Raw genomic sequence first — 71,753 nt, forward strand, 5'->3', positions numbered from 1 at the left:
TACTCTTTTATTTGTATTATATATTCCTTTATGTAATGAATAATAATGTTGGTGGATGTTCATTCTTGATCTTCCACATACTTGTAACTTCCACTAGTAAGTGGATTGTAATGTGTTTATTTATTTACCTATTTGTATCCTATAAATAGGACTCATGTTTTGATGTAAAGAGACACTTGTGAAGAAAATAATACAAAGACTTTCATCATATTCTTCTTCTTCTTCTTTGATCTTGTGCTTTGAGTTTATTTTATAACACGTTATCAACACGATACTCTGATCAACTGAGGTACGAAAGTTTATAGCCAGTAGCAGTGTTGTGCAAATGAAGATGTATAATAGGGGAAATTTTATTGAATGTGACCATTTTTGTGAGATACATTTAGAATAACTCGTGCATATTTACAGAAGAAGGAAAAAAAGGTATTGAAAAGTTACAGATTGAGAATGTATAGTATAGTTCTTGAATAATTAATTTGTTTTAAGGATCCCTGAAGGATCACTCAAATGAATAATTTTCTTGATCATTATTATGAAGATTTGGAATATAGTTCATGAAGAACTAAATTTTAATGTTAAATCATTCTTGAAGGATTTCAAAATTGTGATTTTATGCCTTTTGAATATGCTCCTGAAGTAGCAAAATTGAGAAAATATCAAGAATATTTTAAAAGATAAATCACATTTGTGATTGAGTAGTCATTGATTGAAATGATAAAGTCTCGTCTGATAAATTAAACATTATTTTTAGATTGAATCATCCATACTATTTGTTTCGTATAATCGACGTTGTCTTTATGGTAAGTGATATAGTAGAGACTTTCATCCATCTAGGCATTGAACATGTGAAGATTGTAAAATTCTATTATTATGATTTATGATTACGAACTTTACTATTTATGAGTTTCCACAACACATAATAATTAAAGGTAATGTCATCTCTTTACATATTCGATACTTATAATTTATGCTCTGCATTGTTTTTTGGTAGAATGTTCCACATAATTGGTTTGCCAATGAAATTGTAATTATTATGGTTGTGAGTGTGATGTTATTACTTCTTTTGAAAAGATTAAGTTTAAGAATATATTGTTTTGAATTGGGAACCTTGTTAGTTGACAAAAGATCTATAAATGAATTTTGTATTATTGATTCCTTCTAAAAAGTACTCCTCACTAAGACCGCATTAATTTTATGTATATTTTGTTGGATTTTGGTAGTGAATGAAAGATGTCTTTTGTAAAAGACTAAAAATGAAGTTATAATTATTGAAGATTCGAGAAGAGCAAATATTTTGTCTTATGTGAAACTAGTTTTATAATTACATTTGACACTATAATAAGTATTGAAGGCTCTAGATGAGAAAATATATTGTTACATGAAAGAATAGAGTTACACATTAAAAATGTATTATACTAATCTAAGTGTCATAATAATTTATTATGTTTTATGGACACCCTTCTAAATGAATGTCATATTAAAATAAGAAATGAAGGATAGGTTGAATATGTCTATATTATGAAACATTTTTTTGACAAATAAGTGTAGTGAAAAATTATATGTCTTTTCATCTATACTGACTACACATATTAGTGAAATTGATGCACATATTACTCTAAACCTGAAGTTTACATATTATATTATTAGTGCAATGGAAGAATGTATTATTGTAAACTAGAAGTTTACAAATTATATTAAATTTATCGTTGGCAAGACTGGTTGGGTTATCATGGATCTATTATGATGCAGAAACTAGTTGGAAAAAATTGAAGAGCTAAAAGATTCTTCAATCTAATAACTATTGTGTATTACTAGTTCCTAGAGAAAGTTGACAATTTAAAAGAACGAGTCTCTCACTTGTATAAGGTGATATTTAAATTAATGTGAGATTATTATGTCAACAAATTTGACTAAGAGTTTATTTTTCTGAACTTTTTAGAAAGCATTTGATAAGTATCATTTGTCAATTGATATTGAATAATCGGTAGCATATGCTCATAAAAATGGACTTGAAGATCTATTCTTTAGACATCTAAAGTTAATTGTATAATTGATACTTACGAGATCATGCCTTATAAACTCTAGTTTGGTTATGAGACCATGTCTTATAACTCTATTTTGGGAATCAATAATCTTGTATGTTGAGATATTGATCTGCATCAAGTCAACACATTACTATATATAAGTTCCCCCCTAATCTATCATTTGTTTTAGGTTAATAACCTAATATTTCTCATCCAAGTGCATTTTTGGATGTGTTGTGTGTATCACAAATTCACAATTGCTCCAATATAATGCACTAAGATAAATCTTGAAAGAATATTGGGAAAACATATTTGATATATATATGAATTTTCATCTATCATTATTATGTTGAGCCAACTTATTTACAACCCAATTATCAATTGATGGATTAGTTTTCTCAATATTAGGGAGAGATAATAAGCAGCTGAAAATATGAATCTGATGTTCAAATAAATTATTTGAAAGGAAATATTATTGTCTCATCTTGATCATCAACATATAACTCATTTGCAAGTTTAACAAATCAAATATCAGCTGCTAATACTCCAAATGAAATAGATGTCCTTGTCGGATATGCAAATGAGTCTCAACCGTGTCTGAAGCATGGAAGATCAATCGATTCCAAATATAAAAGGCCTCGAATAAGAAAAGGAGCTTAAAGGAATGATAACCCAAACGAGGATATAGAAACTCTAAATGAGTTATCTGAGATAGTTGATTTTTCAGTTCTAGAAGAACTAATCAGGTACCTAAAACTTATGAAATATTAATAAATTATGTCATGAATGAAAGATCTTAATGAAATGAGATGGAACCGAAATAAAGTCAACGTCGACGTGTTTTTGGATATAATATAGCGCTATATGTGATAAGTAATAATGAGGATCATGAGTTAAAGTCTATTAGAGACTGAAATGGAAAGAGACAATTCCAGTGAAATCAAACTTGTTTCATAAAGCATAATTTGTTTGGACTTGTAGTCCTCACTAGGGATGTAAATGGATATCCATGGATGCGGATAGTGTGATATTCGTGTCCGCTCCGTTTAATAAATATGAAATTCGTACCCTATCTATATCCGTGCAGATATCCGTTTAGCGGGTAATCCACGAATTTATACAAATATCCATGGATAACATTTATAAAAGGTTCATCACACATTTTCTTTTCTTTTTAGCAAAACATAATATCCATACAACAAAGATCATCGACTCAACAAAAACATAAATAAAGTCCCTTATATTTAATAAAAATAAAGTTATTTGATTTAACAAAAGCATAAGTAAAACTCATCATATTCAACAAAAATAAAGCTTCTTGCTTCAACAATTCTGACCACTTTCACTTCCTTTTAAAAAGCGTAATAACAAATAACATTCACAATACCGAAGATTTTTGCTTAGGAAGTTAAAAGGTATTAAGGTTATTTATGTCATTTACTTGGTTTAACAGCGGGTATGGATATCCGTTGGTGTGGATACCATTATATCTGCATCCGTATCCATTAATTAGTGGGTAGTTAAAATATCCGTTTATTTTATCCGTGAATATCCATTAAGCTATTTGCTCCGTGTCAGTGGCGGATTTTATTTGCAGATATCCACGGATGCAGATTTTTTTGCCATCCCTAGTCCTCACACTTGAAGGTGTGACGTTAAATGGATATATATGATTTTTCGCGCGAAAAGATAATTACAATGGTAAAGTACATATATAGAGAGTTTGATATGTTCACATGAAGTGAATTGATAAATGTCTACCATTTATTTTTAAGAGACATACATTCTTTAGACATATTCACCTGAAGTAGATTCAAGAGCTTTTTCATACTTGATTAAGTTTAGTAGCACATGAAAGACTCAAATCATATGAAAGATATGCTACAATATATTTGTATGACTCACTTGATAATGATATATGAAACTCCCCGAAGGATTTCATTTGCATAATACATACTATCAAAATTATTGAAAAGATGACATCATTTCTCCATTTTAAGGATATGGAAATAAATTCGTTATAATCAATTTTATGATAATGGTATAAAATATTATTAGAAATCCTGAAGAGATTCTAAAATTTGTTATTATATAAATGTTGTTGATATGGAGAAATCTAATTGATTATGCATTAGAATGATTGTGATGTCATTTGATGTGAGTAAAGATCATGCCCTCAAGAAAGTTATGAACAACTTGAATTGGTTAAGTGAGGACACTAATATATTTTGCTTATTATATATATCGTGGTATTTTATTTTTGTTAATATAGCAGGAAAGTCAAGCATACAATTTGTACCTTAGAGTAAGAACGATATCACTCAATCGTTTGAAAATGCTAACACTATAACAAGGAACTGGAAAATGTTCTTTATTAAAGATTATGATTTTATACATACAAGAAACTTGCGGTTTTTTAATTTAAAAAAAAGGTATTTTCAACAACTCAATATGAAAATATCTCAAGAACCGCTAATTTAGAGAAGAGTATGGAGATAGATCATATCTTCCTACAGAGTCACCGTCAAATAAAGATTTTGAGTAACTAGTATGAAAGATTATTTAAACTTCTTGATTGTCTTTATGAGGGGGAGACAAAAATATGTTCCGCACTATTTATCCCTTAACCATGATTTTATGTCCAAATTAAACCGCATATATTTAGATCGGAATAATCATCCAAACAAAATCGAACCGAATGTCATTTTTATTTCAAATGTAATAACTTTTTACCTCAAAACCAATGCAAACCACACCACAAACAACTTACGTGCCACTAAATTAGCTTGTCGTCGATTACAAAGTGAGAAGAGAGCATAGAGGGAGCATGTGTACCATTTAATTAAATCAACGGTGATAATTGATTCAATTTTCTCTCTCACTCTAGGGGTTTTTCATTTGTTAGAAGGGTTTTTCATTTGGTAGAACTGTCACCAATAACCGTCCTCAAAACCAACCCACTTCCTTCTTCATCAAAGGCGGCACCTACTATATCTATATCTTCCAAATTCCAATTCCATTTTCTACATATCTATGAATTTTGTTTCTCTTAACCCTTTTTCTTCTTCTTCACTTTTCATTTTTCTTCAACCAATTTTCATCTATGGTTAATTTAATGTTCACTACCACTGTTGAATCCTTACCCAATTCTCTTATCCACAACAAAAATTTCAAATTTTTGAAAAAATCTCATTTGGGCTTTTCATCAAACATGTGGCGAAATGTTTCCAAACAAGTCTGCATAGGTTTGTTACGTCGGAATGTTAACTACCCATCTCTTGTTTTCTCTCAAAATTCCATTTTGTCGGGTAATAACAAAGTTTTGTGTAATATTGGGAAGGAAATTGGAAGTGGGCGTGTGAGTAAATCGAGGTTTCAGTTAGTTGAGAATTTTGGTGGGTGTTGTTGTTCGCAATTTGATGCAAAGGGTTATTCTAGTGTTGCTGAGGCTGTTTCTTCTACTGATGTTGAGGATGAGAGGAATTTTCATAATTCGGGTTTTCGATTTGATGCTGAGAGATATTCTAGTGTTGCTGAGCCGCTTTCTTCAACCGACACGGAGGGAGATGATCTTTCTGTGATTGATGATGAAATTAAAGAGTTGTTGGAGGAGATGGAGAGAGAAGATAAGAGGAAGATTGATGAGTTTATGTTAAAAAATGAGGGGATTTTGCATAACGATGCAGAACAAGCTGATTCTGCCCCGGTTGATGACGAAATTAACGTGTTGTTGAAGGAGATGAAGAGAGAAGAGAGGAAGCAGAATGCCGGGTTTAGGTGGCATGGTTTGCCAGAGGCGAAATACAAGGAGTTGAGAAAAAGACAAGTGAAGATTGAGACTGAACTTTGGCAAGAAGCTGCAAGGGAATACAAAGAGCTTTTGATGGATATGTGCGAACAGAAGTTGGCACCTAATTTGCCTTACATGAAGTCACTGTTTCTTGGTTGGTTTGAGCCTCTAAGGGATGCAATTGAGAACGAGCAAGAGATGTACCGAAATATGAAGAAGAGGACAGCTTATGCACCTTACTTTCTTCAGTTGCCATCCGATAAGATGGCTGTAATTACTATGCATAAGATGATGGCGTTGTTGATGGCAGGAAGTGAGAAAGGATTTGTTGGCACTGCTAGGGTTGTCCAGGCCGTGTGCAGTGTAGGTGATTCCATTGAGCAAGAGGTGAGACAGATTGCATTTCTTGTGTTATTTCTTTTGTTTTTTGTTTGCACTTCAAGTTGATCAAATATGTTGATCAAAATAGTTCAACTTACTCAGTTTCATACTTATTTCGACCGAGAAACACCCTTAGAAAACTCACTAGTGACTGTAGGAAGTTTAAGAGGTATTAAAGGAGAAGAGAGGTCAATATTTCAAGTAGGCAAAGATATACATAGTGATCTATAATGGTAAAATTTTATGTCTTTTCATTATGTTTTTTATTTTAAGTTTTTTATATCATTATTTAACAATGTGTTTGAAGGTAGGAATGTTGTTATGTAATTCCTATTTGATTGGATTGAGGGTGGGAATCCCAAAATAGGGATTAGATGGGGACAATGCTTTTGTGAGGATTTTTGTGCGAATGAACCCAAAATGGGGGAGTGCATAACCTGCTATTCAACCTGTTCCACATTTTTCCTCCCTCCCTGGAAATCACATTCACATTCACATTCGGACATGTGCAAGTGAGTATGCAGAATGTAGTTATTAGACTTGATTAGCTTGAAGATGTATCCTTTCTAACAACAAAATTTTCATCCTTTTAAGTCCATTTATTCTGAACAGTAAACTTTCAAAGGAATATCATTATATGTATATAGTATCCTAATCCATTGTTGCACTCTTGCTATGTGTGTAACCTTATATCCTGCTTATTGTTACACTATAGGTTAGAATACACAAGTTCTTGGAAAAGAGTAGTAAGAAAAAACATGATAAAGGCAAGAAAAAGGAAGTAGTTGAGTCCACTGAAGTCATAAAGGAAGAAGAGAAACTGCGTAAAAAGGTCATCAATTTGATGAAAAAGCAGAAGCTTGCTGCAGTGAGAGGAATATTGAAGGGCCTTGACGATACAAAACCGTGGGGACCAGTTATGAAGACAAAGGTGTGCATAGTCTATTCTACTCTCTCAAAATGTTTGTTTTTCTATTTATTTGTTTTTTAACAAGATGCATCCTCTTCTCCACTGCACAGGTAGGAAGCCGCTTGATTGAACTTTTGGTTCAAACGGCATATATTCAACCACCATCAGAACCAGAATCAGACCAGTCACAAGATGGTGGACCTGATATCCGTCCTGCATTTGTGCATTCATTTAGAACGATGAAAGAGGCAGCGTGAGCTTTGATCTTTGCGTCTCATGGTTACAGTTATATTTTTCTCAACAATATTTTTTATTTTGACTTTTTTATCTTGTTTTTATCTAAGCAGGAAAATAGGCAGAAAATATGGTGTTATTGAATGTGACCCTCTAATTCTTAAAGGGCTTGACCGAACTGTAAGTATATTCTATTGCCTTCTGTTCTTTTAATTGAAATTCAAATTGAACTGTTCATCGTTAGAGGTATATCACGCAACATTTTAGCATAACTTTTTGTAAGGTTATTGAGCCTTTAGTTTGGAAAGGAGATTTGCATTATGTATTTCTCAAGCATTTCTAGTATTGTTATTTGTAACAGATATTTAGTTATTGAATTGAATCGAAGTTAGAAAAAATTTAAAATGTATTAATGGTGATGATGACCTAGAAGAATCATAGGATCTAGAAGATGAAGATAGGAGATGTGGGAATAGGGTGAAGAAAGAAGATAAAAGAGTATGAGAAGAATAAAAGTTAGTATATAAGGGAGAATCTAGCTTGAGCATTTTCTTGCGAATTTCAATTTAATCATTTTTCTAGATTCTTAATATATATTATTTCTATACCGGATAGCTTAGTGCATTTCAACCTTTTTGTTTGAAAGACTATTTTTTTGTTTACCAGGATACTACCTGAAATATAATCCTAAACAATCTAACTCCCTATTTGTAAAATGGCCTAAACCTCTGATTCTAGAAATCTTTGTAGAGATGGGCAGTTTTTGGTGTCATGCAGTTTATTTATTTGGTTGGAGCATAATGCTCATATATTCAAAGATAGACCTTTATCTTCAAGCCCGCAGTGGCCCTTGCTTAACCCATCAAAGCAGACATCTCCAGCGTTATGCTGTGGTTGTCATTGTCTCCAGTTTTTTTTTTTTGACTGAAGTCTCTGTTTGTTCAGTGTTGTTAAATGGTGGCCATGGCATGGCAAATTAAGGAAGAAGGGGTGGAATTAGGGGAAAAAACATAGATATTAAGGTAGGAAATAAAATTGAGTAATTTGTTTCTGTTAGTTGATTTGTCCGTGGGACAACTTTTTGTCTCACGGTTTGTTGAGTAGCAAAATTTTGCGTTTTTGTGTTGTTCTTCGTTCCATGTTGTGTTGTTCTATGATAATTTTTTGAATCAAACATGAAAGAATTACCTCAGTGTTGTTTAGTCTCGTTAATTTGTAAATCAAACGGACCTGACAGTTTATTGTGCTCAGGGAGGGTAGGATTAAGTTTAGATAGATAGTCCTTGAGTTTATTGGTTTTTCTCTCACGGACTGGGCACATCAAAGCTCGTTTCTTCTTTTTAAATATTCCTTTCTTGTTTTAACCCATAGTGTGGCTAGTGGTTATCTCTTAGGATCCTAGTAGTTGATTAGTGGAAAATCACATATACCATGCTGCAGTTGGTTGGTCTTGAGGGTTGGCACTTGGAGCTGAGTAAATTCCTCCTTCTCTCCGTGGTCTTTCTCCATATCCTTGATTGAACGTCACCAATTTTTCATAGGGTTATTAGCTTATCTTGTTGGGTATTAAAAGCACCATTATATGTATTGTTTATTTCAATTTCAATAAGATATGAACATAGATTGCATTGCGTCCTGCATTGATTTTATGTTTATGTTAAAAGTCGTATCTCCTATTTTTGGGTTCTACAAATTATTGATTTCTTTTATTCTTTTTTAACAGGCAAAAAGTATGGTCATTCCTTATATGCCTATGGTTGTTCCACCGGTCAACTGGACAGGGTATGATAACTTAACACTTTTGACTGCTGTCTTGCTAAGCTTCTACTTATCACTTTTGTACTCAAAGCTACCCCAAATGAGCACTCTCCTTTCACACTAGAGCATTCTCTAGTGACTAGATTTAATTATTCAAAGCTATCTTTCCCTCTACCAATTGAGGGCTATTTAAAGACTTTCTAAGAATAACAAAATAACAACTCTTAACAACCACCTAACAAACTTATCAACCTACTAGCTAACTCTTAACTACACTAATTAACCTAAGTTATATAGCCTAACAGATACAGTTTTGTTCTTAAGCTTCTTTGTTTCGTGGTATTACTTCATCTGTGGTTTCAAGTGTGTTTTTATCTCTGATCAGCACTGCCGTTAGACTGTCTTGCTTTATCTAGCCCATCATACTTGTGTTTCTTCTACAGTTAGTTTCTTCTACCTAACTGTAGTATCAACCAAGTAAACTACTGCCTTTTGCAATTGACTTCAAAATATGAAAAGGATTTTCTTCATGCACTATCAACAATCAATTATACAATTCAATGTTTACAAAATGCATATGTATATTACTGTTTTACTTCTTTTGGATGAATGGCTAACGTGGAGCTGATTCTCAATTTTCCCTATGACGCACTTTTGCAGTTTTGACAAAGGCGGATACTTGTTCTTACCCTCCTATGTCATGCGCACTCATGGAGTCAAGCAACAACGAGAGGCTGTTAAGAAAGTCCCTAGAAAGCAATTAGAGCCTGTATTTGAGGTCTGAATTTATTTTGGTTGTCATGCATTTTGGGCCGTGTTATATTATATTATATTATATTCTTTTCATATGTTTTTGTCTAAATAGTGATTTTTTATAACGCGTGTACATCTAAAACTCTTGATTAGGCTCTGGATACTCTCGGGAATACAAAATGGAGGGTAAATAACAAGGTGCTCAGTGTTGTTGATAGGATATGGGCTGGTGGAGGCCGACTTGCTGGTTTGGTGGACCGCAATGATGTAAGCTGAACTATACAATTGCCTTTTTCTTCTTTTGTTTTTATTGATATTTTATTGTTGGTTGTTAGCTTATTTACTTGTTTATGTGTAAATATTCAAGATTTAGGAATTGTTAATTTTGCATTTTGTGTTTCAAGAAACTTATGGTTGATTGGTTTGAAATGGTGGTCAATTTTCTATTGTAGGTTGAAATTCCTGAGGAGCTAGAATCTGATGATGAAGCAGAGAAAAAGAAATGGAAATGGAAGGTCAAATCTGTGAAGAAAGAGAACAGGGAGAGATATTCACTACGTTGTGACACAGAACTTAAACTTGCTGTATGCTTTCTTGATATTCATGTGTATTGTCTTGTAGTCAGTATTTTTTGTCAAGCTACTCACTCATTGATATCTATGGTTGCAGGTAGCACGTAAAATGAAGGATGAAGAGTGTTTTTACTACCCGCATAACCTTGATTTTCGGGGCCGTGCATATCCCATGCATCCACACTTAAATCATCTTGGTTCAGATGTATGCCGAGGGATATTGGAATTTGCAGATGGACGTCCTCTTGGAAAATCTGGTTTGCACTGGCTGAAGATACACTTGGCAAATCTTTACGGTGGTGGTGTTGATAAACTATCGAATGAAGGTCGCATAACTTTCGTTGAAAATCATCTTGATGAGATATTTGATTCTGCTGAACAACCTATGGAAGGGAGACGGTGGTGGTTGAATGCAGAAGATCCGTTCCAGTTCTTAGCTGCATGCATGACTCTAACTGAAGCTTTAAAAATTTCTACACCAGAGTCATTTATATCACATATTCCAGTACATCAGGTATTTTCACGATGTGAATGAACTTTGACATGTCAAAATATGCTAAGGTGTTCATAATTTTGCTTGGATTAATTTTGTTTTTGAGGTTATGAATCTTATGATACATGCATGCCTTCTATGAATTGAGGTGAAACTACTAATGGATTACTTCTGCTGAAACAGACACCACACACACACACACACACACACACACACACAACACACACAAACACACAGACATAATATACACTCTCACCAGGCCCACAATATTGAGAGCCTCGTGCTCTTGGCTATCCTTATCTTTCTCCCGTTTATAATATATTATTATAAAATAATTAAGTCTCAGTGTTACGATGGCAATTGCTTCGTGCAAAAGTGACCAGCGTAATCTATTCCTACTGATTCTTTGTTGTCTGATATTAAAAACCAATTTCATTGTCAAGTTCATGTTATCATCATGTTTATGAACTAATCACTATTTGTACTTCTATAATTTTTTGTCATAGGATGGCTCTTGCAACGGCTTACAACATTATGCTGCTTTAGGAAGAGACAAGGTAGATGGCTTTATCAATTAGAAGATTTCCATGTTTCTTTTTCCAATTTTTGAGTTTCAAGTTATTTACTCCTAGGTATTAGAGATCAAGTTAGGGGATGAATACCACTTCTGAATCTAGCTGTCTTTAAGGCCCTGTTGGGGATGAGGTGAATACCAATCATCTTTATGGAACAAGTTTTGTTTTCAAATTTAACTTTTCAAATAAAAACCAGAAACCTAGAACAACTACGAATGGACCTTCAGATTTTGATGGTTGTGGAAAATGATTTTGGTTTGAGTATCACATTACACTATCCATGTGCCTTTTCCCAACATCTTAAGCTTTTGGACATGGTCCCAGACTGGTCTTGTCAAATGTAGATCAATGGCTGAAACATGTACTTCTGTTGTCATGTACTCGATTTGTTAGTGTAAATATTCGAGTATCATGTGTTTTATGAGAATTCTTAATATTTTAAAAAATAAATGCTTTCTGTGTTCCCTTGGTATCTTCATCTCCTATGATGTTTCTGGTCCCTATCTTATATAGCCTTCTATTCAATTTTCCATTTTTGAACAAAACTATATGGCTTATGGGAGATTTCTATTTAATAATAATAATTTGTTATTTATTTATTTGTTTCATTCAGTTAGGAGCTGCTGCTGTCAATCTAGTTGCAGGAGAGAAGCCAGCTGATGTTTACTCGGGTATAGCAGCTAGGTGAGTATTTGTGTATATTGTTACATATAGGCCAAATACCACGTTTGGTCCTTTTAATTTGACAGAATTCCCAAGTTAGTCCTTTTAAGTTTCAAAAGTTTCAAATAGATCCTTTTAGTTTGATAAAATTCCCAAGTTAGTCCTTTTAAGTTTCAAAAGTTTCAAATAGGTCCTTTTAGTTGATAAACTATTTCACCGTTACCCCTGCAGTCAGTTAATAATTAATTGATGTTGATGTAGTCATTAAGTTGTTGACTTGGATCAAAACGCCGCCTTTTAAAATCTCCAGGGTGTCAAAACGTTACGGTTAATGGTCACAAATATCATTCTAGCATTATAAATGTTGTTTAATTGTGCTAGAAATGCATTTGTTGTTGTAAAAATATCTGCCTTTCTAGCACTATAAATGATTATTTGTGACCATTAAACGTAGCGTTTTGACACCCTGGAGCTTTTAAAAGGCAGCATTTTGATCAAACTCAACAACTTAACGACTACATCAGCATCAGTTAAACGGATACTGATAGCAGGGGTAACGGTGAAATAGTTATCAACTAAAAAGACTTATTTGAAACTTAAAGGACTAACTTGGGAATTCTGTCAAACTAAAAGGACCTAATTGAAACTTTAAAACTTAAAGGACTAACTTGGGAATTTTGTCAAACTAAAAGGACCAAAAGTGGTATTTGGCCTTACATATATTATACATAGTTTAAAGTTAAGATAACAATAATGAGCTTTCATGGTTTATTGATTGTGATAATATGATATGAAGAGAAAACGGTAAGAGTGTGATAAGAGAGAAAGAACAGGTAGATTGTTTGTGTTTCGAAATAAGGAAGGGGAAATAAATAGAGAAGAGAGAAATCGCATAATTTTTAACGGACAGAATTATCCTCATTAATATCCACTCTCTGCCTAGCACCAGGGACAAACAATCCCTTACTTGGTTCTTTGTTCCCATCTTTGGAGAGAAGACGAAAATGTGTGTATCCCACAGATTTTTTTTTCCTGACACGTTTATCTTCTGGATCAATCAATGGAGATTCCCTGTCTCTCCCCAACACCTCTTACCCTTTTCTCTCTTCCCTATTTCTCCTCAACCAATCACACTTAGTGTTTTGCATATTGTCATAACTTACCTCTCCTCTCTTAGCATAGTTAACAGTCTCTTGTCCAAATTTGTTCCCCTTATATCTAATATGATGATTTGGTTTTTTATTTCTTGCCTAGCTTTATTTTGGAATATTCCACAGACCTTGAATACAATTTATAATTAAGGCACATTTGTTTAAGATGTCTGATCAACATGTTGATTTTTCTTTAGATCACCTTGTAGATGTTTTTAAGTACTCATATTGGTTTAGAGTGCATTAGTTATTTACAATGAAGATGATAATTTTGCATACAAGGAGCACTCTCTTTTCACACTAGATAATTCTCTAGTCACAAAATTTAATTATTCAAAGCTTTCCCCTCAAACAATTGAGGGCTATTTAAAGACTTTATAAGAATAACCAAAATAACAACTTCTAACAACCACCTAACAAACTTATCAACTATATCCAAATTTGTGTTCAAATATAGATGATTTTTAAGGTGTTCAAATGTATACATGATATTAACAACGATTTGTGTTCTAATATACACTTGGAAAATTGTGGTTAATGGCATTCAAAATCGTGGTTAATTGTGTTTAGTTGATGGTTTAATGAGTTGCGACACCTTGTTAGCTATTCAAAATCCTTATCTATCCAAATTTGTGTTCAAATATAGATGATTTTAAGGTGTTCAAAATATACACATGATATTCAGTAACAACGATGTGTTCCAGTATACACTTGAAAAATTGTGGTTAATCACACACAAAACCGTGGTTAATTGTGTTTACTTGATGGTTGAATGAGTTGCAACGACACCTTGTTATATTCATTAACCATCTAGTGAACGTAATTAACCATATATTTAAACTGCATTAATCATCTAAGTTTTGTAAAAAATAATTGTCAATTTTGTGTCGATAATAATTTGTTGTCAACTTCGTGTCAAAATAACACAACTCTTGAACTACTTGTTGCTTTTAGTGGTTATAGACAGCATGAAGACTTTCTTGCATTAGGTTGTGAGTTTTACGCCTGTTGTCAATATTTTAGTTCGTTTTATCAAAAAGTTAGGTTTATGGAGTAATCGTTTTTCTTGATCTGTTGTTCGGTTTATTATTTATTTGTAGTCATTCTAATTTTCAATAGCTCTTCTTTTTGTTTATTTTCTTCCTGATCTCTTTTGACTTGAATTGTGAGGGATATCTTCTATAAAACACCTCATCATAACAAAACAATTCTATGCAGGGTATTAGCAATCATGAAAATCGATGCTCAGAAAGATCCGGAAACTTTTTCTGAAGCTCGTCATGCAAAGATTTTGGTTAATCAGGTTATCTACTCTTCCTTTGGTGTGATATGGTTCATATTTTTACAAGGAGATATTGGAACTTATAGCTGTTAGAAAGAATAAATTAAAAAATAAATCATAAACACAAATGAAAATAATTTATTCCCTGACCAATTCCAGTAGATGCTTGTTTTTTCGTATTCATTCCTCATCTCAAAACTGATTTTGAGCTGATTGAACTTTGTCTAGGTGGATAGAAAATTGGTCAAGCAGACGGTGATGACATCAGTTTACGGTGTCACATACATTGGAGCACGGGAACAGATAAAGAGAAGGTTGAAAGAAAGAGATGCTATTGCAGATGATTCAGAGCTCTTTGGTGCTGCTTGTTATGCTGCAAAGGTTAGAGGGTTAAAATGGTGGTGTTTTAAATAGACCTTCTCCTGGTTAAGCATGTAACATTTGTATCATCTTTATTTCCTTCTCAGGTGACCTTAACCGCCTTACAGGAGATGTTTGAAGGCGCGCGAAGTATCATGAACTGGCTTGGTGACTGTGCAAAAGTATGTTACATTACTCCTTTTACTGACATATCTACAATAGACAGGCATATTGTCACACTTAGAAATGGAAATGAAAAATATAAAATGCTAATCTCTCGAGGGAGGGGGCTTTGTTTAATTGTGTTATGATATGATTATGACCAAGACAATTGGAACAGGTGATTGCATCTGAAAATGAACCAGTGTGTTGGACCACTCCTCTTGGACTTCCCGTGGTGCAACCTTACCGTTATCAAGGAAGGCATATTGTGAGTGCAACATAATTTTCCTGGAACTACATCACCAGTACTTCTTTCAAGTTCCCATTATTCTAGGCTGTTGATAAGTTATTAAGCTTTTATTATTATGTGTTGCAGGTCAAAACTTCACTTCAAATGTTAACATTGAAACGAGAAACCGACAAGGTAATTTATAACAATATTTATCGACTTGTTTGAGGGTAATAAAGGAAGATTTGGGAGGATATTTATAGAAAATAATTACCGCGTAAGGTTACTATTGAATTAAAAATATAAAATCTCATGCTTGGGGATTTATGATTCCGTTGGGCTTCACATCACACACTCAAGCACAGTGGGAATTAGAGCTGATTAGATAGAATCTGAGCTGCCTATGGTCATCTCATATTATGCATGAGCTTTTTCTCTGATTATCTTGAATGACAGGCTTTTGCAGTTCAAAAATTTCGATAGTTTTAGTTTATTATTATGAATATTTACCCCGTTTTTTTTCATATATTCATATGAATGGTTTGCAAACAGTTATAGCATAGTTTATTTTGGAGAAAATTTCAGTATTTTGATTTGTTTTTCATTTTCCAGATCTAAATTTAAAATTTTATTATCAAATATTGCAGGTCATGGTCAAGCGGCAGAGAACCGCATTTCCGCCAAATTTTGTTCATTCACTTGATGGTTCTCATATGATGATGACTGCGATTGCCTGCAAAAAGGCAGGATTGAGTTTTGCAGGTATTTCCTTGTTAGGTTATTTCCTTGGTTTCAATATTAAACCCTATTAGGCCATGGTGGAGACCCCACCACTAAAATTAAATGCTAGTGAGCTAAGCTCATGGTTCCATTCGTGTTTGATCTATTATCTATTATAATTGCAATGCTGATGATGATTAATAATTGATTTATATGCTTGTAGGGGTCCATGATTCATATTGGACGCACGCATGTGATGTTGATAATATGAACAGAATACTAAGAGAGAAGTTTGTAGAACTCTATGAGACTCCAATTCTTGAAAACGTATGTGGTTTAAATGCTCATTTTTTTATATCCAATGCTATCTTGTTCCTAAGTATAGTTTACTTGAGGTGAAATTAATTTCGGAAGTGTAAAATTTGTATGTAATTAACAACAGATTGTTTTATTGGATTTCATTTCTTCCTTCTGCATTGCTTAAGAAGAGAAGATTTAACTGCACTTCCCGAACACATTTTGAATTATACAAAAATAAATAAGTCTAATTCAGTGGTGGGGAAAATGTTTGAAATTATGAAAACTGTAGAACTATATTTCCAAGTTAAAAAATAGGGGATTAAAATTGTGAATCAGTAAAAATAGAGAGATCAAAAGTACATTTATGCCAAAAGAAAAAGAAGCTAAAACCATGCTATTATATTATGTAACAAGATTCACAGTTATTATTGCTTAATAATGCGTCTTAATTTATTTAAATTTATTTTGAATTTGATTTTTGTATTTTATTCTGTTTTTAATTTTTTACATTGTTTAACTTGTGAACAGTTATTGGAGAGCTTTCAAGAGTCATTCCCATCTTTGGAATTTCCACCCTTACCCGAACGTGGAAACTTAGATTTGAATGAAGTTTTAGAGTCACCATATTTCTTCAACTGATACTGATCTACTGTCTTCTCTATGCTTGGATTGGATTCAGTCTTTTAGACTTTGCTGACAATAGTTGTCTGTGTGAGCTCGGCGCAAGGACGATATAACTGATGAAAGTTCTCATTCTAGAGGCTATTTCGGTGTCTGTATATATCTTCAACGGCATGCAGAGTTTTAAGGAGGGCCTTAAGCGATGACATTATCTTCATCCTACTTTTTGATCCGTGAGAGATAGAAGGCTATTTACGCTGGTGTGTGCAATAATCAAGATTCAGGAATGAGTTAAAGTTTGCATTTTCGGTCACTGCAGCAAAGAAAATAGATTTCAATTATTTATTTTTAAAAGAATCTTGGGAACTTTTCATAATTTGAGTAGCAAATTTGTGACCAAACTCAACTCCTGAGTCACCTTGCAAATTATGCCATGGATAGCTGCAGAGAATTCTACACTATACAACTTTTTATATTGTTGTAAATATAGGACATGTTTGAATTAGTGTAGCCACATGAATTATAGTAAATAATTATTTTCACAAGTTTCACATTCCTCTTTGCCATTGAGCTTGATGAAATATGTCATGAATGAACGACTGAAGGAGGAACAGAACCTGATTAAATGGTGAAGATTTTCTTAGGGAGTGTATCTCAATCTATAATCAAATGGGTCAAGAGTTTGGCATATCTAAAAGAAAAATGTTGACAAATTTTTCACGAATGTTGTATATGCATTGTTCATCAAAGATATAAGAGATAAATTAGTTTTGCCAAAGAATAAATTAGTTTGAGAGTTAAATTTTTAGCTGGAGTAATTCTTGGTTAGACTTTAGTTATCTTCCGAGAGCTTCTTAGCCTTGTAACTTTAATTAATGTCACTTTAATAAATATTTTTTTATCCTCTTCCCCAATTTAAAAAAATAAATAATGCAGAGAGACTAATGTGTAGGTACCATAAAAATGGAGTTGAGACAAATATTATAATTTTACATATTTTGGGCATGTGTTGAGTCTTAACTCTTAAAACACAATATGGTGCTGAGACCAGCTCAACAAGGTAACTACCTCGATTGTGCCTTGTCATTGATGTGGAAGTTACCTAGTTTCTTTCCTCTTTATATAACAGTTTTCACCAAGAACTAATGGTCGAATATTTAGTTTATGAAGCATACTCTTAAATAAACACAAGTTTTTTCGAACTCTATTTATACCTTCCACCGTCTTTTAAATTATTATCATTTTAATTCAAAGTATTTTAAATTTCCAGCAATTTAAAATATAAGAGTTTCTTTTTTAATTCTTTTACCTTGTTCGCATTTTATTTTTCAAGTCATTTTAATTTCAATTAGGCATGACAACAATACCCGTCCCCATGGGTACCCGCCCATACCCACCCCGATTTGACGGATTTTCCCCGCTTTGACTGGATTTGGTTATAGGTTTGGGTTTTCCCTGATTTCAAAGTACGGATATGGGATGGGTAACGGGGTTATATGTACCCACCCCTAACCCATACCCATACACATCCCAAATGTAAAAAATTACTTTTTTTACCCCCTTTTATATAAATAGAAACACAACCCTAGATCATTTCACTCCAGTCCAAAAGGCAGATGTCATTGTCAGACGGCACTTTTCTGGATTCTCTCTCAAGCAGTCAACGCTGCTCACAAAGCTGGTAATTCAATATTGGTTTTCTGGGTTCATTTCTTTCACAACGCTGATCACATTTCTGGGTTCATTTCATTCATTCCCTTATTATCTGAATTTATCAATATCGATTTTGTTTTGAATATGAATTGTTTTCAGGTAATTCAAAAAGGACTCTATCAGACCAAGCACGTCCAACACAGGATCGGTTTGTTTCCCTTTCTCATAAAATATCATTAGTTTTATTTTTTTAATCTGTATTTGGGAATTGTCTTCAATATTATTGCAATCGGTGTTGATTTATAGGCACCTAACTGATATACGCTACACATTTGAGAATTGTATATAGGACTAAAACTTTCTCTTTTGATTTTATTACATTTTTGAAATTTGCTTTCAATACACATGATTTTATTGCATATTTGGATTTTTCTTATTGTTATTATTTGAAATGCTAGGTTATGTCACTCCATTGAACTGAACATCATGTTTGGATTAGGCATAGAGAACTGAATTGCATATTTGAATTTTTCTTATTGTTTTTCTTATTTTTTTATTGCATATTTGGATATTTCTTATTGTTATTACTTCACATGTCATGATAAATTCTTAAATTCATTAATTATATGATGATGAATATTTTGAGCACCTAGTAGAAGCGGTTTCTTGAACTACACTTTGCCTACCATATTCCCACTAGCTACTCCAATGCCAATGAATATGATGAGCAAGTTGCTTGGTTCTGTCACTCCATGTGATGTACTGATAGACACAAATTTATCTTGTATGAGGACATGCTTTTAGAGAATAAAATTATTTTTTCCCTGTATATCGAGTCTTTTTCTGCATTTGTTTGGCTCAACTTTTTTATTCAATTCAACTGGATTTTTTTTGTAAGCATAAATCAGAGATAAAAAGCTCTGATTTTTTTTTGTTTTTGAAATCAACAGGAAATGGACATGGATAATGTTGGTGATTCTCAGGCAATCATCATTTCACAAGAAAGTGCACACCAAACTACTACTGGTCTCACCCCCTCATCATCTCAACCACCACCACCACCAAATGAAACAATAGAAGCAAGAAATTGCAAGAAATTGCAAAAGATGTATTAGCAGTTCCTATTACTTCAGTAGCTTCTGAATCAACATTTAGTACAAGTGAAAATATCTTAAGCCCGCATCGTAGTCGACTTCATTGGACAACCTTGGAGGCTTTGATGTGTGCTAGAAGTTGGCTATGGAGCAAGGAGAACAATGGTATGTTTTTAAACTATTCTTTCAATTTACATATCTTAAGGGATGACAAATCCTTTGTATTTTTTAGGTAACTACCATCTGTACTGCATTTGCATTATTTACAGGTGATGTGAATTCTCAATTATGTAATGAGTTTGCAACTTTACCCAATGAAATAGAACCTGATGATGAATGTAAGATCTTTATTCCATTTATTTAATACTACCTTCCAATTTATTAACTTTAATGCTTATAGTTTAACTTGTATTTTTTATTATATAGGTGAAATATTGGCCAGTGGTGTTACTTCCCATTTTGAAGAGTGAAGCTGAAGATGTAGGTAGCATATAGAAAAAGACTGCAGACAACTTTTATGTGGCTATTTATTTTAGCAATTTTAAATTTTTGATGAACAATTATGTGGTTTGGATTTGGTTATGTTATTTTAATAAATTGGATCATATAGGTTAATTTTGAACATTGATATTTTGGTTATGTTATTTGGTTTTTTTGTTATGTTATTTGGTTTAATAATTCCTGATATAAAAATTGCCTTTGATTTTTAAAGGACCAATCAAATCATTATGTTAAGGAAATATTAAAGGGAACATAATGATTTACAATATTGCCATTGTGGTTTGAAAAAAAAAAAACTTTTTTTTTTTATTAAAAAATGATTCACTCCGAATATGGGGATGGGGAAGGGATCCCCGAACCCGTCGGGGACGGGGATAGGATTCTATTTCTCATCCCCGTTGGATATGAGTAGGGTAACAGGTAAGTATATGAGAATAGGGTATGGGGACGGGGGAGGTAAAACTCATCCCCACCCCGCCCCATTGCCATGCCTAATTCCAACACTTTATTTTCTAAATCATTTATCTTTCAAGTCAATTTGACTTCGACAATTACATTTTCTTATCATATTTATCTTTCAATCTTTTAAATTTCAAGTCTTTGACTTTCAACTTCATTGAAGTAACTTGTTTTTTACATTATCGGTGTTTACTTTTGAAGCAACATATCAATCTTAAACCATCTTTAGGATTCAACTATGTTCTTAATTTTCATTTTACTAGATAGTACATGTACATTTCCTTTTAATTAATTTGTCTAATAAATTTGTATACGAAATATATGTAAAGCTAATTCAAAATTTAAAGGTCAGGATGGTATTGTTAGTATGTGATGGAATACAACATAATTCAAGATGATAATTAAGTGTCATTCCCAATCTTATAACTAACAAAAATATTTCCATCTTCATTAATATGCAAGTTTTCAAGGTAATCAAATTATGTGTCCCTCAACCCTTAAACAAATTGGATAACATCCTACTATTTGTTAAGCCAAACTACAATAGTACAATTTGTAGAAACCCAAGATTCCTCCAATGCATGGTACAAGTGCATCATGTAACACAACTTTGGTTTCAATGAATAAAATTGTACCACTAAATTCTTTTGCAATTGAATGCCTTGATGAAGCACCATGGTCTTCACCAAATCAAGAAGTATGTGCATGAATTGCAAATCCTGATGTACCATGACTACTAATCCAAAAGCTTGCATTTGTTTGCAAGGCTATAATTCTCGAACGTTGCTTTTCTGACATTAGATGTTTCCTAATGACACACATGAAAATGACTAAAATACCTTCAGTGGTAGTTAACTATCATTGGCTAAACCAGCGGTAGTTAACTACCGTTGAATACTTGTTAGTCAAATGACTACAAAGTGCTTCCATCACAGGTCACAACAATACAAACAAAATTTTCAGAAGCATTCAATTCAATTCCTTTGTGTTTCTTCCTCTAATCTCCTCTTGAAACAAATAGGCCTACCCATGAAATCAATTGTTTAACCTTCTTCTTCACCATCACCATCAACAACTTCATCTTGTTCTTGTTTTATGAGATTAACATGAACATTTTTATCTAGTTTTTCATAAAGTAAATGCCATGAAAGAGAAGGGTTTGATTTTGAATTCAAATGGAATGAAAAAGAGTTATTAGTGAGTGACCCATTTGATGAGTTTGTTGGAGATGGCATAGTAGCTTGATAAATCTGCTTGTGCATCCATGGATACAAAAAAAAAGAATGATTTTTTTCAGAAGCAACAACAAAAATTACCCAATTTAAAAAAATCTTTTTTTTTTTCTTTTCAAAATTATAATGGGTAGTTTCAGAAACAACAATAAAAAAATACCCAATTCAACAAAATGGGTTTTTTTTTTTTAAAAATTGAAGTTATGGGTATGTTCAAAAACAACAATAACAAGAAAAACTATAAACAATGGGTGGAGTGAGAATAATAAGGTAAGGATGAAGAAGATTTTTGTAGCATATTAGAAAGAGAAAGAGAAAGAGAATGGTTAGAAAGAGAAGGTAGAGGAAAGAATATGAATGTGAATATGTGAATGTAGTAGGGAAATTGAAGAAAAATTGAACGCAAGGAAATTGAAGATTGGGTTGGTTCTCTGTACCTAAAAAATTGAAGAAAAGTATTCAGCGGTAGTTAACTACCACTGAGTGCCAGCGGCTGTTAACTGTTGCCGGTTTGCAGAACGGTAGTTAACTACCGCTAAGGATATTTACGTATTTTACTTGTGTCAATAGGAACTATTCATTGTAAAAAAAAAACAATTTTCATAATTCTCAACCCCTACAGAAGAGATTGTCTTCAAGATTAAAGGCTTTGACAGCTGGTTTTTGTGACATTCCCATGTAGAATGCATAAAAGTTGGCTACCAAAACCACACCATAAGTTCCCTTGGAAGCTAAAGTGTTCATATTGTCTCCTTCATCCATTTCTCAAATCAAACATTGTTTAATTTTCTTATTTAAGTTTATATACTCGCTTAAGTTTTCTGAGAATATATGGAAGAACTTCATAAAACAACTTATTTTCATTAGTTCTTCAAGATAACTTATGAAAACAACTTATAACTTATACCAAAACAATTTAGCTTTCGTTTATCTTTTACCAGAGAAATAACTAATACATAACACTTATGATGATAAGTGTTGTGCTTGTGTTATAGACTGCAAATAAGTTGTTCAAAGTTCATCCAAAAATGACCATGATTCTAAAGCAAAACAAGATACATCAAAAGATCGCTCGAAAGAGTCAAACAAACACTGACGTAAATTACCCAATCAAATAAGACACATCCAAAGATCGCTAAAAAAAGTAATAATTATTTTTTCATACATATTTTGATTGTTTTTTCATTGATATTATATTGTTGTTGATGTTATTATTATTGATAATAAATGACTGTTTTTTTTTTTGAAGAAATGATAATAAATGATTGTTATTTTTATTACTAGGTAGTTTTTTTTGTACTATTGAATATATATTATTTGGTATATAGTCACTACTATACTTTTGTCAATTAGGAAACAACAACTGTTCTTATGAAATAACTAGTTTCTTATACATATTAGCGATCAAATAGATGATGATTCACAACAAAGTAACAAAGAAAAGGGTAAATACAGAAATAATTATGTATCTTGGATCATGGAGGAAACTATTGAGTTGTTGCACCTTGATGGGTGATATAAATAGGGGGTTGCGTGATGCCAATGGATCATTCAGCAAACAAAATGTAGAACAAATTATACTCCCTCGACTCAATGTCAAAACTAGATTCCCAAAACTTATATTTATTACTCAAGCCGAATGAAGTGGTTTAGAAACCAATATAACAAGATGTCAACACTTATGTGCAACAACTTTAGCCTTGGAAGGGAAACAATCGTGAAGACTTTCACAATTAGTGAAAAAGTCTAGAACGATTACTTAAAAGGTGAGCTAAGTTCATAATCTTTTAAATATATTAATAGTTACAATTTTAGTATGTTATAAATTTTTTATATTAGCAATTATTTATTTTTAGTCCCACCCAAGTCACAAGAAACTTCGAGACAATACTATGATTGATTATGAGAAGATGAAGATTGTTGTTGGAGGTGAAATTTCTAGCGGAAATAGTTCTATAGCAGTATACCCTGATGCAACAACTTTTAAACAAGAAAGTGGAAGTTTTGAGATGGAAGAATTCCACCTTTGTCTAGTGCAATAGAACTATTCATGCTAGAGACTCCACCTCCAACAACAATCCTTAACTCCTTATAATCAATCATACTTCATCACTAGTTGTGAAAGTCTTTGCAATTGAGCCCCATCCAAAGCCAGAGTTGCCGCACGTAAGTGTTTGCATCTTGTTATATTGGTTTCTAAAACCACTTCATTCAGCTCGAACAATAAATATAATTTTTAGGGAATTTAGTTTTGGCATTGAGTCGAGGAAGTATAATTTTTTCTACATTTTGTTTGTTAGGTGATCCATTGGCATTACACAACCCCCTATTTATATCACCCACTTAGAGGTGCAACAACTCAATAGTTTACTCGATGATCCAAGATACATAATTATCTTTGTATTTACCCTTTTCTTTGTTACTTTGTTGTGAATCATCATCTATTTTTATCGTTAATATATATAAGGAATTAGTTATTTCATAAGAACCATTGTTTCTTAATCGGCAAAAATATACTGACTATATACCAAATAATGTCTTCAAACGAATAAAGAAAAAAACTACCAAATAATAAAATAACACTCACTTATTTTAAACATCAAAAACAATAACAACGACGACGAAAAGAAAATAGTGAATCAATATAAGCAAACAAATCAGTAAATTGATGCTCAACGATAATAACATTAAATCATACAATATTAATGAATTGCTGTAAAAAAATAATCACAGTGAAGGGGAAAAAAATTACAATGAATCAGAGTAATAAAGAAAAAAAAAAAGATAAAATTTAAATGCATTTTCTTAGATACTTTCCTATAGTTCTTAAAAAAAAAAAAAAAAAAAAAAAAAAAAAAAAAAAAAAAAAACATTCTTTTTGTCATAACAAACTTCGATAAAAATATAGATTTAAGAAAATCATTGACGATTTAATAAAAAATCATATGAAAAGCATCAAAGAAATGCATCTAAATTTTTTCCATACAAAAATTAATCAAGTTGAAGAAACAATGAAAAAGAAGTGACAGGATCACGTATAATTCATAAACAATTCCACAAAGAAATAGAAGAAAAATAACCTGACATGGAAGTGACGGCAGAAAAGGGTTTGAGAGCATGGCAAACTCAAGGGTTTGTGTGGGATTATTGGATGAGTAAAAAAAAATTACAAATTCCATTCAAAAATCTATCTAAATCTGGAGACTTTTGAATACCAACATATTTTTATAAAGTTATAAGAAATCTCAATTTAATATTAACGGATTTCGTTATCTTAAAAAAATTCATGATTATTTTAATTGAGATACTACAAGATTTATTTATATATATATTTTTTTTTACAAATATAAACTTATATTATTTCATTTATCACAATAAATTTAATGGAATTCTATCGAACACTTGGTGACGACCATACAATTGTGACATCCTTACTGAGCTATGGAGATATAATTTGCTTGTCTCATGACAAAACTTATTTTAAAGTTTAGAAATTGTTGCAAAAGAGACTACATGCAGATATAATCTTACCAAACTCGGTTGATTATTAGTTCTATCCATTATGTTGTCTACCACTACTAACTTACAATCTAGTTCAAAATGCACATTTGATAGTCCCAAATGTCCAAGCCAAATAATGGCATTGCGTAAACCCATTGTCTCTGCTTCTTGTGGGGGTGGACTGCCTTCATGCCGCTTTGATGAATTGGCCACGAGTATTCCGCTTTGATTTATTTATATTTTATAAAAGTCTTGATTGAATATCAATGGACGTTTTTATTATAAAAAAGCATTTTAAAATCCATTAAAATCTCAATTCAATACACCTTAGTCTCCAGCATCACAAAAAACTATAACATGACAGCTTATTCAATTGATCAGCTGAGCTCAAGACATAATTTGTTAGTATCAAGATGTAAACTCTGCCTACTGAGTTATCATAATCTCATGCTGAATCTGTGCACATAATTTTTCTCTCTCCTTGGGATGAAAATAACAATAAAAATCTGTTAGGTTTCTTAGTACTTTAGCAAGCATATTGGGGGGAAAATGTTTCTCATGCTTAAATAGTTTCCAATGGGGACGGAAGGAAAGCAAACTGTACATTGGTATGTCTATGCTTTTTGGGCTAATCTTGGGTGGTCATAGGCCACTTCATTGAGAACTGGTCATAGAAATAAAAGCAACTCGCTAGTCGCTACTCAGATCATGTGGCTGTACATGAGGGAGGCATGTCATCAGGAATAAATGAAGTTGATGCCAACCGGCGAAGTTACTACATTATGGTAGACCTTCCACCCTGCTCTGTTTCTGTTAACTTACAGTAGTCCTTTCACCAACAAACTTCATCATCCTTTCAGTTCAGCAGGTTCAGCACGATCCTTCATTGATACATTCTTAGTTGAATATTCCGCCTGAACTCCTTTTTTCCATTGAACAATGATGTACCTCGTCGTACCTCAGTAGCCATATTTATCATTTAAGGAAGTTCGTCCATCGCCCGATTGTCCTGCACAGACAAAGATTTGTATGATCATTCAATAAATGAACATTCAATCATGTGGTCAGAATATTAACATAATTGTGCTTACCTTTAGGAGGAACCCATGCTGCATTAGCTGTCTCATCACTTAAAAACGATGGTTTTTCGGGGCCAATCACTCTTTTAGGCCTTTTCTCTTGGCTTTCATCATCATCAGAAGCAGCATATAGTCCCCTTTGGTACTTCAATAATAGTGCCACAGCATCCTCGGCCGTTTGTTCACCTGATGTGGAAGATGTTGATTGCTGAGAGGCATCATCACTGCCTGTTCCAGTTGTCTCAACTTGCTTCCGTTTTCTTAAAATTAGACCGGGAGCAGCAGACTCGATTCTAGATTCCAACGAGGTGCTTGCATCATCACCACCGCCCAAAATTTTGTTCCTGTCCTTATAATCAACAAACTGATCGGATTCGTCCATCTCATGCGGATGGAGAGAGGTCATCAGTTGTTGCTTATCATCTGCAACCCTGTCCTCTACAGCTCCAAGCCACTGGGGTTTTGGGACAACAAATACAGCATTCTCAGTCTCCGACCCCTCATGGCCAGGTTGTGACTTCTCCAAATCTACAGTTGTAGTTGCAGGTTTCTCTTCTTTAACAGAGCCATCTGCAGAATGACTAATTTTCTGGGTTTCCACGTGTGGTTTATTGTTGTCTGCCTTAACACAAGCATCACTAATTTTCTGGGTTTCCACATGTGATTTATTGTCATCTGCCTTCACACAAGGCTCACTGCTTTTCTGGGTTTCTGCAGGTGGTTTCTTCTTGATAATAGGGGCAACCTCTTCTGTTTTTTCTGGTTTGGGCTCTAGTGCTTTCAACTCTCTTTTCTTTGCAGCTTCTCCCGTTGGGTCAGCAATCTTCAACAGGTAGGATACCCTGTCTAGCTCAGATTGAAGAGTTGCTAATTCGTTCTCAAGCTGTGCACTTTTATCATACACTGACAAAAAAGAAGAAATCAGCAAGGATAAGAGCAGTAATCAAATACCCATCTTCATCTCAATATCCATAATTACACAAAATGAAATAGAAATTGTGGAAAAATAAAAGTCATTTATCAGTATTACTGTTACATGCACGGTTGTCAAAATCAAAATCCTACCTAAATCAGGATATGAGTGAAAGATCATAAAACATATGATCAGAAACTAGATTGTAGGATTAGAAAAGGTATAGATATCTTTTTAATCTCTGTAAAATACATCACCTTTTCACTTTCAGTCCTTGCAAAAAAAATTGTTTGCTTTAGAATGCAAATACACCACTTTTTGTTTTAAATCCTTGTTATTTTGTTTTAGTCTCTATACTCCTTTTTGTTGGATCATTAGATTTTAGCCTCTAAAATATGGACAATATATATAGACTGAAATCAATATGACACACAAACTGCAAGGAGTCAAGGATCAATTCCAACAAGAATAAATTTTATAGGGACTAAAACAAAACAAGAACTAAAAGTAAAAAAGTGGAATATTCGTTAGGAAAAAAACAAACAAAATTTTGTACATGGATTTGAGTATTTATTTTGAAGTTGTTGCATATGTCTATTTTATTTAATATGATTATTTAAAATATTTACAGGAAGAGAACAGACAGAAAAATCAAATATGTAGTAGAAGGCTTATATGTAATAAGTGAAGTAACAAGCAGTAGAAAGCTTATAGTACTTTGAAAAATGAAGGAAAAACTTCACCGGATCATATGATCCTACAAGTATAATCACAATTTTAAAAACATGGTTACATGTAAAAACAATCATAATGTAACATTGTTACAAGCACATGGCTATAGACAAACAAAATTTTCTAAATACACTAAAGCACTGTAAAGCTTAATATATGAAGTTAAGAGAACAATCACCTAGTTGAGATGAAAGACCAGACATATAAGCATCAAGGGAATCACCAACGTCATCTTGTGTGGTACTCTCTGTCTCTGGCAACACTTTGTTCTTCTCAGTCATAAGCAACTCTTTCTTGTCACCCATTTCCTTCATGATGGTATCTCTCTTTTCAAGAAGAGTATCTGCAGTCTCGATTGACTGGCTGTCACCGGGCTTCTTTTGAGGTTTTTTCTTTGTACAGTCATAAAACTCATCATCATCATCGCTGAAAAATGAATATAATTATTGAAGTGCCTTTTATATCTAGTACATCGTTGCAAGTGTTGTATAAGAAAAACCAAGCAAGCATGTCAAACATTGACCAAAAGGAACACATAATTTCAACAAAAAATTAAAAAAATACAAGCATGAGATTCTTCCCAAGAGGTTTCAACTTCCATTGATGATATGATAGTATACCTGATATAATCTTCTTCATCTTCCACTGCACCTTTCTTCTTCCCATGAGATGGCTTTCCCGTACGTGCACCTAAACTTTCTTTAATACTATCATTCAGCGTTTCTTCCAAATTTTCAAGTTCTTCCAATATCTGTCCAATTAAAAAAATGTCAGCTTATATCAGCTAACGTGCTCATGCATCACAACATTTACAATCACAGAATATGAGAGCAATAACATGCAAGGTTCTAGTCTAATTAATTTTCTCCAACATTACCTGTGCCATTCTTTGCTCATTCCTAGCAATCTGAGTTTGTTGACCCTGAGTTAATCCACCCTGAGAAATGTCTTTAACTCGTATAGCATTTATTTCTTTCTTCATGTTACCAATCTGCACAAAAAAATGCACAGATATCAGGAAATCCTGAGTATACCATCTTAAAACAAGGCAACTAGGGAACTGTATTTTGGTGGCAAGGGGAGAGAGTTTCTGTATTTGTGTGGGTACAAATATCAACCCCCATATTCTAGGAGATTTTATCGATGCTCATCCTTTAGGACATGCCTTCTGCATTCGGTCTACAAGTATCAACCATTCATTTCATACTACAACTTTAATTTACTTTAATTTATGAGGCCCCAATATCACCTCTTAGTTTAGTCGTTTGGAATATTATCTTGGTGGAGATAAGGATTGTGAGTACAGCAGAAGAAAAAAGGTTCTAAGCAATTAGGAACTGTAGAAATGAGAATGAGCATTAGTTGCTCTGGTTTCTAGGTCTATTAAGCGATAAGGTTAGCATTAATTAAGAACTATAATTCATAAATGAAAAACATAGCACAGGAAAGGAATTCATATTAACAGGAATTACACACCTTTTCCATTCTTTTTATTATTTTCTCACGGGTTTTTTCCTGTTTTTCTGTAAGCTGTCCTTTATATGACTGCCACGTTATTTCTTCAACATCATCCTGAAATCAGAAGATAAATATATCAACTTGAGCTTTCACATTAAAGTAGATTCTAACATAAAACTTGAACGAATAATTAGGTAGTTCAAAGGAAGAATTATATTAGATCATATACTGCTCCACAATTACCTCTTCTTCTTCAACAACGGCATCTTCACCCATACCCCATGATATACCCTCAGCAGCAGATGCCTCTAGCTTTGCTCGTCGGAGTGAAGCTTCCCTATCTCGCAATGCTTCCCGCATCTTCATTTCTCTCTTAAGTTTTACATTAGCCTCCTACAAAGTAAAGCCAATATGAAAAGATGCTAATTGCAGCAATAATCTGAAGAACAAAGTTAATAGTTTCTAGAAACAGGAAGCTTCTCACTTTCTAAGATTCTACCACATCTTTCTTTCATTTTCTCTTTATTTCTATAACATTCTAACTGGTTATTAATTTCTAACTATGCCATTCAAAACAAGCCAAATAAAAAGGAAAATGTTTGTAGTACATCATAGCCATATATTTTATATATAGAATTATTTTTCATTGGGATTGGAGTTTCCAGCATGGCTTCTTTATATGGACAGACTTATTGCCATATTTTTATTCTAGATTTTCTTTCTTAGATGATAAGGTAAAAGCATCTGTTCACAACTTTAATCTTCTGTTAAATGCTCCGCACTCATTGGTGCATAATAAATAATAATGCACACTTGTTAATTATGTAATTATATAAGGAGGAAGCTGGAAAATGAAAAATAGAGCTATGACTTGGGAATTCCTGAAAATTAACTAAAGTTGGGAACAATAGTTAATCCATATTGAAGGATAGTTGATGATTAATGACAATAAATAAAATAAATATTGGTCCTGGCTTTATTTCTAATTGAAAATTTGTCTAACAGAACAACAACAACCAAGCCTTATCCGACTAAGTGGGGTTGGAATTACACCATAATGTTCTATCATAAACCATACTTGGATCCAACTCATTAGTCTCTAAACCATACTTGAAAGTTTGTCCACCAGAACTATGGAAAATTAAATCCATGCAAAATCAAACACAAACCATTACTAATAATGAATGAAAGCATAACTCAAAAGTCAAGTTTTATCCGATAAGGAACAATGTGCAAGATATCACCAAGGATGCTATAAAATAAATTAAGTAAAGATTTACAAAACGTACACAATAGCTTAGGGAGTGCTGGATTAATTTACTATGCCCCCCCCCCCCCAAAAAAAAAATATATATATATATATATTCAACTCCGCAATGATAAAAGTGAAAGTCGATATTTGGTTATATAACTTGGTGGAGAACGTATTTGCTAAATCATTAACCATATAAATAGGGATAAGGCTCCTCTGAAGAGAGCTTGTCTCTAAAGGGAGTCCAACGTTGATTTCTTAAAGGCACAATTTTATCGGACAAAAAAGTCTGACTGTGAATACACCGTTGTCTAAAAACACACTCCCAAGGATCTTTTGTCTATAAGTGAAAATCCAACACTCAAAGAAACATAACAATAACTTGCATAAGGAAATCATAACACAGGAAATTTGTGCAGGGTCCATTAGAAGTCCCAAGAACATAAACCACTTTCAGTTATGACATTTTATCATTCTTTAAAGACAGATATCAAGACACATTATCACATACTAGTGGTGAAAGGCCCTAAATTTAATGAAAAAGGAAAAAGTATATGAAGATCAGATCTTACAGGAGGCATCAACTCTGACGGTCCTTGAAAAATGAACATCCGTGTTGACCTGTAAATGAAATACAAAATGAATACTGGAGGAAACATTTATCAAGAAACAATATTCCTCATAAATGAAAACTCATTCATTCCAATCCTCTTCATCGCTACTTAACATTTAATGAACATCGTAAAAGATAAAACAGAAAACAATAAGTGAGATTATTCTTATTGGAAATTTTTAAGAGCTTGTAATTCAGTATAAGTAGAGTAACATCTGACAGGTCTTTCTTTTACATATAGAAAAGAGAAACTTATTGAGAAAGAAGAGCATAAACAATGCAGGAGGATGGGATGCACTCAACCAGAAAAACTATTAAAAATTAAAATTATATAGGCGCAGAAAACAATACTCAGGAATAACAATGAACAACACAATTCAATCGCTACATAAATCTGAAATGACAATATCCCAATGAAGACCAAAGGGGTTAAATATCAACATGACAGTGCACATTCCAATTCAATTGGACCCATTGAACATACCTTTAAGCAACAGGAGAACCTCCACATACTGCAATTACTAATTTTATAATGTCTTAATAAAATACTGATGGGTAATTTTATAATGTCTTAATAAAATACTGATGGGTTCTGTTAAAATTAAGAATCTTTAGATATTCCTTTAATTGAACTGATGACTTCCTAGATTGATTGTTATTACTTCTAGAGTATACAACTTCCTAGGCTAGTGCTTGCTCATTAAGCATTCAATGTGTTTATTGTAAAACCATTATATTCTAAAACCATTATAAATATACATACAAGGTGTGTGATCTCATTATAGACACAGAGTTTATATATTTTACAGGTTCTAATAGATACCTTTTTTCTTTTTAAGAAGCGAAATTATCCCACCCAAATTGGCACCGGGGAGAGTCAAACCTGAGACCTTGAGGAGGAGCACACTCCAAGGTCCCAAGCCAACACCACCAGGTCAACCCAAGTGGGTTAGGTTCTAATAGATACTACCACAGATAAAATAAATAAAAAATCTAGCACATCATCAGATACAAAGAAAGAACCAATATTGACTTAAGAAAGAACAAAATTAATACAAACTACGCAAAAAGCCTTGTATGTGAAAGTGAAAAATTAATACAATAATACCTACCGACCAAATCGAATAACATCGCCAACTCGCAAGTCAATGTATGTGTTTTTCTCCACCTAAGCAAACAGGAAAAAAATGGAGCTATGTCAGTGATTTCTATAATAAAAGTATAAAGTTACAAATCTGCAAATATTTTTCTTTACTGACAGCTCGGGTCCAATTTTTTTAAAAAAAACCTGAAAATGTACTCAAAGGTGAAAATGTTAAACTAGATTGTCCTTGTGAGCTTAGCTCAGTTGGTAGGGACAGTGCATAATATATGCAAGGTCTGGGGTTCAAACCCCGACCACCACCCAAAAAAAAAAAAATGTTAAACTAGATTGCAATGATCGCGAGTATCAATTGATCTTGATATTTCTGTCAACTTTAGAGCTGTTAATAAAATGATGGGCATAGAATTTTGCTTGCCCGGGGGTACAGGACACAATGTTGCCAAGGTTAGTTCTGCTAAGCTAAATTAGGTCCAGACGTGTTATTGTTTGGGAAAAATAAGAGGGCACTTGATGCAAGTGGAAACAATTATGATCCAAACTAAGCAGCAAAAAAGGAAGATGAAGTTTTTTTTTTTTTGTACAAAAGAGAGATTATGTTCATGACTTTGGAGTTTGGAAAAGGTTTTAGCAAAATCATATATGAATGAGCAACACCAGCAAATATGTTTAGCCGACTCTCCTTCAACCAACCTAGTAGCATATATTGCATGCTAAAGACCGTTGTTATACCTTACTTAAATGTATGAAATAGCAGGAAGAGGAATTCTAAATCCAAAATATATAAATAAATAAAAAAGACATAAGAGGAAAAGTATCAATTCTTGTATGATGTATCTCTGTCACAGGGTATATTTTGCACATGAAAATAGTTATGAAACAAAAGGATCACAAAAACAAATTTGATGTATCAAATATCTAAAGAATTATCAAAACTCCAGAGGAAGAGAGAAAACAATGCAATACCTGATTTTTGTTCAAAAAGGTGCCATGAGTACTCCCAAGGTCATAGAGATATGCATCTCCTCTTCTCTTAAACTGTATAACTAACAACAGACAAATAAAAATCTAGGTAAGAATCATGACTGAACTTTATGAAAGTTTAAATGTCGGTGAAGTTCACAAATGCAATGCACAATTTTAATATGACTTCCAGATATTTTCAAAATGGATGGGTGTAATCAAGTCGCATTGGCATTGTAATAGGGAAGCCCAAGATGAGTTTATTTCATCTGATGTATGGCAGAAAGCAATCACTGTCCAATTTTCTAAAACTGCATTACTCAACTGCTTGTTCTTTATTTAGGTTGAAGAATTCAGAATACTCCATAAAATAGAAAAAGATTATGAGGGATGTCCTTTACAACTATGCTTAGGTGGCACGTTATGACATGAAAATGAGATATGACCTAGCTAGTTAAGAGGTCTGTAGTTGTCCTAACTCCTAATAAGTAAAGAGGTCTGGATAAGAAAGAAAAAAATCTTGCCAGTGAGATTCCTCAGTGAGTGCGTCACATTTGAAATCACAAAAAATACAATGAAGATTACCAGCTGTTTACAGTCTCAAACTTAGTTCCACCTCCACAACTTAAGATTAAAAATTAGTAGTAATCATTGGCATTATATTTGATTAAATTAAACTAAAGCAGTTTCCTGTGTAGCATCGACACTTCAAATTGAAGGCCAGACGCTGAGAAGATACTAACAAGCATAGTTTTACATAGAATCACTTCCATTTTGTTAGTCTACGTTTGGATGGAGGGTTTTGGAGGATAGGGTAGGGCTTACTTTTCTTTTTTAATCTATGGACACTACAAGATGTTTTTAAAAATCAATAAGTGTAGTTAAAGTATCATATGATATGACCATATATCATCTTGCTATTACAATTTTAAAATTTCAAAATATATTATAGTAAACTAGTTTCATGTGTAGCACCGACACATCAAATTGAAGGGTTGTCATTACGGTTGACTAGATTAAAGTAAATTAGTTTCCTATATATTACTGACACTTCAAATTGATGGGTGTTTGACATGTGACACCGACAATTACTCGCGGCATTGACAATACACTAACATCATTGTCGTTACATACAATCACTTCCTTTTTTTTTTAAATTACTACAGTTGTCTAAATATCAGTGTCGAGTATGTGTCCGTGGTTCATAGCTAGTTTCATACCAAGCAAATGAATACATGAAATTAAGAGCAAAAAATAGTAATAGTTGATAGCATACATACCAGCATGAAACCTAGAAATAGTGGGGTGTTCAAGCACAAAATCACACATATCCAATCTCCCAAACATATAAGCACCTTTTTCATACCTATAAACCAAATCAACAAACACAATTTCAGTTGAAGTAGAAAATCCTAAAAAATAAAAAAATGATTTTTTATTTTGTTTGTTGAAGTAATGGGAAACATACACATTGAATTTATCAATGATGGAACCATCCTTGAGAACCTCAAGGTAGAATTCATGACAAGGAGCGGAACTCCAAGGTGGAATCTTATACGGAACGGATACGCCTTGAGAGGGTTTAGGGGTTTGAGTATCGGTGGAATTCGACGGTGGCGGTAGATTGGAACGGGATGGTGGTGGTGGCAGGTCGGAACGGGGCGGTGGTGGTGGAAGGTCGGAGCGGGACAGTGGCGGTGGTTCGGGTAGAGATGAATTAGTGGTGGAGTCAGAACCGGAGAGTGGCGGTGGTTGTAATGAATTGGTGGTGGAATCGGACGGTGGAGGTGGTGGTTCGGGTAGTGATGAATTAGTGGTGGAGTCAGAACGGGAGAGTGGCGGTGGTTGTAATGAATTGGTGGTGGAATCGGACGGTGGAGGTAGTGGTTCGGGTAGTGATGAATCGGGATTTGGAGGAAGTGGTGGTGATGAAGGAGTTAGGGTTTGTTGTGGGGGTGGATTAGGATTTTTGGGGGGTGGAGGACCCATTGAGTTCGTCATTGCAGCTCGCAGAATTGAAGAGAAACTACAACGACAATGGTGTGAACTTTGCTATGAAAGGACCCTGTTACCATTCTTTGCAATTTAGTTTGTAAACTTTCTTTCTTTACAAACAAAAAAAAAAGTTTGTAAACTTGAAAGATATTACAATATCAAATCCTCTTTCTTTTTTGTCATGTTTAAATCCCTCAATTTAATTCCTACAAAATTAAATTAAACTATTTTTATTTTTATTTGTTAAATATGTTTTTAGTCTATACAAAATTATTAGTTTTTAAGTTTAATCTATATAAAAAAAATTATTCACTTTTGGTGTCTATTTGCATTTATATGGACTATTTTGAAGACTATTTATTTATTTTTTAGTTTTTAAAATATGGATTATTCTTATAAATTATAAAATTATGAAGAACTAAAATTACAATTAAAATTTGGGAACTTCTACGGTACACTCACAAAGTGATGTGTATCGGTACTCTCGCTTCGTAAATTTACAAATTAACGATCATTTTTCATGTAAGAAATAAATATTTTTCAATATTTATATTTTATAGAACATCATTTCGTAAGAAAAAACATCATTTCATTGTTTATAAGAATCATATTAATTTTTTTACATAATATCGTAAAGAATAATCGATGTTCTCCATCATAAGTGATAAAAATTCAAAAAAAAATTAATTTTATTTTGTTGACACTTTTGATGAATAAGATTTAGTTATTATAATTATAAGTGATAAAAAAAAACAATATTTTTCTTCAAAAACAACTCATTTAACTATTAATTTAAAGAGTGAGTTTACCGGTACACTCAAATATATTGGGTGTACCATAGAATTTGCCTTAAAATTTTAGAAGGATTAAACTTTTAAAAACTATGATTTTATAGGGACAAAAACATATTCAATCTTGATTTTTTATTTACATGATTTAAGTTGTGTATCTTAAGAATTAGCTACCGTTGTTTTTCAGAAATCAAATTAAACACATAAATTTGAAGTCTTAAAAATATTTTTGGTGTTTCAAATTAGTTTTTGGGTTCAGCTTGGTCTTTTCCCATTAAAATTATTGGTCAAAGTCAACCAAGCATATGTTGGACATATGACATAAAGTTTTAAGATCTCATCAATAAGAATTTCACTCAATCAAAAAGTGAGTAATTGAGTAGGTGTTTAAAAAATGGAAAAAAATTCATGTACACCCTTTTAAACCATACACACATTACACCACTGCAAACGTGGCAAATTTTCTTTTGTCTTGTTCCAACCCAACAATAAAATAAGAAGAAAATAAAAAACAGAAAATTGGTTTTCTTTCTCTCTTTCTTTCTCCTTCACCAACGAGCATCACAACTTCTTCCTCCCTCACAACCACCCCCTCCGTCATCTTCTTTGCCAACTTCGACGGCAAAACCACCACAAACTCCACCTTTTCTTCCACATCACGACGTCGACCCACTCTTCTCCCTCACACCGGCGACCACATCAGCCACGCTACCGACGACCTCCCTTCGTCCTCCTCCTTTCGTTTTGTTCAGATCTGACTGTCTCTTTCGTATTCGTTCTTGTCGCCGTCGCCATCTCTTGTTTTTCAAAATCTATGTCTCTGTTGTTCGAAATCTGTATAAAAGGTTGTTGCTGATTGTATTTTGGAGAAGAGTAGAACATAAACGTAGGAGAGAACAGGTGATGACGGCGACGACGAGACGTTGGTGGTGAGTATTAAGAGCGACAATGATGATGATGTGATTTGAAGTTCCAGACGGCGGAAAACGTTGGTGGGGGGCCATCGGTGGTGGCCAGTGGGGGAGAAGAAGACTGAGAAGAGAGTGAGAAAGTTGCAGAGTTGATTGGACAAAATTGCCCCTCTTTTCTTTTTAAATAGACAAAATTGCCCTCATTGAAATTAATAAAAAAATGCCACACAAGGGATGTAGATGGGGGTTTTTCACATAGGGATGTTTGTGTATCATTGTTCTTAAAAAATAGAGTTCCCAATCCCAACACTATTACTATAATAGTAATATCTTTTATTTGATTATGCACTTAAATATTCTATCGTGCACAACAATTATTTTTTGTCAGCTCATCAAATTTAAGGCTAAATTGCATCCCCATAACTTTCACAAATTGACGATTTTATCGTCCAAACTTTAAAAATGACACTTTCTGTGCCTCCAACTTTAACTCCTTTTACAAAAGTAATAACACATTGTCCTCGTGAGCTTAGCTCAATTGGTAAAGATAATACATAATATATGCAAAGTTCGGGATTCGAATCCTGACCAAAAAAAAAAAAAAGTGACAACAATCCAACTTACAGCTACAAGTATTAGCAAAATGAATAAGATGGTAAATGATTCGAAATGCACTCCAATTATGTTTGAAAGTTAATTGAAATTTACATTAAATATAACCTGAAACTAATCCTCCACTACACAGTATTTAGCTTTTTTCTACTTTTTAATTCCAACACAAATTATACCTTTCACCTCAAATTTTATCAGGTTCCTGAGTTTAGTAAGTTCTGGAAGAATTTCCACTAATTTATTCATGTGATAGGGTATAATTTCTTGTACGTTTCAAATACAACCATCAAAGCAAAGGGTTGTGCAACATATTAAAGCAGTATACCTAAGGGCTCAATAGTTTACCCTTAGCAACCCTCCCATTTTGCTTCCTTACAATAAAATCAAAGCACCTAAGGGCCAACAAAAAGTGACCAGTATTACCAAACTCTTTAAGCATATAAATATAATATTATCAATATCAGCAATATTGTTACCAGCTTTGAAGAGACAGTGAAGCACCTCCTCTGCAGCATTGCTGTGAACATGTTTGTTTCGTGTTACCCTTGGCATTCCAGAGTGCATTTTAGCTGCAACAACAGGTGCAGACTTTAAGGAAGAAGACCAACGGTTTTTATGCCGTTTATGACTATTGTGGTGATTGTGATTTCGATTGTTTTCAGCAGGTCTTGGAGCAGGGACTAAGGAGTAGTTTGGTGGAGGAGTTGGTGTAGAAGTCATTGTGGAAAAAAAGAGAGAACAATGGTTTGTGTTGGTATTAAGTGAATGCTTTATTGCACTAATCAATGTGTTTTTTTGGCTTGAGTTGCAACAATGTAAAGTGAAGGTTGAGAATGGAAGGAGAGGGCTTTTGAGTTGTGTTTGTGTGAAGAAAATGGTTAAAGATGAATGGGAATTTATAGGAAATATATGCATGCATTATGCTTTAATTTTGATTGTATTATATTTAGGAAAAAATAAAATCCTTTTTGATATAAATAATTTTAATTGATTGATATGTAAAATTACTTTGCATTAAAAAAATCAGCTAAAAAATATTTTTGTTTTGGAAGCATTTTTCATTGCCAATCTAAAAAGCATTATTATTCATTTCGTGCGAAGAAAGATATTCGTATTAAAATAGTATTGTTTTCAAAATTGAACTTATATATTTGGAATTTTAAGATAAATTTTAAGATAACTTCGTATCATATTACGATTTCCGCGTGATTGCATTTGAAAATATTTTTACATTTATAGGAAAACTTTACAACTTTCTTTTTGACAGATGTCGTAATTCATTTGTGGTTCATAGACACAAAACTATTCATTTCGTGTTGAGAAAGACAACTATAATAAAGATATACACTATATTGTTTACAAATTAGGTTTATGCATTTTTAATTTGATGATTTAGATAATATTATAACAAAAAATTTGTAACTATATTCTTGACCTTCAATGATTCATAACTTTTGAGATTATTCTTTGTGCTGCGAAAGACAATATCATATTTTCTTTGACAGGAGAAAGACAATAAAATTAAGATATTTATTATATTATTTACTAAATAAAATTATGACTTGTGAACTAAATGTCTAAATTGATGAATTATGGATAAAATAAAATTAGATATATGCTGGGTTGATAGAAGACCTTTAGAGGAACTTGTTGGTGAGCTTGTGAAAAACAATTTTATTAGTGTTAGACTAACATATGCAATTTACATGTGAACAAGACAAGAACATGACAGTGTGAATGATACTTATAATGATTAGGATGCACCTTAGGTTATGGAAGGTATTGCTAAGTATAATCCTTCTATTTTGAAAACGACTCATATTGAGGCTTTTGATGCTGTTGTGAATGAACTTGATGCTCAGAATGTTATGTTTTGCTTGTTAATCATGTTAGTGAGCCTAAGTTGTGTTGTAATGATGATAATGATAATGAATCTTTCATGATAGACATTTTGATCCTCAAGAATGGATTCATGGACTTACTTTGGCTATCAATTGCATTTGAATGGACATCATATATATCCGGTATATGTATATTGCTTGAAAATTTGGGGCACGAAAACTGACCCATGGGTGAACGCGCACTCGGGACAAAATTGCGGTTTTTTAAGTATTTGTCTTAAAATCAAAACAAGTCGAGTCATAATTTTCAACCATCACTATATCTAATGAATAAAAATAACAAGAAAAAAAATTATAAATAACTTGCGGAACAAGTCTAAGAAAGAAAAAAAATGGCACCAAAATTCAAATTCTGGGCACCAACGTGAGTTAAGTCACGTTGCCCTTCAAATCGTACTTTTGGGCGTTTTGGAGGTGAAGAGGGAAAGAAGTGTGTGTTTGAAGTGTGGAGGTGCTGAGAATTGCCTAAAACAAGTAATGCATCGCAACGTGAGTTAACTCACGTTGGCTTTATACCTACTGGCTTTATACCTACATGACTTAAGTCACGTAGTGTTAAACGAGAGTTAACTCACATTGGATATCCCGAACGTGAGTTAACTCACGCTGGGGTTGATAATACACTTACTTTCTATTAGAAATAGCCATGAGTGGTCTAGCTCAACTGACAAATGCCGAAATTGCAAGTCCGGACATCGTGATCCGGGTTCGAACCCAGGACCTCACATTTACGTGTGAGTTTAATTTTAGTGGATTACCACTTCATCTAAGACCAAAAAAAAAAAAAACAGAGAAATACCCATGAGTGATTGGCTTGTCTCTGTCTAAAGTCGAAAGTATACTTTTTGCACTTTGTTTGGAATTTTGTCATAGATGACCTGATGATTTGCACTTGTATTCATGACATAATGATTTTATTTTTTTAATTTGTCACTTGAATAATATTTCAGACTCTTTAGTGAGTCATTGCTAGTAACAGAAAAAAAGTTTAGACATTTTTATAATAATATCTGGAATCTCTACCTCAAGATTATCACAGAAATTTTAATTATCATAGTTTCTAAAGAACGAAAAACAAGTTCTTGCTAAAGCTTTAGAATTGGAACAAGAAAACTGAGAGGACCATGTTCCAGTTGACTCATATTGTTCCAATTTGAACAACCATGACATAATATATATTAGCAATGGCGAATTTTTTTTGCAGGCCGATGACAGCGTGAAATAGAGTTAAAAAACCATACGAAGTAAACAAAATTTATTCATGTCATCAAGCTATGCATCACAATTCACAAGTGAAAACTCTTCACACCTTGAAGGGTTGAAGAGGTAACTCCAATCATGTGCACAAACATAGATGAGAAAAAATTACACCAAAGTCTAGTATCATGGTTCATGGAAGAATCAACTCTAGGTTACACAACAAATCCTAAGAGCACTAAAAACATTATGACCCTTCTTCAGTTTGAGCTAGTTCAACCAATCCTAATCTTCACTATCTGAATCTATATTACAACATTACGTCATATGGAAAATCATGCATGTGATGGAGCAGCAGCTTGAGAATGATTTAGGACATCATACAGAACAAGCAGATTGAAAATGCTGGGTTGTCTCAGCCAAGTAGCCAACAAATTTCCAGGAGAATAATACCTTCCCAAATTACCCTCAGCAATCCTAAAGGGTGACCCCATTCCATTAAGGAGTGCCTCGACAGCCCTTTTCAAAGTTCCGTCACCCATCACTTTGCTGTGCTTTCCCCAACCAGTTAAGATGCTGCAAAACAAATTAAAATTAAAATTATGATCAACAGTTTAATCCTCTCATTAATACAATCGAAGGAAAATAAAATCTTAGGTGAAAAAGATCCATACGTCACAATCTTAGGCAGTTCAGAGCCTTCAAATAAAGTACTATGCATATTGAGCAACCATGAATGAACCATTGCACAAGCAGCACCACAAGACATCAGATGCAGATCCAGACAAGAAATTGACCATTCACCTTTCCACACATTTCGGCGTCTCCCTTCGGTTACAACCATTTCAGCTCCGCGTCTCTGATGTGAAAATCAAATTTATTACAACCAAAATAGAAAATGAGTGAATTTCTTACAATACTAACAGATGCAAAACTAGCAAATTTCTAATGGCTGGACTTTACCTGACCAAACTGCCACAGCATATCTGTGAGGGCGTTATAGAAGGCGGATGCAGTTGAAGAATCCATACGCCTCATTTCATCAAACAGAGTTTGAGCCTGAAACCATACTTGTTCTCTATAACCCATCAACAATCCATGCGTTACACCATAGACCTGGTTATCAAACAGGCGAAGTGCACCTAACAGCATTGAAGCGTCCTCAAATGAATTGCAACGACTGCATCAAAATGGATCAAGTACAAGCTTTGAGATTGGTTGTATATTCATTACAAAATATGTATGATTTAAGATAATCGAAAGAAAAAAATTGTCAGTATTTACCTGCAAGCATTCAAAATGGCTGAAAATGTGACAACATTTGGTTTAATGTTCAGCTCATGCATTTTTTGGAAGAGCCACAATATGCAGTGTTGGTCTTGTCGTCCCTTCCTATCCTTCTCTCTATGACCAGCTTTTTCAGCAGCAAGCTGCTCGAACATTTTCAAGATCCGGTCATCCCCTGTCTTATTCTGAAAAGCACCATCGATAAGCATAGAAGACAATTGTTCAGTTGGATACTCAACGGCTTGTGAAGAACCATGAACCCCATATTCCAGAGTTGGCGATTGTCTGGAGGCATCAATTATGGAGTTGAAAGTGACAACATTTGGCTTGATTCCTTTCTCTATCATTGCAATAAGCAACATAATAGAAGACTCCACTAAACCATTTTTGCATAGTGAATCTATAATTGAAGTATAAAAGACAACATCAACCTCCAATTGTGCCTTCTTGAAATCTTTATAAACATCCATTGCTTCCTGAAACATTCCTCCTTTAGTGTAAACATCAATCATTGTAGAGTAAGTTAGCGTATTTGGATATATGTTCCAAGCCTTCATCTCTTCAAATAGTCTTCTAACTTCATCATACATGCCATACCTGCCGTATCCGGACAAAAGTGCATTATAAGTTACAACATCTCTTTTCATTCCACAACTCTCCATCTCTTTGCATTGACCAATGGCTTCATCAAACCTACCGAGCTTCGCATAGATTCCGACCATTGTGTTATAGGACACTCTATCAACAGAAATAGATCGAAGCTTCATTTCTTCGTACAAATTTAGGGCATCTTCCAAGAGGTTAGCCTTGGCACAACCATCTATCATTGTGCTATAAGTCACAACAGTTGGCCAAACTCTCCTGGAAGACATTTCTTCCAAGACCCTCCTAGCCAAATCTATTTGGCCGCCCTTACACAATGTGTCCAAATAAGTGTTATAAGTAAAGGCATCGCGAACAATACCCTTTTGATCCATTTCACTCAATAACTTCTGAGCCGTTTCCCACATGCCCTTCGAGGCGCAGACAGAAAGCAGTGAATTGTAAGTAAGCCTATCTGGCACAATGCCTTCAGCTAGCATTTCATCAAAAAACTTAACAACTACATCAAAATCCACCTCCCCTTTAGCCCCCGCATCAATTAACGAATTATACGAAATTAAATTAGGATAAACACCCCAGCTTCTCATGGACCTAAACAAATCTACAGCATCACTGAAGTGCCCATTACGGCCATAAGCACTAATCATAGCCGAAAAGGAATACACAGTGTTTCCATGCCCTTCAAGCCTAGCACTTTCAAACAATCTCAAAGCATGATTAATCTCCCCTAACCTACCAAGAGTACCAATCATAGTACTAACTAACTTACCCTTAGCAATCCTCCCATTTTGCTTCCATATAATAAAATCAAAACACTTAGTCGCCAACAAAAAATGACCAGTATTACCAAACTCTTTAAGCATATAAATATAATCTTCAACCTCCCATAACTCAGATTCATATGCAATCAAAACATTATCAATAGCCGCAATATTGTTACCAGCATTGAATAGATAACTAAGTGCCTCGTCAGCCGCAGCACTGTGAGCATGTTTGTTTGGAGTCACCCTCGGCATTCCAGAATGCATCTTGGCCGCGAACCGCGTTGATCTCCTCCCAGAAAATTCCGGAGCCAACCTTGATTGCCTGCCTTCAAGTAAAGAACCTAATGTGGAGGCTCTGCCACTGCCATTGCCTCTGCCAGTAGCAGCAGCATTGCTACTACCAGCAGCAGCAGATAAAGGTGCAGACTTTGAGTTGGAATAGTGTCTATGACGTTTATGGTGATTTTGGCGACGTTGTCTCGGTGCAGAAGGGAGTGAAGAGTAGTTTGGTGGAGGGGTTGGTGTAGAAGAAGCCATTGCAGAAAAACTAAAAGATGAAAAAACTCAAAAGGGTATCTAAAATCAATAACAAGTTTTCAACTTGATGATCTAGGTTCGATACTCTGACACAAAGTGAAGAACTCTTGGCAAAAGGGTATATAAAATCAACAAAAAGGAGGGAACTTTTTGCTTGATTGATCAAGAATCAACAAAAGGGTATTTAAATTCAACAGAAAGGAGGGAAAAGAGAGAGGTTTTGGGTATTTAAAATCAATGAAATTATTGGTTTTCTTTGTTTTTCACTTCTGGGTTTTGAGGTTTGATAATCGGATAAGATCGTATATTTTCAGGTTCCCGCTTCCCTATGCCCTAGTGAAGTTCCCCGGTTCCTTGTACCCTGGTTTAGTAAGTAAAGTTTTCATGGTTTGAATTGAATAATTAAATTTCTAATTACACCTTATGTATTTTTGGTTAACATTTAAATTTATTTAATGTTTTTTTTTTTTACCAAACCTAAATTTATTTCAAATTTTAAGTTAATATCAAAACTCTCATTTTCATATAAAAATGCTCAAAACTCTTTGATATGTATACATAAAAAGACTACTAACTAATTGATACTACTCCTTTACCCTCTTCTTTTCAAAAACTCGTATCCTTTTTTAAAACCAACATATTATCCATTTATTGATGGAGACCACAACTAGGTCTAGATGGAAGTTATGAGCATTACGTTCATGCATAACTTCCATACCAAGGTTAACACGGTCAACAATATCAGCCCAGGTGTTAATTACACAACCTTGACTATCAACTACTGATTGGTAAAAATTGAAACCATTTAAATTGAAAGCTATAGTGTTGATACCTTACGCGGTAAACTAGATACCTACTATAGGCCAAGCAGCTAGGAAGAAATGTAAAGAATAAGAATTGTTGAAACTAGCATATTGGAAGATCAATCAGCCAAAATAACCATAAGCAACTACAATATTATAGGTTTCTTCCTCTTGACCGAATGTCTAACCTTCATTAGCAGATTCATTTTTTATGGTTTCCTTGATTATTAGAAGTTAACAAGGAAGAATGCATATTACTAAATAGGGAACCGTCAAATACACCAGCTACACCTAACATGTGAAATGAATGCATAAGAATATTATGCTCAACCTGAAATACAATCGTAAAGTTGAAAGTACCATAGATTCCTAGAGGCATACCATCTGAAAAGCTTCCTTGACCAATTGGGTAGATCAAGAAAACTGCACTAGCAGCTGCAACAGGAACTGAATATGCAATAACAATCCAAGGGCGCATACCCAGACGAAAACAGTTCCCACTCACGACCGATGGAACAAGCTACACCAAGTAAGAAGTGTATAACAATTAGTTCATAAGGATTGCTGTTGTGGGAATAATGAAAACCGATAGCTGCAAAAGTAGGAATAGTGGCACCATAAATAATATTGTTTTTGTGAAGTAGAGATCCAAAAACAGGCTCACGAATATCATCAATATCTACGGGAGGGGCTGCAATGAAAGCGATAATAAATACAGAAGTTGCGGTCAACAATGTAGGGATCATCAAAACACTAAACCATCCACTGTAAAGACGATTTTTCAGTGTTGGTTATCCAGTTACAGAAGTGACCCTATAGGTTTTCGCTATCGCGTCTCTCTAAAATTGCAGTCATGGTAAAATCTTGGGTTTATTTAAATTTAATTATCAGGGACTCCCAAGCACACAAATTCTCTATAAGTATAGAATTAAGGGCTTGTTATTCAACAGTATAACATAACTAATATACTAGTGTCAACCAATATCAATATCCATTGTATTCTATTATTCATCTAGATTAACACAAATTTTCCCTTTTCACCTTATTTCACCATTCATTCAAAAAAAGGTTTCTATATTCTAAGGATATTACTTCGTTATGATATGTAATAGCGATATATATTTCACAATATTTACTTTATTTAATAATTTTAAATGGGTTGTTCGGGTCTCGAACCCGGACCTAGCCTCATGGAGTAGAAAATTCATTCTTTAATCAAATAAAACAATAAAAAATCCCTCCCTAAGTTGTGAATGCATTTTTCATTGCACACGACTTTCCCCATGTATACATCTAAACCTGGGTTACTTCTCCAGAAGAGGAATATTGAAACTCAACTCTTAACTACATGAACATTTCATAATCTTTTATATATATAAAATACAAATTCGATATCTAGAATATTTAAGTATCATAACATAACCAATCATTCATCATTGACCATATCTTTGCTGAAAAGAATAATCAAATACCAAATCCGATTTCTATTTAACCTGTGCAAAGTAGAAGAATCTCTTGTAAAAATGAAAGAAAGAATCTCTTCTTCCTCTGTAAAGAATTATTCCAATAATTCTTATGAACCTGATCTTTTCAAAAAAGTGCGTATGATACTTTTGTGTTTACAAGCCAAAGTTTTTATACAAGACAGCCGAAGTATATATTTTATTCGATACAAACTTTTTTTTTTAGGATCCATTCTAATAATGAGAAAGATTTCTGCATATTCACAAAAATTGGTCAATAATATCAAAATCAGATGAATTAGCCCAAATTGACTTACTAATATGATGCCCTAATACATTACAAAATTTTGATTTAGCCAATGATCTAATCAGAGGAATAATTGGAACTATTATATCATTTTTTTGCTAAAAATTTCGATTTATTTGTATGTACGTGCCTTTTTACTCAAACTGAACATATCTCATATAATCAACAAAACACATGCAAATTAGGGGTTACCAAGTGTAAATGTAAAATATATCAAGAATCGAAGTAGAAGATTACCTTTTAAATTGGCAACAAGATGCGAAGAAAATGAAGAAAAAGTGGTACGAATGAGTTTTGGAAGATGAATAAGAGTGGATTTCGATGAAGAGAAGAGAAAAGGTGATCGTATTCTAGGTTTGGGAAGGAGGAACACACATATTAGGTTTTAGAAGAGATGAAAGGGTTTTGGTGCAATTGGAAATTTATTTATTTTAGGGTATTTTAGACATTTTAAGTCATTTTAGGGTGTAACTAGGTTTTATTGGGGGTGTAACTAGAAATTTTCATAAAATACAAAATGCACTACCCTTAAATCTTTATTTAACATTTCTTCAAATAATTTGAGTTTGATTTTTGGGTGAAATAATAATTATTTGTTAGACTTTTATAAAAATAAAAAAATAAAAAGTTATTATTGGTTAGACTTACCTGCCAGGGCCAAACTACGAATTTTAGAAACCCTTTCTTGAAAATTGATTTTTTAACAAAATAAAACAATAAAAGAGAGGGATTAATCAACTATTGTCGTTCTACTTGACTGTAGAGATTAATCTATGAAGTTACAAGCATAAATAATCTTAAGACCAAACACAAACAAAACCCTTTCTTTTTACTTTTAGGGTGCGTTTGATTTGCTACTGGATAAAATAACACAAGACAAAACATCCAAACACGACAAAACAAAACATAACAAAATTTTATGGAATTTACTAATTTGGGTCTTATATGATTTTTTTGTCGACAAAATGCTATTTTAGACAACAAAATGCCTTGAGACCTGCAGATATTAACAGATTCGGAGCATCAGAGAATCAAAGGTATAAACTACAAAAACAACTGATTTCAATTCAACGCATAATAACTTAGATTGAGGGATGACTTCGATACGTTCATAACCAACAAACACTTTCGAGTTAAAAAAACTATACCCTTTTAGTTTACGAAACCTATCCACCACAAATGTATAAATCTAAAGTTGTCACCTAATCTCCGAACAACCATAAAACAGAAAATAACATAGCTGAAGACCCACAAAAACAAACCTCCCGGCGACGTTGAAAATCCAGAAACCCACGAGCAAAACAACTCGGCAACCCAACAAGAACAAAACAATAGCCGGACCAACAACGGTGAACAACACAAAAAGAGGTGCGTGTGAACAAACCAAAGCTCCCCCCCCCCCCCCCCCCAAAAAAAAAAAAAAAAAAAAACACCCATCAACAAACAACGGCGCACTTGTCAGGAAGACGACAAAGGTTTATGGAATTGTAAAAGAACAACAGAACCACTTGCCAGAGCTTGTAGCAACCAAATAATTCCAAACGAACAACGGCGGTATATGCTTAGTATTAATTACTTGTTAGTTGTTTTGTGAAAATTTTCCACTCGTAGTTATGAATAATTGGTATTTTAACTCTTTGAAAGCAAGACATGTTCAACTACAAAGTTTTAAATATGGTTTCCACGGGGCTGAATATGCAAAAGGTCACATTGGAACAAATTTCATGCCATATGAAAACACAAAATTTTGGTTATGGCATGAGAAATTCCACTTGTGAGTATTATCCCCAAGTTCAAAATAAAAAAATTTATGGAAAAAAACCACACCCTTGAATTTCTCTTTGCAAAAGCCAATGATTCTATATTGAAAAATTAGATTCCATCAATATGTTTATATTAGAAAAATTAAACCAAAATAACCATATTGAGGAAGTAGTTGAGAAAGATGAGGACAATACGGAATTGGTGGGAATCTTAGCTCTGATGCTTAATAATTTTATGAAGAAATTAGAAGAGTCTAGCGATTTCATCAATAGAAGTCTTGAGGCGTACCAGGCCTTAAGTAAAAACATAGAGTCTCATCTCAATGTAATCATAGATCACCTAAAAAGAGAAGAGAGCTCTATAGAAGAAGTGGTTGAAAATGTAAAATAGATACCGAGCAATGTCTTAATGAAGGGGTGGAAGAAAAAAAATAGTGTAGGCTTAGATGTAGTGGTAGAAGTAGAACTAGGGGTAGAAGTAGAAGAAAAAGAAAAATATAAAAAAGTCACTTGGAAGGAAACCCGAGGGAGAGGGATAAAATAATTCATGTAGTTTGTTGTACACCGCATTTTATTTACTCTTGATATTCTAGTATTATTCTTCTGACTCCTGAAGTTCTTATTTTGGCATATTTTGTGGCTAAAAAGGGGGAGTGGATGGTATGTCTAATCCGTCTGGTTTTGTTTTATGCATGTGTGTATGTTATTTCATTTATTTTGCAATTATTTTGGTATGGTATATTTTTTGTTGATGTTGTCACTGAAGTTGCAACATCTTGATTTTGTTTGCCTGAGAAGTTTTCCCTCAGTCTCTCAGTATTATTCTGTGCATGTTCCCTGATTAATGTTCTATTGAATGTTGGAACATTGTTTGTGTGACTTTGAAGTCTGTATGTTGAATGTTCCATGTCGATGTTTTAATGAATGTTGGAACATTCTATAGTTGCCTCTGAAGTATTCCTCTATTTGCGCATTAGGATTTTTGGGCTTCCAATCGTATATATGCATGTGTTCAGGGGCAGTAGTGGATTTTTTGTCTGTGTATTCACTCTTAGGTTGTTATCTTGAGGGGGAGTGGTACTATGAAATGTGCTTGGATCTATTCAAGCTGTGTTCGCAGGATGTGGGGTAAGATGTTCAAACATCTAGAGGACAGTGCATGTAGGTATGGAAAATTTATTTTGTTCCCTTGCTGATGTGAATTTATTTGTTCCTGTCTGATGTATGGTAAAGGACGTTGGAACATTCGGATGTATGCTGCACATTACTTTTGGGAATTTATTTTTCCCTATTTGTTACGTGTGTGTAAGGGAAATTATTTTTCCCTTGCTAGTTTATTTGTGAGGCATTGCTACCTTCACAATCCGCTGCTGCATGTCTCTGATATTTTTTTTTTTGTTGGTACCTGATTTCTCTTAACTACCATGTTCCTGATGAAGATTATGTTTGAAGATATGGAAGTGGTTTGTTATGAGTATGTTTTATTCTCTTCATGTCTGATTAATTAAAGCTAAGTGACTGAAGATTTATTTGTGGTATCCCTTTAAGTATTGTGCACATCTCTGATTCTCTTCCGTGATACTGTTTTATGCTACTTTTCATTGAAAGTTTGTTCTGAAAGTAGTTTTTGAAAATGTTTTATTCTTCTTCATGGATGTTTGTTTGTGATGATTTGAAGAAGCATATTTAAGGTATCTCTTTAGATATTATTTTTGATGTGCTGCCCGTTTCTTCATGGATGTGTGCTCATGATGATTGAAGAAATGGATGCTCGTATCTCTCTGTGTTGTATATGTGGCCTCAGTTTTGTTTTAGCCAAAAATTTGTCAAAGGGGGAAATTGTTGGGTATTTGTATTGGCTTCCTTATTGCCTTTTACCCTCTCTCACGCTATTCTCTCTTTCTCACCAAATCCTCTAAATTTTTCACTCAAAATTCACAAGAAATGAATGTTATGAACTTTAAGCCATTTGAACTCCAATAAGCTATTTATCCTCTCCTTCCTCCTACCAAAACTGAACCCTAAACCCCATCCTTTTATGTTTCAGATCAGCAGGTTTTGTAGCAAGAGGCAGCAGATACGTAACTGAATGGATTATCATCATGTACTCGTTCGTATCAGTTGCAGATTATTGTTATGGATTCAAGTATTTACTAGAAGTATGGATTGGATATCTATGATTGATGTATTAAATGTACGAACTTGTATAGATGTTAATATTCAGTTGAAGCTTTTATGTTGTAAATTTTATGTACCCAGTACTAAGATAACACCCATGCTAAATATTCTAGATACGTTTAGTATGGGTGTTACACCTGTTTCATTCATTAATAAATCTTAACTTGTTAAAACTTTGATTCATAACACCTCAACTAAAATAACAACTACTACATATGATCTCATCATACTACTTCAAAATAACCCTATCACATTACATCAATTCTTAGCATAAACACACACAAAAAACCCAGCTAATCATCAAGGTTAATGCCACCCACATAACTTTCTTCCTCTCAGCCTTATACTTTGTCTTCCACTTTGCAACTTCAATGGATTCAAATGTCTTCATAACTTCTTCAATGTTGCTGCATTTACTACAAGCTTCTTGGATATTGATTCCTTCCACCCTTGACCTATCCTCCTCCAACGACACTTCCATAACATGATCAACACGAATCATGGGTGTAGCCCCTGGTATAATGTCATCATCCTAGATAAACAGCTCACAAGTATGAACATTCTATGACCAACTTAAATTATCAGTTCAACATCAACTTACGTCATTATCAGCATCAAACAATCTTAAATATAACTAACCTTTCTTTTCCAATTATGACATTTCTAAAATCGACGCCCTTGGTTCTCAAATGTGTTAGATATGTACACCTTCATGGGAAGATTGCACCCATACACCGGTAACATAGATTGCTGCATTTCTTGAAATCGACCAGAAGTACTATGTGCCCTTCCACCATTTCTGAAAATCGAATAGGAATGTGAACCTCTGTTGTTTGAATTACCTCTGCTGCTTGACATCTTCCAACAATCTTCTAGTTAAGGAGATGAAGCTGGTGATGGAAAATAACATGATAGAACAATATAAGAAAGGAAATCGAATTTCGGATGACACAGATGAAGCTGATGAGAATCGAATTTGGGATGGGAGAAGACAAGATGAGAATCGATTTGGGGGAAAATCTGATACTAGGGTTTCAAGGACTTGCTTGATAGTTTTGCATATATTGTAGGGATTGATTTGATGTTTTCCACAAAAATTCAGGGACTAACTTGATTTCAATAATATCACATTCCATGTCATCACCGTTAAAGACCCAACTTAACAGAGAAACTCAATTGATTGACACTTATAAAATTTAGGGATATGTTGGCTATTATGAAAAATTCAAAGATGAAATTAATCAGTACGCGCAAATTCGGGGATGATATAGCCTATTCACTCTGTAATTATATCATCATTCATTAATCTAGATATGTAGTACAGCAATAATAACTTTAATCGGTAAATAATATAATAAATATTTTAATTCTATTGTCTTTCTCTGAACACGAAGTTAATTATCTCAAAAGATGTGAACGGAGAATGTCGTCAATATAGTTACCAAATTTTATGTAATAATACATTGAACAGATACTCTGAATACTTTAATAACTTTTCCATTAACGTATTCATCAAATTAAGCCAGTCACAACCTTAATTGGCAAAAAAATTAAGTTTATACTTATAATATTTTTCGTTCTGGACACGAAATAAATTGTTTTATCAATATGACCTGGAAAGGAATTTGAACAGCTGTGAAAATTAAATTTGCGTTGTTTTGATCTTAACATACTATAATGAGACTAGTGTTACTTTAACCTATTTTTCCAACACTACGGTAAAAAAATAATCTTACGCATCCTTTCCATTATAAAATTATATTAGTAAGAAAAATACTTAAATATATTTTTAATCCTTATAAAATTAACAATTTCTAGCTTTGTAGGGATTATAGACAGCGATTAAAATACGAACTCGTATTTTTATATGAAAATTATACAAAAAATGATCTGAATAAGACTTATGTAAGGACTAAAACTTAACATTCTTTATTTTCTAAAGAGACATATTTACCGAAAAAAATAAATACTTGAACAAATTAAATAAAATAAACTCATGGACCCCATTCATATATATTATTTTGTTTATGTGGTAATTTTTTTTTTAAAGAGAATCATGGTTAAAAGTTGTTGGAAAAACTTGTTTAATGAAAAACAGATGATCTTATCCAATAACTGATATAGAAATCTATGTGAATAGATAGAGTGGTTAAAAAGCCAGAAGTTGAAGAAGGTTCCTCACTCTCAGCCATTCTCCTCACACAAACCAAAATCTCTCTCCTTTCTCCAAAAGTTTTAGATACAAGCCATTGATTCTTGTGTAGTGAAGCTAAAAGCTCTTCTTTAGCCAAATGTTTTAGATACTCTTTTAGCTTTTTTCTACAATGACTTCTACACCAACCCCTCCACCAAACTACTCCTCACTCCCTGCTGCTCCTAGAAATGCTGAAAATCATCATCACAATCACAAAAATCAACAAAACAGTAGACATAGTCACCATAGTACTCATAAACGTCCTAGAGACCGTTGGTCTTCGTCTTCTAGGCACTATTCCAGCTCAAACTCTGCACCTTTAGCTGCTGCTGCTGTTGCTGAAGTTGGTGCCAATGGAAGTGGAAATGCTGCTGCTGCTGCTGCTGCTGCTGGTGGCAGGGGCAATGGCAGAGGCAGACCTGCATATTCCTCCACTTTGCTGGAGGGCAGGCAATCAAGGTTGGCTCCTGAATTTTCTGGGAGGAAATCAACGCGGTTTGCGGCCAAGATGCATTCTGGAATGCCGAGGGTGACTCCAAATAAACATGCTCACAGTGCTGCGGCTGACGAGGCACTTAGCTGTCTATTCAAAGCTGGTAACAATATCGCTGCTATTGATAATGTTTTTATTTCATATGAACATAAGTTATGGGAGGTTGAAGATTATATTTACATGCTAAAAGAGTTTGGTAATACTCGTAGTCTTTTGCATGCTAAAAAGTGTTTTGATTTCATTATGTCGAAACAAAATGGGAGGGTTGATAAAGGCAAGTTAGTTAGTGCTATGATTGGCACTCTTGGTAGGTTAGGGGAGATTAATCTTGCTTTGGGATTGTTTGAAAGAGCTAGGCTTGAAGGGTATGGAAGCACTGTGCATTCCTTTTCGGCCATGATTAGTGCATTTGGCCGAAATGGCCGCTTCCCTGATGCCGTGGATTTGTTCAGGTCCATGAGTAGCTGGGGAGTTGTACCTAATGTGATAACGTACAATTCAATCATTGATGCTGGGGCGAAAGGGGAAGTGAGTTTTGATGTAGTCGTTAAGTTTTACGATGAAATGATAGCCAACGGCTTAATGCCAGATCGGCTTACTTACAACTCACTCCTTTCTGTTTGCGCATCGAAGGGCATGTGGGAAATGGCTCAAAAATTATTGAGTGAAATGGACCACAGGTGTATTGTTCCCGATGTGTTTACTTATAACACATATTTGGACACCTTGTGTAAGGCAGGCCAAATTGATTTGGCTAGAAGGGTATTTGAAGAGATGTCGTCGAAGAGAGTTTGGCCAAATGTGGTGACTTACAGTGCAATGATGGATGGCTATGCCAAGGCCAACCTCTTGGAAGACGCCCTAAACCTGTATGAAGAAATGAAGCTCCGATCTGTTTGTCTTGATAGAGTGTCCTATAACACACTCGTCGGAATCTACGAGAAGCTCGGCAATCTTGATGAAGCTATTGAGAAGTGCAAAGAGATGGAGAGAAGCGGAATCAATAGAGATGTAGTAACCTACAATGCTCTTTTGTCCGGGTATGGCAAGCATGGCATGTATGATGAAGTTAGAAGACTATTTGAGGAGATGAAGGCTCGGAATATATATCCAAATACGCTAACTTACTCTACAATGATCGATATGTACACTAAAGGTGAAATGTTTCAGGAAGCGATGGATGTTTATAGAGAGTTCAAGATGGCAAGATTGGAGATTGACGTCGTCTTTTATAGTGCAATCATAGATACACTATGCAAAAACGGTTTAATGGAGTCTTCTATTATGTTGCTTATGGCAATGATGGAGAAAGGAATAAAGCCAAATGTGGTCACTTTCAACTCCATAATTGATGCATCTCAACAATCGCCAACTTTGGAGTATGGAGTTAATGGATCTTCTGATGCCATTGACTATCCGATTGAACAATCGTCTCCTATTGTTATTGATGGTGCTTTTCAGAATAAGCCGGGGGAGGACCGGATTTTGAAGATGTTCGAGCAACTTGCTGCTGAAAAAGCTGGTCATTTAAAGAAGAATAGAAGTGGACGACAAGACAAACACTGCATATTGTGGCTCTTCCAAAAAATGCATGAGCTGAACATTAAACCAAATGTTGTCACATTTTCAGCCATTTTGAATGCTTGCAGGTAAATATATTTTTTGAATTATACATCTTTTGTAATGCGTGCTTTGATATTCTCGCATGAATTATAACCATTTTCAAACCATATAATTTGATCCATTTTGATGCAGTCTCTGCAATTCATATGAGGATGCTTCATTGCTGTTAGACACGCTCCGCTTGTTTGATAATCAAGTGTATGGTGTCACCAATGGACTGTTAATGGGTTACAGAGAACAAGTATGGCTAAGTGCTGAGACTCTGTTCGATGAACTCATGTGTATGGATCCTTCAACTTCGTCTGCCTTTTATAACGCCCTCACTGATATGCTGTGGCACTTTGGTCAGGTAAAAAGTCCAGCCATCAGAAATGTATCAGTTTTGCTTCTGTTAATTTTCTAATTTGTTTATCTAACATTCTGATTTTCTGTTTTTTTATAATAAAATTTGTTATTGACATCAGAAACGCGGAGCTGAAATGGTTGTAATTGAAGGGAGACGCCGAAATGTGTGGAAAGGCGAATGGTCAATTTCTTGCTTGGATCTGCATCTGATGTCTTGTGGTGCTGCTTGTGCAATGGTTCATTCATGGTTGCTCAGTTTGCATAGTTCTCTTTTTCAAGGCATTCAACTGCCTAAGTTTGTCAAGTATGGATCTTTACTACCTATGAATTTTTTATTGTTTTCATTTAATTGGATTAATAAGATGATTAAATTGTTGATCACAATTTCATTTTTTTATTTTTTTTTGTAGCATTTTAACTGGCTGGGGAAAGCACAGTAAAGTGCTTGGAGATGGAACTTTAAAAAAGGCTGTTGAAGCACTCCTAAATGGCATGGGCTCCCCCTTCAGAATTTATGAGAATAATTTGGGAAGATTGGTGTCTCCTGGAGAAGTGCTGACTGCTTGGTTGACAAAACCTGGAGTTTTCAACTTGCTTGTTCTGTCTGATGTCCTAAATCATTCTCAACCAGCTGCTCCATCACATGATTATCCTACTCTTCAAAATTAGATTGATACAAGCTGCGTAGCACTGACACTTCAGATTGAATGTGTCTGGTGTCTAAAATGTGTCGGTGTCCGACACCGGGCACCGTCGCATGTGATTACTTTCATTCTTTTTATTTTTTAATTCATTACTAGTGTTGGAGCGTAGGGTTGGTGTCTGTGTATGTGTTGGTGTCGCATAGGACCCCAGTCTTTTATTGATTTCTTAGTTTCAATACAGTTCTTTAATTCAATGTCTTGTATTCTTTTCTCAGTATCTTGTATTTGCCGAAAAAAAATAGTGAATGAATAATACTAGTTTGCTCCATTGATCCTTGTTCTTCTTTTCTCAATCTCATTATTTCATTGCAATACTTGAGTTATAAGATAAAGTCTCCTAATTGTCATGACAAAAACCATTAAATCATTATTTTATTTTATGATCCAATTAGTCGTGGTTCAATTGAACCATGACTAACCAGATGCCAAAAAAAAAAAAGAAAAAATTAAATAATAAGAACGAGATGAAGCATGCAACTTTGTTTTTTCGGTTCGATTTTTAAATCATTAGTTTGGGGTTATGATGGATGTAAATTTCAATAAGTTAGTTGAAGGATGTTCTCTGATTTCAAATGGTGAAATTCTGCTATCTCAAAAAATGCTCATACAAGAGGATAACATAGTAAATGAATTTGGCTATCATGCACTAGAACTTCTTCTGTTGTACCTTTGAATATATCTTCTTGTCTACAAGTTATATTAAAAACTACAAAAGAAGAAGATTGGCCTAATAGTGGCTTTTGACCTATAATTGGAAGAAAAAAATGCCTCAATTTTTTAGTTTAAATTTGGTTTTCTAAAATTATGATTGCTCTTAAAATGATGTTTTATTCTTAGTAACATAAAACATATCCTTGTGAATGTTATATTCAATCAATAATTTGGGTGTCAATATCTTGTTTGTATATACATTCTATTGTGTTTTTATGTTATAATGCTCATTTTAATTTAATTCACTTGTTTAAGTTTCATAATATCTATTTCATCTCAACTTTTTGAAACTTCAGTTTTAATATTAATGTTAAAAGTATTTTTAAACTTGAAATTGAAATAAAATTGTGTTGCCATAGTTTGTACATAAAAATGTTCAGCTAAAAGTAATACTTGCTTTTGGAGAGGACCAGCATGTAATTTAACTTTCATTTTTTATTTTATTTTTGGAATTTTAATTTGAAAATAATTTCTTAAATAAATTATTTGTATTACCATTATCACAATGACTATTTTAATTTTTTTGAATTTAAAACAGATATGCAATGATTTATTTTTACAAGTAATTAGTTCAGAATTACGACATTATTCATTTCGTGTTTAGAAGGACAATTATAGTATTTTTACAAGTAGTAATTCACTAAGTTATTTCCCAATTAGGATTATGATTGCTGAACTGGATGCGATAATTGCGGATCAGTACGTATTCATATATAGTATATGCTTTAAAAATATTAATGATAATTTTGGTAACTATATCTGTATCCTATCAGCTTTGAAATAATTCATTTCGTGTCGAGAAAGACAAGTGCGATCAGATAATTACTTTATTTTTTATTTTTTAGAGAAAGTAAATTATATCATTTCATTAAAAATCAGATCATTAATACATGCAGAAATATCATCAAAGACCTGGAAGCTAGTACTAGATGTAGCTGCTTTAGCTAAAGTGTATGCAACCTCATTCGCTTGCCTCCTAATAAACTCGACATGAGAGTTTGTTAAGTAGGTGTTACAGAAGTGGATACTGCTATCCATAATAAAACCAAATTCGGTGACATCTCCACGACCTTTGTTGAAATAATCAGCTACTCTTTTAGAGCCAACCTCGAAATCAACATTTGTGAGTTGAAGTTCTTGTATCCACCGAGTTGCGTGATGTAAACCCAAGGCCTCCCCTATATCAATAGAACAACCTGGAGAGAAACACATAGTTTTAGAGCGGACATGATTCCCATTTGAATCTCGGATGCCCATTCCAAAACCTACTTTGTTTAAGTTATTTGGAAATGATGCATCAACATTGCATTTATATCTACCAGTACTCGATTTCCTCCATCGAACGTTCGTATCCCCATTATGATGAGAAGAACTCGGAGTGGAAGATGAATTGTCATGCCATAAAGGAGCTTGCTTACGATTAGCACTTCTCCAACCTTCTAGTAGATGTTTTGCTCTTTTCAGAATGGTGAAAGTTGAATCTGACACTTGTTGCCAAAGTTTCAGGTTCCTAGCTTTCCATATACTCCACATTATGGTAACAATATTCTCAATTTGAGTTGCAGACAAGTTTTGTAATAAATTAAAGGTTAAAATATGCTTTTGATCCCTGCAAATATAACGAATTTGGGTTTTAGTCTCTGGTAAAAAAAAAAATTTGAAATCCATCCCTGCAAAATTATTTATTTTTTAAAATAGTTCTTGGGTCCACTTTTTTGCTGATTTGTCACATTTTTGCTTATGTGGCCCATACTGACTGTGCAAAAACGTACACATGGCACACAAGTGGCAATTGTTTTAATTAAAATTAAATTTAGTTTCCAAAAAGAAAAACAAAAAAAAGGTTTAATTAAAAATATTAGAGAGTCGGCAAACCACAGCCATAACCACCACCTTCGACAGGTTCACAACCACTGCCATAATCACCGCCACCTCTACCACCATAACCACCTCCAAAATCTAAAGCAATAAATCCAATTTTTTACTCAAACCAATTCTTCTCAAATTGATTCAACACAAACAGAAGAAGAAAAACAAGCAAGAATTGATTCAAGACAATCAAAATTTATCCCAAATTGATTCAACACATCACAGAAGCTTTATGGAATTGTTTGTCAACGAACAAAAACAACAAAACAGCAGAAAATCAAAGAAATATGAAGCACACAAGCGCACGGCAACGACCACGATGGATTGATATGAAAAGGAGATAAAAAATCGAAAATGATAGAGGCCTACTCGATTGCGGCGGCGGCCGCATATCACAAGGAGGCGGATCCAAATAATAAAACAAGAGGGATTTGGATGGATATCGATCTGAATTTCGACCATGCCGTTTTTCCATAATTTTGTTTTCTAGAAATTCGATTTGAAGAAAATGAATTGATAAATGATTGAATGGAACAACAAAGAAGAAGAAGGGGAGGAAGGAAAAAGATATATGCGAAGAGAAGAATAAGAAGGAGGAGGAACAACAAACATGAAGGTTTGGGATGAATTTGCTGTGTTAAATTGAGTTTAGCTTGAAGAAGAAAGGTTGAAGCTTAGATTGGTGTGGTTTTGAGGAAGATGATGTGTGTGTTAGAAATGTAGATCCAAATTTGTGAATTAAAATTTGGGGATGAACATGAATTAATTTGTTGATGAAGATGAATGTTGTTTGAAATTAAAATTAAAATTAAAATTACCTCCTTTTCTGCTGTTTTTTTAATTAAAATTAATTGGTTTTTTTAAATTCCAAAAATAAGTTATTTGAATTTTTAAAAATGTTTTTAAAATATGTTAAATGGTATAATTGCCACGTAGAGGACATGTGGGAAGCTTAACACAGTTAACAACTGACACGTAGGCAGAAATGTGACAAATCAGCAAAAAAATGGACCTAGGAACTATTTTAAAAAGCAAAAAATTTTGCAGGGACGAATTTCAATTTTTTTTTTTACGAGGGACGAAAACCCAAACTCGCTATATTTGCAGGGACCAAAATCATATTTTAGCCTAAATTAAAAATAATATCAGGAGCATTATCAAATTGGTGTATGGATAGGGAAATCAAATGCCAAAGGTTTGCTGTCTGCCAGATATCAACGGCTATCAGGCAGTAAAAAAGAAGATGGTAACTGTCTTCATGGGGGTCTTCGCACCTGACACACTCTGAGGGGTAATTGACACCCCTGCTTCGTAGCTTCACACGAGTCGGAAAACAATCTCTACAAATTCTCCACGCCAAATTCTTGACTTTGGGGGGAACTTTCAGTCTCCAGATGCCACTCCAATACCATGGTTTGCCCAAGTGATCATTGTTGATGACTTCTTCTATGCAGATGCGATAGGCACTTCTTACTGAATAATGGCCGTTTTTCCCTCTGGACCTGATGATGCAGAGGAGTATTCAAGATATTTTGGGCCGTTTCTATTGCAAATAGCTGACGGACCAATGATTCATTCCAAACTTTGTGCTCTTGGTCAATTAGATTTCCCACTGAATATGGTTGAAGAGCCAACATGTCATCACAAACGGGTGGAATACTGGATCCTAATCCAATCCATGGTTCACTAATAATGGGGATATCGAATCTCGCACCAATTTTCCAACGAGCTCCTTGTCTAACCACCACTTTAGCGCTGAGAATACTTCGCCAAACAAAACTAAGGTTATATCCCAGTTTAGCATCTAGATAACTGCTATTTGGGTAGTATCTAGCTTTGAAATTTTTTGAGACGAGACTATCCAAATTAGTTTGTAATTGCCACCCTTGTTTACCAAGCATTGCCACATTAAAAGCTGCCAAATCCTTGAAGCCCATACCTCCATCATTTTTGTTAACAAATAGTTTTTCCCAAGAAAGTCAATTCAAACCTCTATTGATTGAACCACCATGACCCCACCAAAAAGCATTCATCATCTTCTCTATTTCATCCAGAAGAGTATTGGGTAGCCTGAAGATACTCATAATATAAGATGGAATAGCTTGAAGAACAGATTTGATCATAACCTCTCTACCTGCTTTGGACAAACATTTACTACTCCAACTACTTATTTTTTGCCAAACTCTATCCTTGATGAAGCTGGAAGTTGCTTTTTTGCTATGCCTTACCATTGAAGGTAAGCCAAGATATTTACTAGTCCCTAAGACCGCTCTAACTCCCAATATGTTGGTGATGGATTGCTTTATTGGGTCTTCCACATTTCTGCTGTAAAAGATTTCGGACTTAGGAAGACTGATAGCTTGACCTGACGCTTCCTCATACTAGTTCAATATCTGCTTCATTATATTCGCCTGATGCACATCCGTTTGAAAAAACAAGAAACAATCATTAGCGAACAGAAGGTGAGATACTCTTGGAGCAATACGACATACACGAACACCTTGAAGAACCCCTTTGTTTTCAGCATTTCTGATTAGCGCTGATAGTCCTTCAGTGCAAAGAATGAACAAATATGGTGACAATGGATCATCTTGTCGTAATCCGCGACCTGGAATGATAGGACCAACCTTTTCTTTATTCAAGATGACAGAATAATCAACTGTTTCCACACACATCATGATCCACTGGATCCATTTCTCTGAGAATCCCATCTTACTCATAACATCTTTGAGGTAAGCCCAATCAATTCTATCATACGCTTTACTTATATCCAGCTTCAGCGCCACGCTTTTCTCTTTACCTTTTGTCTTCGTCTTCATGTAGTGAACTAATTCAATGGCAACTAAAGCGTTATCCAGAATGGATATACCAGGAACAAAAGTAGACTGTGAGTCAGCAATACATTTGTGTAGGATTTTCTTCAGACGATTTGCCAGGACCTTCGACAAAAGTTTGTAAAGAACATTACATAGAGCTATAGGTCTCCAGTCCTTCATAGTTTTTTGTTCTGCTCCTTTTGGTATCAGCGCTATGTTTGTAGAATTTAGAGATGGAGGGAATTGTCCTTCATTCATCCACTGACAGCACTCATTGAAAATATCATCACTGCAGATAGACCAGAAGTGTTGATAAAACCCTGGATTGAAACCATCAGGGCCTGGGCATTTATCAGGTTGCATAGAGAACATTGCTTCTTTAAATTCTTCTCAGCAAAAAGAGGCTGTTAATTGAAGATTGTCTTCATTATTAATTACTTGATTCAGCATATTGATTACTGGAGAGCGAATACTTTCATGGCCTTCAAACAATTCATCAAAATAGTTTTTCGCAACAGAACGCATTCCAGCCTCATCAGTAATGCGAATTCCTTCATTATTTTCAAGAGAAAGAATTTTGTTAACTTTTTTCCTAGAAGTTGCTGCAGCATGAAAAAACTTTGTGTTCAGGTCTCCGTCGCGATACCAATGAGTTTTAGCTCGTTGTCTCCAATACATATCCTCTTGAACCAACATTTGGTTGAGTTTTTGCCTAAGATTATCAAAATGAACCTCATCTTGGATTCCATGGATAGTACGACATCTGCTGAGTTGTTTCCTACATTGTTCAATATCTACTTGAAGTTTATTGCAATGGGTTTTACTCCAATGCGTTAGGTCTTCTGCACAATTTGATAATTTATTGATGACATTACTTCCTGTACTCCCAAGCCAACTACCTCGAACAACAACATTTACCCCTCCCTCAACTCTCCATGCATTTTCAAATTTGAACGACCTTTCGACTCTATGACTTCGAGCCATCGGAGTTCTATCTAGCAAGATATGAAAATGATCTGATGAAGGAGCAACAAGACTTTCTAGTTTTGCATTGGGAAAGAGCTGCATCCAAGAATTAGTTGCTAAAGCTCAATCCAACTTTTCCTCTACAGCACGCGTAGTACCCAAACTTTTAAACCAAGTGAACGGATTGAAGTAGATAAAATAGTCACAAGGAAGGGGGGTTTGAATTGTGACCCTTTAAAAATTAAACCTGCCACTTAAAAGGTATTCTCAAGTTGATAACTTGGAATGGTTAAGTTAACAGACAGACTTCAGAACGTTCTGAAGTGTTAGTATAAAAACAATTTAAATAATTAAATGTGTTTGTGTGTGTTGTGTTTATTGTAGGTAAATAGTAAAGAGAAGAGAAGAAGAACACACAGAAATTTATAGTGGTTCACCCAATGTGGGTTAGTCCACTCCTCACAATCTTGTGAGATTTTCCACTATGATGCTTGAGATAACTTCTCAAATCCTGCACCTTACAACCTTGTTCACCTGAACAATTACAACAACTGTATTCTCTTAGCCTCAGTAGGCTTACACCTTTCTTGCTAAGTTACCCACTTAGACTTTTACACCTTTCTGCTCAAACTAACACTTTAGTACCCCTAAAGCTAGATGAGACTTTTCTTTACAATTTGTATGGAGGTTTGAATGATATAGATCAGACAAGAGAAGAATGGAGGTTGAGATTTATCTTTGAAAAGATAAGAGAGATATTGATTTACACTTTTGAAGACTTCTTGGAATCTTTGTGATGATCAATATTTTTGCTAAAGCTTCAAACACTCTTATGTTGTTTTCTTGTATGCTTTGCAAAGGTGTGTGTTATGCTGAGGTCTTGATCTCTATTTATAGAGTTCTTGAGCCTTTGTAGCCGTTGGAGAGTGACCACTGGTCTTATGCCACGTGTCCTGGGACCCACCAACTTTAACTTGAAATTCTGGGCAAACTGAAATACTTCAGAATGTTGTTGTGTTCTTGAGAATACTTCAGAATGTTGTTGTGTTCTTCATGATCTTCATCTGGGTTCATGTTGATGAACGGTCAGATGTGCATCTGGACTTTTGCAGATGAATGTCACATGAATTTATGGGTTGTACTTGAAGATTGTTCTTGGACGTACTTCAGAATATTCCTGGATCAGATCTTCTTTGAAATCTGTCTTGGAACTAGTGCAGAATCTCATAAAGTGGAGCTGTCACTTCACTACCATGCTTTAGGGGATTTGGTTTGCTTTGTACAGTACCAACTCCCTTATGTGTCGAGATCTTGTTGAATCAGATCTGATCTAGCTTTTGACTTTGCCTTTTGCTTTCCAACCACTGTACTGTTCACGTCAGAAAAAGCATGGAGCAGGATCGAACTTTCTGAACTCAGGGGACTTCAGAATGTTTCTTTTGTTTCACTTAGGATGATTTGTAAGACTTGTAATTAATGTAATCAAATCCTAATAGTGAAACATTTATGAAGTGCAGCATGGAAAACATCTAGGATGATATTCTTAATGGAATATTCCTAATGTTTTGTACTTCAATTGTTCATAGTCTTAAATGAACATTGAAGATGCCCCTTTTGACTTTAATCAAATAAATGCTTTTATTCCTTGATTGATCTCAGTCATGTACTTTTCTGGGCTTTCATTTAAGTCACGTGAACCTTGCATGTTCTTCATTTAGTTCATGAATTTCTGGGCTTGGTTCTTGATGTTCATCATGAACAACCTTCTGAACTCTGTCCAACCTTCTGAACTCTTTTTAACTTTCTGAACTCTGACTGAGTTCTTAAGTTTTTATGTCCTTTGATTCTTTGTATCTTGGTATGAATTTACACTTGTTCCTGTCTTAGTTAACCACTCAAGAGCACAAGTTAAATACCAACAAATTAATCAAAATCCATTAATTCCTTAATCATCAAGGTTTGTTATCTTTAAAATAAATTAGGGATTTTGCCTCAACACGGATAACCCTCCAAATGAACATCAATGAGGCCAGCATCTTGTGTAGCTTGACGAAATCCCCTGATAAGCCAATTTGGTCTAGTGGCCCTTCCTTTTTTCTCATCGGCATGAAGGATATCATTAAAATCTCCCATTAGGCACCAAGGTAAATTTATTTGTCTAGCAAGACCCCGAATAAAATTCCAAGAGTCTCTTCTTCTAGTAACTTCTGGATACCGTAGAAACCTGTAAAAATCCACGCCCTACGGTTAACTTCTTCAATTTTAGCGCTAATATGGTTAGCCGAATAATTAACAATACTACAGTTAACCGTATTTTGCCAAAACAACGCAATGCCTCCGCCTCTATTATTTCTAGCAGGTGCAAAACAAAAATAATAACCCAAAAGATAAAGAAATTCCTCTATTTTATTGACTTCAACCATGGTTTCACAAAGAAAAAGGATATCCAGTTTATAATACCGGACAAGAAATTTAATTTTAGGAATTACTCGCAGGTTTCCAGGCCTCGGCAATTCCATGCTACAATACTCATTGGTCTCGGCAGGCCTGCCTAGCAGGTCCCGCCGTTTCATTTTTTTTCATACACTGGATTATTAAAAACAGACATTTCTTTCCGCCCCTCTTTCCCATGGTCACCTTCTTCAGCAGTTTTTGTTCTAGACCTTTTTTTAGGCCCAGCTTCTTTTTGAGGCCCACCAGCTCTATTGGCCCCACGTGCAAAAGCCATGAAAGAATCTGGCTGCACTGGGTTGCGCACGATGGCTGGCTTTCTCGGCTTCCCATGACTCTGTACTGCAGCCGCTCCTTTATCCTTCCTGGCGGCTTGGGCTCGACTCGGCTGACTTGCTTTGTCTTTTGTGGAAACAAATTCTGCACGGTAATCAGTGACATTAAAAGTAGGAGACATCACTAATGATTGACCTGCAGCCATTAAATGTTGAACTTTGTCCACTTGTTGGACCTGAAAAACAGCATTATTAGTTTTAAAAGAAACATTAATAGGTGCTCTCTCCTTTGCAAATAATTGCTTGTAGACTTGCGCAGACATCTTCTTAATTGTTGATGATTGCTGCAATAATGGTTGGAATGATTGATTGGCAGGTGGTGTAACGCCCTATTTCTATTAAAGCGGTAAAACACGCTAATAATACATATATTCAAGAAATAGACGCTACATCATCAAACAAAATTCAAATTCAACATGCATGCATAAAAATCTCAACAGTCGCAACGGATATAAACCAAATACTTCGAAGCATACATGTCATGATATCAAAAATACATCAACATAAAAGTTCTCCAAGTCCCGACAAATGGGTAAATCTCCAACATGAATAAATCCAAAACAGATAATCTAGATGAACGTAAACAGACACCTAGATCAGAGCTTATCCTAGACCCTACGAAACCGATACCTGAGATAGCTCCCGATATCCGACCAAGCATCAAGCAACTCACTGAAGCAACTCATCATGCACAACGTCTACCCATCCATACAGACAGGTAGGCGGTCAAAACCACTGGGGGTAAGCATTACATCAATCATAATCCACATAAACAGTTAAACATAAATCAAGAGGTTTCAAAGTAAGAAAATTGCTTTTTTAACATCTGAAACTTCCTAAAAACACATGTAAAAATACTAAAATGCTCCAGCGGTAGTTAACTACCGCTGGCTTATAACTAGAAAACCGGCGGTAATTAACTACCGCTGGGCTTTTTAGTCTTTTTCATGTGTTTCTAGGAAACATTCAATGTCAGAAAAGCAACCATCTCAAAGTAAAGTGAGAATCAAAAGGGAATGTTTTAAAGATGCTGAAACTTGATAGAATTTTAACATAACTAAGAAAGAGACCAAGAAGACGGTGAGCAAAGCAAGAACATAAGCTTTTGGCGGGTTATACTAGTCATTAGGTACCAAAAAGAGAGAGAAATATGTATATGGGCTTGCTAAGAGACGGAAAAAGAAAGGAAAACGATTTGGATCAAGTGAATTGCATATGAAGTTGTCTAAATTTCAGTTTTAATATTCATAGTATTGATCGATTCACGTGGTTATCTTCGAGAGGTGGAGGTTCCAGTAAGATGACTATTAGCCAAAAATGATGATAGAATTTAAGATTTAATTCATCCAACCCTAGACATTTATCTGGTTTCATTTCAAATAAGGAATCATGGAATTCAGTCTTGAAAAATAGAGCTATTAACATCGAGCTATCGTCTCTTCAGTTAAACATCTATGCAAGGCAGATAAAGCAAGGGACCAAACTGTGTTCCGGCATTCAAACAAATCACCAGAGTAATCCAAAGTAACTTTCTGGATCGCTTCTTCCTTATCAACAATAACGTCGTTACTTTCAAGTAAAGATTTCATAGTATGTACCTTGCGACGCGCTAAAGCTGCTGCATGAAAAAAATCCGGTATTTAGATCCCCATCGCTAAATTCTGGTTCAATGAGCCACATATTTTCAAACCTGAATCCTTTTTTGACATGTCTGTTGCCATATCACAGATCACCACTATAGTATAGGATAGTGATCTGAAACAGTGACTGCAGAGTTTTGTGTGATGGCATTAGGGAATAATTGCATCCCATCTGAATTGGCCACCACCATTCTAATCATCTTCTCTATTTCTTGTATCTTCGACAAAATGCATCTGTCCAAGGAATCCAAAGTGTGAAAGTGGTCAGTGATGCGCTGGCAGTAGTTAACTGTGTCAACAAGAACACTGTTGTCGTGTCCATTCAGCCTATAGTGTCTGATTGTTGGAAATTATTACAGAAAATTCCATTTGTAATGGTTAAACATGTTAGTAAGGAGCTTAACAGTGAAGCTCATAATCTTGCTTCTTTAGCTAAGGTAGTTGGTACTAGTTTTTGGTTGAGATTGCTCTCTTTACTTTTTGATGGTTCTGTGCTTCAGCTGGTTTTGAAAAAAAACTAATGATGCATGACACTTTAATTATTGATGCATTTATAGTATTTATGTATAATAATTGATGTTTGTCCCCCGTTCGACCTCAGAAAAATGTCCATCAGAACCTAGGTTACGAGAGATTTTAGCAGTAAAAATGCTGATTGAAACTTACATTCCGATGTTTGTTCCATCGGAAACTAACTTCCGATAGATGGGGGGCGATTCCAGGAAATTCGGCAGGATAAACAGAAATTATCATATTCTATAGATGAAATGTGTCATTTTACACTGAAATCCTTATAATACAACACTCAACATTATTTACCTAACTGATATGACTCAATTAAAATTGGACAAGAAAGAAAGATTGAAACCACCAAAAATGGACAAGTAATAAATATAACCACCAAAATCAGCTTGCAACTCACATGTGCTCCAAACCAATTCTCAGGCCACACAAATTTAGCTTAAACCATACCCAAAATTACTATTATTTTGTCATATTTTCCATTAAACCAAGCAATTTAATTCCAAATTTTTCGAGCCATAGAAAAATAATGTACTTGGAAGAAGACTAATCTTAAGCTGCAAAAAGGGTGGAAATGATAAACTCTGTTAAATGAAGACAAACTGTTGGTATCAAATAAATACCAACAGTTATTTGTTGATATCAAATAAATACAACTTCTTTTTATTCCCTGGACTGAGGTTGATCAGAAACTGTTGAACAATTAAATGACATTCATTATAGAACATTATCAGTAGCAAAGGGGTACGCACCATATTTGTTGATTTCCAAAGGGGTGCCTTAAATAAAGACATGACAGATAGTTTTATCAAATAAATGAGCATAAGATATTCCAGGGGTGGATCTTTGAACCATGGTACAGTCAAAACAAAGACTAGATGCCTATTTGGATTGACTTATTTGAACTCATCTACTGGCATAAGTTCTTGTGATACTGTTTGAGAGAGATTATAGAAGTAACTTATATAAACAGCTTATAGCTTGTATGAATACATTTTGACTTTATTTTACCTTTTGCTAAAAACAGCTTATGCATAAGCACTTATATAATATGCACTTAGGCTATAAGAACTTAATTAAGTTGTTTATCCAAACAGGGCCTAGTTTCAATACAGTTATGAGAAAAAAAAAAAAAAAAAAAAAAAAAAAGAGCAGTAATCCTATTCTGCTGACAGACCAAAGTATGCCATGAAAAATGAAAATATACATTTTAGAATCTCTCGGTAGAGAAAATGAAAAGTATAATTGTCAAGTCTAGGAAATGAAATATTGAACACAGCACAAAGTACAGAAATTGGGAATTACATCATTTAAAAGAAAATGATGAAGAGGGAACTTTTATTAACTAGAGCGATACTCATGGTTATTTTACAACCGTCTCTGAGAAACTTTGAACTCCTTCTCTTACAGTTACAAGGTCAAACTCTTATACTGAGTTGACACCTCATTGACAAAAAACCACTATTCACAAAAAAAAACTCATGCATATTAAACATGATTTTTTACATAACTCAGCAGTATAGAAGGAGTGAAAGAAGTGCTAACAGTAACTACACAGTTGTTAAAGACTTACAAGGACATTTGAGTCTGTTGTTCTATTTCCCAGCACCCAAAAACGAGTTACTTAATGTTCAACCAACCCTGATTCAGCTCACAATTATATTATCATCCCTTCCATCATTTTTTCCAAAACTCTGTCATGTTAGTTGATGGCAACAGCAATCTATTTATTGACTATTTTCTTATCGTAGGATGCATCAGTACTCGTGTTTTGACATCAGGTTCAAGACCGTGCTCCAGCATTTTTGTGTAAACCTCATTTGCCAAGTTAATGTTGCCACGTAAGCACATCCCTTGAACAGCAGCATTATAAAGAGCAGCATTTGGCACAGTTTTCTGCAAAAGGAACAGATAAGGAGTTTATGTCAGGAGAAGGAGGTTGATCAGATATTATTCAACAATTTTAATTAAAAAAAAAAAATGTTACTTTCATGGAAAAGCCAAGTTTGATCAGCAGTATCCATGTATACATGATACTCAGCAAGCATAATATCAAGACAAACAATATTAACTTTTTCGGTTTGGCGAACTTCTAAATGCAAAGGTTTTCGGAAACCATTGTCTCTTTGGGATTTTTTTTAATTAATACTTAAGTAGCTTACTCTTTTGAAATTACAGATAGAAGAACCTTTTTGAAATTAACCCCAAATTAAGGGGATCTATGATGGTCAATCTAGCTCTTCCACATTCAATTCCAGCATATTGACTCAATCGCTAAGGTCAAATGACGTTTCTTCTTTCATAATCTATGTGATTCAAATATACATGATTTTGAAATCCAAATTTAGATTCATAAATTGAAGGTGTAAAATTCACAAATTATTTTGATGATAAATGTTTTAAAAACCAAGCTTAAACCACTCCAACCAGGTCAAAACTGCAATCGAACCACTAAAATAACTCAACCGTAGTAGCAGTTGGTTCAAGATTAAACCTTGAACTATCCGATTCTGTTTTTAAAACACTATGAAACAGTTGGGGGAAAGTAATGCTAGTGTAAACAAATATATACCTTGATTGAGGTTCAAGTATTATCTATTTAGAAAACAATTTTAGCTAGGAACAGATAATTAAGGATTACTTTTAGTTTTACAACAAACTAGACTAAGACAAATAATGCTAAGAAATTCAAAAAAAAAAAAAAAAGTTTTTTAACTCACATTTAGAATTTCTTCTAGTTCTTCATAGAGCTCTCCTCTAGTACAGCATCTTATTATGGACAGATAAGTAAATATGTTTGGACTGCAATTCTGGTGAACCATATGCTCATACACCTGCCATGCAATTTTCGGCTTTTTCACAAGCTCACAAGTCCTGATCACTAGGTTATACGAAACTGTCAAATCAGACAGTCCAGAAGCTTCCATTTTCCACAGAATTTCAACAGCTCTATCCCACAGCCGAAGCTCCGAACAAGACATCAAAGCAGTATTGTATAAATGTTTGTTGAATTCACAAATCTGACTTCTTTCAATCCGATTGAAAATCTTGAGAGCTTCATTGTGTTTATTGGCCTTGTTGAGAGAACTCATTAGAGCGTTGTATGTGTACGCATCTGGTTTTTGGCCAAACGATTTCATCGTATTGTATACCTGAAATGCCAGTTTGAGTTCCCCTTCCTTTCCAAGTGAGTTAATCAATACATTGCACGCAACTAAGTTCGGTTTGAAGTCACTTGTCAACATTTTCTGAAAGACGCTTAATGCTTCGTCCCATTTTCCCTCTTTAGCACATACACAAATGATTGAATTTAATATATTGCTGTTTGGTTCAAATCCATTATGAACCATTTCATGGTAAGCATAAAGAGAAAGCTCACTTTGGTTACAACGTACAAAACTACTAATTAACAGGCGATACGTAACCAGTGTCCGATCACACCCATTTTCCTTCATACTCCTCCACAACCTCTCTATTTCACTCCAATTGTCAACTTCCTTACAAATTGATATCATTGTGTTGTAAACAACGGCATCAAAACCCTTCTCCACATCACACTCCCTTTCTAGTTTTCTGAAGAATTCAACAGCCGAATCACATCCTTGACCTTTCGCACATGCCATAAGAATCAAGCTATAAGTATGTCCCGTAGTCATCCCTTTCTCTTTCGTAAAATCGAATACTTTAAAGCAATCGTCAAACGACCCATTTCTCAGAAGACCAGACAAAAGAGAATTACAAGCATGATTATTCGGACAAAGACCGAACATTTTCATTGACCTAAAATACTCCATTGCACTCCTAATCTTATTAGTTCTACTAAGCTCCAAAATCCTATTAGATAACACATTCTCATCCATTTCCTCCAAAAAAATAACTCCATTCTCATTCACAACTTTCGAACCCTGGCGTTGCAAATCCTTCTCCGCCACAAAAGACACATCAACATCTTCTTCTTCCACTTCTCCCAAGGGACCCAATTCCTTCTCCGCCCCAAAATACACATCACCATCTTGTTCCAGTTCTCCTAAAGGAGACAATTTCTTATTGGACACAAAAGATAAATCAAATTCCTCTCTTTTTTCATCGTTCTCATCTTCATCATAATCAAAATTATCAACAACATCATCATATTCATCATTAACATCAACATTATAAAAATTTTGTTGAGGAACAATCTTATTGTTCTTAGACAGGAGTGGTGTGGTGGAATGATGAAACCCTAATGACCCAATTGAGGGAACATAACAATTTGGTTGTTGTGAAAACAAAACAACATTGTTGCTAAGGTGATTATTACTACAAATAACATTTGTATGATGAGTAAGAAAAGAGTAATAACCATGTTTATGAAGACAACAGGGAACAGAATTGTGAAACTGAAAAGAGAAATTCAACATAATGGGTTGTTGTTTTTGATGGTTGGTTATGAAATTATGAAT

The 71,753-nt window shown here is 34.2% G+C and overlaps 6 protein-coding genes and 1 pseudogene across 8 annotated transcripts in view; 3 read left to right on the forward strand and 4 right to left on the reverse strand.

The window, feature by feature from the left end:
* Positions 1-4,906: 4,906 nt before the first annotated feature.
* Positions 4,907-17,531, forward strand: LOC11433844 (DNA-directed RNA polymerase 2, chloroplastic/mitochondrial). Its single transcript, XM_039827367.1, has 19 exons — positions 4,907-6,201; positions 6,911-7,126; positions 7,216-7,358; positions 7,453-7,519; positions 9,063-9,121; positions 9,758-9,875; positions 10,004-10,117; positions 10,303-10,434; positions 10,520-10,936; positions 11,422-11,472; positions 12,104-12,174; positions 14,523-14,607; positions 14,815-14,967; positions 15,054-15,128; positions 15,287-15,376; positions 15,485-15,532; positions 15,985-16,099; positions 16,281-16,384; positions 16,886-17,531. The coding sequence occupies exons 1-19, from the start codon at positions 5,128-5,130 to the stop codon at positions 16,994-16,996; spliced, it is 3,243 nt and encodes a 1,080-aa protein (XP_039683301.1). The 5' UTR covers positions 4,907-5,127; the 3' UTR covers positions 16,997-17,531.
* Positions 17,532-18,013: 482 nt separating this feature from the next.
* LOC112416514 (uncharacterized) lies at positions 18,014-20,284 on the forward strand. Its single transcript, XM_039827806.1, has 6 exons — positions 18,014-18,038; positions 18,791-18,839; positions 19,582-19,669; positions 19,812-19,890; positions 19,995-20,063; positions 20,152-20,284. Exons 1-6 carry the CDS (start codon positions 18,014-18,016, stop codon positions 20,193-20,195), a joined length of 354 nt encoding a protein of 117 aa, XP_039683740.1. The 3' UTR covers positions 20,196-20,284.
* Positions 20,285-25,697: 5,413 nt separating this feature from the next.
* Positions 25,698-35,642, reverse strand: LOC11430739 (kanadaptin). The gene is made up of 12 exons (XM_003621545.4): positions 34,999-35,642; positions 34,811-34,896; positions 33,534-33,613; positions 32,578-32,633; positions 31,425-31,473; positions 29,844-29,993; positions 29,619-29,714; positions 29,020-29,133; positions 28,763-28,893; positions 28,321-28,568; positions 26,510-27,400; positions 25,698-26,427 (listed from the first exon to the last, which is right to left on the reverse strand). The coding sequence occupies exons 1-12, from the start codon at positions 35,529-35,531 to the stop codon at positions 26,378-26,380; spliced, it is 2,484 nt and encodes an 827-aa protein (XP_003621593.1). The 5' UTR covers positions 35,532-35,642; the 3' UTR covers positions 25,698-26,377.
* Positions 35,643-40,981: 5,339 nt separating this feature from the next.
* Positions 40,982-44,470, reverse strand: LOC11420621 (pentatricopeptide repeat-containing protein At2g31400, chloroplastic). Its single transcript, XM_003621548.4, has 4 exons — positions 42,222-44,470; positions 41,901-42,117; positions 41,612-41,796; positions 40,982-41,513 (listed from the first exon to the last, which is right to left on the reverse strand). Exons 1-4 carry the CDS (start codon positions 44,126-44,128, stop codon positions 41,273-41,275), a joined length of 2,550 nt encoding a protein of 849 aa, XP_003621596.1. The 5' UTR covers positions 44,129-44,470; the 3' UTR covers positions 40,982-41,272.
* A 98-nt stretch (positions 44,471-44,568) lies between these two features.
* Positions 44,569-45,882, reverse strand: LOC120577117 (photosystem II protein D1-like; annotated as a pseudogene).
* A 6,951-nt stretch (positions 45,883-52,833) lies between these two features.
* Positions 52,834-56,269, forward strand: LOC11421148 (pentatricopeptide repeat-containing protein At2g31400, chloroplastic). The gene is made up of 4 exons (XM_003621552.4): positions 52,834-54,978; positions 55,085-55,301; positions 55,417-55,601; positions 55,708-56,269. Exons 1-4 carry the CDS (start codon positions 52,967-52,969, stop codon positions 55,964-55,966), a joined length of 2,673 nt encoding a protein of 890 aa, XP_003621600.1. The 5' UTR covers positions 52,834-52,966; the 3' UTR covers positions 55,967-56,269.
* Positions 56,270-64,751: 8,482 nt separating this feature from the next.
* The window catches only part of LOC11434812 (pentatricopeptide repeat-containing protein At3g29290), a 7,202-nt gene continuing 200 nt past the window's right edge, over positions 64,752-71,753 (reverse strand). Inside the window, exons 1-4 of one of the 3 annotated variants that reach the window (XR_003007268.2) lie at positions 70,032-71,753; positions 68,885-69,207; positions 66,748-67,023; positions 64,752-65,325 (exon numbers count right to left, since the gene is read on the reverse strand). The exon at positions 70,032-71,753 is cut by the window's right edge and continues 200 nt beyond it. Coding sequence is in view for 1 of the 3 variants with exons in the window: in XM_003621554.4 (XP_003621602.1) it covers positions 69,046-69,207; positions 70,032-71,711 (1,842 nt within the window). In the remaining 2 variants the exon portion in view is untranslated. Of the gene's footprint in view, positions 67,024-68,597; positions 69,208-70,031 lie in introns of those variants that run through there. The other 2 variants (XR_003007265.2, XM_003621554.4) reach the window with 2 other exon arrangements.

Source organism: Medicago truncatula, chromosome 7 (genome assembly GCF_003473485.1).
Source record: "Medicago truncatula cultivar Jemalong A17 chromosome 7, MtrunA17r5.0-ANR, whole genome shotgun sequence".
Taxonomy (NCBI): Eukaryota; Viridiplantae; Streptophyta; class Magnoliopsida; order Fabales; family Fabaceae; genus Medicago; species Medicago truncatula.

Bases quoted from the DNA above. Each gene is read 5' to 3' on its own strand.
- LOC11433844 (XM_039827367.1), top strand. From the start codon at position 5,128: ATGGTTAATTTAATGTTCACTACCACTGTTGAATCCTTACCCAATTCT. The intron at 12,175-14,522 runs GTGAGTATTTGT...AATTCTATGCAG, and splicing joins TACTCGGGTATAGCAGCTAG to GGTATTAGCAATCATGAAAA. The intron at 15,533-15,984 runs GTAATTTATAAC...CAAATATTGCAG, and splicing joins TGAAACGAGAAACCGACAAG to GTCATGGTCAAGCGGCAGAG.
- LOC112416514 (XM_039827806.1), top strand. From the start codon at position 18,014: ATGGTGCTGAGACCAGCTCAACAAG. The intron at 18,840-19,581 runs GTTTGTTTCCCT...TGAAATCAACAG, and splicing joins GCACGTCCAACACAGGATCG to GAAATGGACATGGATAATGT. The intron at 20,064-20,151 runs GTAAGATCTTTA...TTTATTATATAG, and splicing joins AATAGAACCTGATGATGAAT to GTGAAATATTGGCCAGTGGT.
- LOC11430739 (XM_003621545.4), bottom strand. From the start codon at position 35,531: ATGACGAACTCAATGGGTCCTCCACCCCCCAAAAATCCTAATCCACCC. The intron at 32,634-33,533 runs GTATTGCATTGT...CTGTTTGCTTAG, and splicing joins CCTTTTTGAACAAAAATCAG to GTGGAGAAAAACACATACAT. The intron at 28,894-29,019 runs GTAATGTTGGAG...TTAATTGGACAG, and splicing joins ATGAGCAAAGAATGGCACAG to ATATTGGAAGAACTTGAAAA.
- LOC11420621 (XM_003621548.4), bottom strand. From the start codon at position 44,128: ATGGCTTCTTCTACACCAACCCCTCCACCAAACTACTCTTCACTCCCT. The intron at 42,118-42,221 runs GTAAATACTGAC...ATTTTGATGCAG, and splicing joins GCCATTTTGAATGCTTGCAG to TCGTTGCAATTCATTTGAGG. The intron at 41,797-41,900 runs GTAAAGTCCAGC...TTTTCACATCAG, and splicing joins TGCTGTGGCAGTTTGGTCAG to AGACGCGGAGCTGAAATGGT.
- LOC11421148 (XM_003621552.4), top strand. From the start codon at position 52,967: ATGACTTCTACACCAACCCCTCCACCAAACTACTCCTCACTCCCTGCT. The intron at 54,979-55,084 runs GTAAATATATTT...ATTTTGATGCAG, and splicing joins GCCATTTTGAATGCTTGCAG to TCTCTGCAATTCATATGAGG. The intron at 55,302-55,416 runs GTAAAAAGTCCA...TATTGACATCAG, and splicing joins TGCTGTGGCACTTTGGTCAG to AAACGCGGAGCTGAAATGGT.